Raw genomic sequence first — 72,089 nt, 5'->3', positions numbered from 1 at the left:
TCTGCAGCTGTTTGCCATACGATAGATCAAACACTGCACTAAACTGATAGGATTATCACACACACACACACACACACACACACACACACACACACACACACACACACACACACACACACACACACACACACACACACACACACACACACAGTGATTGAGAGAGAGGAAGGAAATTAGCCACTTGCTTCCAGCTTTTGCACTTATCCTGTTTTCTACTCAGGATCACTTCCGGTTCTCTATCTGTCTACTCTGCACCTTCCCCTACTGTTCAGTCTAATCCCTGGGGATACACTTGAGACTATGTGTGTGTGTGTGTGTGTGTGTGTGAGAGAGAGAGAGAGAGAGAGAGAGAGAGAGAGAGAGAAATATGTGTGGTGTGTGTGTGGGGGGGGGGTTGTGTGTGTGTGTGTGTGTGTGTGTGTGTGTGTGAGAGAGAGAGAGAGAGAGAGAGAAAAAGAGAGAGAGAGAGAGAGAGAGAGAGAGAGAGAGAGAGAGGAAGAGAAAGCGAGAGTGTGTGTCTAATGGCAGTAGAGTACTCCACTTTTTGCTGACAAAGCTGAAATAAAGCCCAGAGTGAAATAACTTCCAGGTCTGTTAAATCAAGACCCCCAGGTACACTAGCCAGAATCAGACACTACAGCAACAATAGAAGACATAGTCAAAGACTGGCCTGCTCTCAGCTCACAGCACAGCACAACTCACAGAGAGGTCAAGTGTAAAGGAAACAGAGAAAAGATGTCTCTCTCACAGGTAAACTCAGTTTCTCTAGGTATCTATCTATGTTGCCATGGGGACACCTCCTCTCATTAGGATTTGAATCTCAGTACTATCATTAGAGTAGTTGGATGGATCATTATGGTCTGTTGTACATCAACCAACTAATTCATGGTTGAAACCTGGTTGGGCGAAATGGAAAGTGGCACAGTATATAGTGGCAACAATTGAAGTGTAGATTTAGGGCCCTACAAAGGCCCTCTACAAGTCTGCAAATTCATGGCATAACCGCCACCTTTTTGCCTGACCATGTGGCCTCGGTAGGCACTGTAACTAGGTACAACTGTAAGCCTGTAGGCCCCAGCTATTATATATGTCAGCCTACATACTATTTACATAAGGTGGTGCATGCTATTGTGTGCCATGTCTACTTCTAATCCAATATCACCTGGAACAAAGTCGTACAGGATTTGAGGATGAACACTGCATCGTTGAATAACGGATAGGCTGGTATGGTATGCTTGGATCGAGTCAGCACACCTGTGTCAGCCAGAAAATAGCTTTCATAACATAGTCACAAACTACATACAGTCGTTGCAGAAATGTAACCATCACATTTCGTCAAGAATATTCCTCACACACACATTTTGCCTGGATCATTAAGTTACTGATTGTGCTTTATCCAAGTTAGAAAGAAAAGTTTGCTAAAGCACATGCAGTGTGGATCCAGGTAAATAAATGCTAGTATTCATGTTTTGACTTGATCCTTCGCAATGGAATGCAGGAGTTCTCCGTGGTGCTGAAATCAAGATCTATCCGCGGGGGTGGAAGCACGTCTATCGGTGGTTTGCTGTACTGGTATCTAAGTAACTACACGGGTAGGTGGCCTCACAGCTTCAGCGCAGGAGCACGAAGTCTATTTACAATTTACTACAAGCTAGTTTCATGAGTTAATCCGTGCGTGGTGAAAAAAAAAGAAACTCGAGGCGGGGGACATTTCTCAGAACTCGTCATGCTCGTGTTAGTGGTAATCAGTGAGCATATTATTCAATTGTATCCACGAAAAACAGTGGAGTGGAAACAATGACGCAGTTATTTTCATTCAAAACGTGTCAATCTTTCCGTTCAAGGATGAATCATTGGCCTCCCGCCGGAGGCCTGCGAGATGCGTTACATAGCGATGACAGGAGGGAAATGGTTAACACGTAAAGATCAAAGACGCGGAAACATCACATACAGCATCCGGATTGGATTGGATTTAAAAAAAATAATAATAATTATAACAATGCGCAATGTTTCTCTGTTTCCAAATACAATTGCGGTTTTTAAAAGCTCAATAAACAATTAATGAGTTTTTGATTATAGCCTAGGTCTCGCCTCATAGTGGGTTATATTCATAAAAGGAGGAAATTGGGACTAGCGTAAGGAATGCAAGATGTGTATTTGGATTGGTTCTTTCATGAATTATTAATCTTTTTATATTTCACTATGTCAGCACTAAGTCAGAGCAAGAGGGAGAGGGAGAGTGAGAGAGAGAGAGAGAGAGAGAGAGAGAGAGAGAGAGAGAGAGAGAGAGAGAAAGAAAGAAGGAAACCATAAATGGCTCCTACAGTTTTGTTTCAGGAGATACTGTAACCAAGGATACTAGTCACAGGCATGTGCCCACAGAGAGCGTGTCTTAAGCAAGCTAGATGAGGCAATGTGCATGTTTGATGCGATGCCACTGTAGCCTACTTCTTTTGGCAAGGCAGCCAGAGCAGAACTGGATAAAGCACACACACGCACACACACACACACACACACACACACACACACACACACACACACACACACACACACACACACACACACATACATGTAATCCAGGACAGAATACCGACAGAAACTGTTGCAGAAACATCAACATTCGAAATGAGCTGCAGTTAAAAGCTAAATCTCCCAGTAAGCTTAAATCGACTACGGATGTTATCCGGTTAAGGGATTTCGTTTTGACTTTTTTTTCTGTCGCAAAGGCGATGATGTGCCCCCCAAGTCTTTGATATTTCCATTTAAGGATTATTTAGCTCATAAAACATCATCAAATAGCATTATCATTTGAACCGTAATTCCATAGAAATTGCCCTGGACATCAGGAAATAGATTTAGATCGTGCTCATCATTTTGTGTTCCAATGTGCTCCTTATATAGCCCCATACTATTATCTGGATCAACAGTGAGTGGCTGAGATAAAATAACTTACTCAAGAAAACACCCTACATCACCATTATACCACAGTGCAAAACATTCACACAACCATCTTGGTATACATGTAGGTCAGGGGAGTAGAGGATATAGGCTACAACATACTGTAGCCTACTGCTGAGATTGACAGATGTGACTTTAACTCATACCGAAGAAGAAGCTGGCGGAGAACAGTTTCCTGTAGCTGTGAGTGTGATGTGATGATCAGTTGATCTTATCTGATGGGTTAAGATCAAGCCTATACAATAAGCAGACCCATTGTAGCAGTCTGGCTTCATGACTGCAGACACAGCTTTCAACACAGTGTGACATTCTGAGTCCCTCCAAGACAAAAGACAGTGCTGTATTATGAATCTAAAGACATCGTAGCATTCTTACTCTATCAAAGAGTATCTAATGTAGCATTATGAACATATCTAGGGGGAATAGAGGTGTTCCATTTGGATGATCTGAGTCAGGGGAAAGAGCGTGTCCCAGTAACATTCTGAATCTAAGACAATAGGGAAAGACAATCATACCACTGTAACCCCAGCCCCCAGCCACTGTAACCCCCCCCCCTCTCTCTCTCTCCGTCCACAATGATCGTGATTAGGCAGCCAGATTAGGGCCAAATTAAGTAAACACCATTAGCAGAGGCAGCCAGCCAATCAGGGCGAAGAACACTGAGTCCCCAGTGACACTCTGACCTGCTGCATGTCTGTGTGCGTTTCCACAGCAACCTTACTGTACATAGGCTCCACCGCTGCTGTAATGCAGAGGAACTAGAGAGGTTCTGAGAGGAACAAGTGAGACAGACAGACAGACAGACAGACAGACAGACAGACAAACGGATAGATAGACGGATGGGTAGATAGAAAAAAAAACAGATACAAATGAAGAAATACAGTAATTCATCCCTGAACATTTTTCCATCCTTTTTTGTTGTTGTCATCGTCTCTAAAAGCAGGTTGTGTTTGCTTTGTGTGCAAATGCCGGTTGTTGTCCAAAAATGCTCGTAGGACTACTTGTTATTCTCCATGTTTTATGGTGGAATCACATGATTAGCATTGTTATTGGGCATACGATGGTGAACCCTAGATGCAACAGTATGTAGCCTATACACTCTGCCATCTGTCAACAGATACTTGAGTGATTCATGTACACACTGAAGTGTTACATAAGAGATTGCATACGTACTATAGCTACTCTCTAGAGCACTGCAATATATAGAAAGTGTCTAGAATCTCAGGTTTTCCATCCTTTGGTTTTTATCCTACCTGTTATGCTCTCCCTGGTATTTTGAGCTCATACATATTCTCGCTCATATGAAATAGAGTCTTTTCTGTCATTCTCACACATACGCTTGTGAAAGTAATGCATCAAATGGCACTACAGAGAAAGCAGAACAGCTCCAGTTCAGTTTGCGATTATTCTGTTTCTGTTCAAATCCATGTCGAGAAGATCTTGTCAGACTGCCAACTGCCAACAGGGCAACCATCATGGCTTCACCTCCTACCCCATTAGTGGAGCAGCTAGACAGATCCTACCAGAACTCTCCTCCCTCCCACCTTCCTTCCTGTCCTCCCCCACATCCCCCTCTTCCGCTCACATGTCATACTTCCATCGTTTGAGTCATAACTATTGAGACAGATCTCTGTTTCCTTTATGGTTCAAATCTTCCCATAACTCCCTTTTCCTCCCTCGATACCTCCCCCTCTTCTATCCTCTCACATCCACCTCTCTTTCTCTCACTTGTCACACCGTACTTCCATCCTTTAATTAATAACACAGCCAAGCAGGCCTGGTACCTCGCCAGTGGTCGTGTTATGGTAACGTATTTGTCCTCATTTCTTTCCTGGCTCAGCCAGAGTTGGGCTGGTGGTGTTGTGTAAGGTTCTGGTTCTAGCTACGCTTATGTAACAGAGTTTTAGGAAACCATGGGAAATTGAACTATGCCACAGACTCTGTCTGTTTATGTTGATGCGGTGGGCTTTTTGGTCGCTTTGTTGTGTTGCATTCATATGTTGTTGAGGTGAGGTGTTTTGATGAATATACAGTATCTGGATCTGTGATCTATGTGTCTATGTTAAGAGGAGGGTAGAAGGCTCCAGTATATCATCACTATCATTTTCAGGCTACCTACAGTATCCATGGCCTTAAAGGCCTCTCCCTACCAGACAGGTGTTCCTCTGTGTCTGGTTCACAGGGGAACTACAGCCTAACTGGTTATTCCTTGCTTCTCTACTCAGGGCTTTTCCAGGGTGACCTGGAATCTCTTTCTCTCTGACTGCGGTGTCCGGATGGCCTTAATTTGGGCCTCCAAATTTATCCCCCTCTGCAGCTGGAGAATGAGCAGGGGAGAGGAGAGGAGAGGAGACTGCTCATCCTAATGACAGATGGCCTGAGAGAGAAGGACTAGTGTGTGTGTTTGTGTGTGATTGTGTTTGTGTGTGATTGTGTTTGTGTGTGCGTGTGTGTCTGAGAGAGAGAGAGAGAGAGAGACAGAGAGAGAGAGAGAAAGAAGGACTAGTGTGTGTGTTTGTGTGTGTGTGTGGCTGAGAGAGAGAGAGAGAGAGAGAGAGAGAGAGAGAGAGAGAAGGACTGGGGTGTGTGTCTGAGAGAGAGAGGAGAAGAGAGAAGATTGAACGAGGGGGACAGACTGTAGGGGTAGTAATGGACTACTAAAGTAGATGGGCTATGTTCCAATATCCACACTAATATACCATAATATCATGCAGTGTACCGGCCATGGGCTCTAAGTGGGACAATATTCCAGTGTAGACATTGACACACAGCCGCGGAGTGGGATGACCTCACGGCACCCCTAGCTCCACACTTCCCTCTATTACTGTCACATCAGTGAAAATAATTGGCCGACTGTACCTGTCGCTATCTCAATATCCAGATATTCCTGCCTATTAGAGAAGGGGCACTCATCCTCATCATATGGCTCTACTACCATCATGGTTATACCCACTCTATCCTCTCAATTACAACACAAGTGTCTAGGGGGGGCTAGGGGGCTTGGGGGGTTGTTACTGGACTTCCTACCTCCATCAGAGTAGGTCTCCGTGCCGTAGCCGTCCTGCAGTCCGTTGTTCCACGTCCCCTCGTACTTCCCGCTGGTGCCCGTGCTCTCCCTGAGGCCGTAGCGTCCCTTAAACCCGTGGGTCCACTCGCCCTTGTACACCCACTTGCCCTTGTTCTCCACCCCAATGCCGTGGCGCTTGCCCTGAGCCCAGGTGCCCTGGAAGGTGTTGCCGCTAGGCCAGGTGTAGACCCCCACCACCTCGAAGCCGTGGCTCCAGGACCCTGAGTACTCTCCCTGGCCCTTGGGCCCCGTGCAGATGCCATGGCCGTGGGCCTTGCCCTCCTCCCACCCGCCGCAGTATGACCCCCCATCATCAAAGTTGAACCTGCCCCCAGTGGACATGCATGAAATAGGTTTTGGCAAATCCCCCTACCCTCAAAAAAAAAAAGAAAAAAAAAGAAAAAACTAACCGAATCAGATTTGGGTGGGGTTTATTGATGATGAGGTGTTGGATGGGGAGGAGGAAGACGCCCACATTAATCTCCTCCTTTTCGAAGAAAAACAAAAATGAAAGGAGGAAAAAGAAAGCTAGCCCCCAAGAGTAGCAGGTCCCTCCTGTGAGGCCAGACAGGAGTAGCGGAAGCCTGATCAGACCATCCTCTTGGAGCGTTGGTTAGCAGCACTCCCAGACGGATCTCTTGCAGCCGCAGCCGAGAGACCAAAGAAGGCCCATGCCAGCCATGCGTCTTCCCTGCCTGCTGACACAAACGCAGCAACAACCTCCTCTCCTCTCCTCTCTTCTCCTGTCCTCCTTTCTGGGTTCTGGCCCCCTCTCTCCTTCTGTCCCTCCTCCACGTAGGGCCCCACCGTCGGCACGCTCCTGCCTGCTCGTGCCCTCCTCCTCTCTGGGGATTTTGCTCTAGAGCTCCCCCTCCGCAGCTGAGGACCACCAGGCTCCACCTAGAAACCTGGGATCCCTGTTCAGCTACAGTCAGCCGCTGGCCAGAGACGACAGCATCGACAGATCTCACAGATCCATACCTGATAGCTGCCTCGGCTTTTCCTCCACTCCCAATACACCCAACATGGTCCCTCTGCCGCACAGACAGACAGACAGGCAGGCAGGCAGGCAGGCAGGCACGCACGCAGGAACAGAGGGAAAGACAGAAAAGAGAGGGATTGTGCTGCTTGGTTCTGTTCTGTTGTGTTCTGTTAGGATGCCTCTGATCGGATGGTGCTAGTGAGCAGCAATGCAGTCTCTTCTTCCCATGCACGCACACACAGACAAACGCACACTCCCACTAGCAGCAAGTGCGTACAGCACACAGACCATGAACATAAACAACTGATCTGATTAATTTACCCTCTCTCTTTTTGCCTTCCCTCTCTCTCTCTCTCTCTTTTTTTTTTTTATCCGCGTCCTTAAGTGGTTTATCTCTGATGGTTTTATTCTTGTTCCCTTCGACAGAGAAAAATCCCGATTTATCTCCTCCTTTTTTTCCTCTTCAACGCGTCATTCTCTTCATTTTCATGTATCACTGTCTGCCTTTTTTGGTTGTCGTTTTATTTCCCCCCTTCCATCCTTATGGTCGGGTCTCTCTCTATCTCTCTCTCTCTCTCTCAAATCTGCTCATTAGAGAGAGGACTGTTCCAACACAGCCAACACCCCCTCCCCCTCACATGCATGCTTCTGTTTTTAAAGAGACAGGAGCTGCATAAATGCCAGCCTCGCTTGCTCTCTCTCTCTCTCTTCTCCTCTCTCTCTCCCTCTCTCTCCCTCTCTTCTCCTCTCTCTCTCTCTCCCTCTCTTCTCCTCTCTCTCTCTCTCCCTCTCTTCTCCTCTCTCTCTTGCTACCCTGGAGGGCACAGATTGCGTTCTTGTTTCCCCTCTCTCATCTCTGCTATGAATTATTATTATTATTATTAATAATAATAATAATAATAATAATAATAATGAACATGTAAATATAAACACAAGTTACCACAAATCTTTGTAATCAGGAAGGCTTTGAAATGAGCAAATACATGTTATACATATGTTAGAAACGTGACATAAAAAGGTGAACACGGTTGACATGAGGTGCCATTTGGAACCTCACTTGAAATGGCATGCCTGACACTGTGTGTGTGTGTGTTTGCGTGCATCAGAATCAGAATCAGAATTATTTTATTTGGCCAAGTATATTTGCACATACAGGAAATTGACTTGGTGAGGTGTGTGTGTGTGTGTGTGTGTGTGTGTGTGTGTGTGTGTGTGGAGAGAAAGAGAGAGAGAGAGATATTGTGATTAGATAAGTGAGAGGGCGGAGGAAAAGACACACACATGTTCATCCAGTCAATTACCTGGGATGAGATCAGATTGAGCTGGATATACTGTAAATAGACTGAGAGGCTCTAACACGCTAATGCTCACCTTTCCTTACAGCAAGGGCTTTCATTTGTCTGTGCATGTCATACATGTGTATGGACACTCACACCATACGACGACATTGAGGTCCCACAGTACCCCTGGAACCACGGACAGTGATACTGGAGGGTTAGGCATAATGGTGATGAAGATATTGATGAAGGTGATGATGACAATAATGGATTGCCCTATGCTTGGTGCTCAAAATTCTTTACATTGTATGGGGGGAGGGGGACTCGTGCACTACATTAAGGGGGAGGGGGACTCACCCCGTCCAGTCTACTGAGTCTACAGTTATTACACAACTGCTTCTCCTCCCTCTGGTTTATCTGATCCAGCTGATCTGGCTACTTTGGATGAGCCTACAGTTAACTGATTAGCATTAGAGAAGGAGGGGGCGGGAGCATCGTGAGCTGAGAGAAGCTCATCCAGGGAGAGTGGGAGTCGCGATTGGAGCCTCCTTGGAATAGGAGTGTTTCTGTACTGTGGGCCTCTCGTCAAAGCAGTGGTGTGCTGTGTACTGTCTCACTCTGGGGTGAAGTTGCCCATTGGTAGGGATTTAGATTCAACTTACCCTCCACAAGTACAACTGCGGTTAAGCCAATAAATCGTTAACTTTTTGAGAAAAGCACCAAATTTGGCACAGAGGTAGAATTATGTACCCTGAACAGATTTAGATATGGGGCCCTGGGGGCTGTAAAAAAGGCTGCAGACTGTACCACTATTTTACAAACCTTTTATTTTCAAAGGACACAGAGGTAGAATTGTGTGCCCTGAAAATATTTAGATCCACCACAGACATGGCCCCTGGGGGGCCACAGCAGCCATCTTGAAAAAATGATCACCAGGGGGCCTTTTTTGCATAAATAATGATTGTACGCGCTTCCACAAAAACTTTTTTTATGTTTTGGCTAAATGTCAGACTTTTCTAAACGATGGTCACTATGGTCAGAAAGTTTAAAACAAATGAAAAACAACAACAAAAATCTATCTTTATGTTACAAATACAAACATTTAGGAAATTAACACAATATAAATGCCACCACCCTCATCTGAGGAATTTATTTTCTATTTCAAACTTACTTTTTTTTTTGTTTTACAATCTGAAAGGGTGTCCAAATCCTATCACAACCCACCCAATCACACCTCCTCATCTAAGGACAACTTTAAAAAAAAATGTTTTAATCTTTTTATTCCAATTTTTAAAAAATGGTCAGGGGTTACACAGACAACAAAACAATGTACACCAAACAAAATGCTGACAGCACATTCTATTTAATGTGTGATTACAGACTCTTTGCTAGTTGAACCGTCGAGCGATGAGAGTTTACATGTATGGAGATTCACTATAATGGGAAAAATAGCTATATGCTGTCAGGAAATAATTCAGTTTTGTTTATCAACACTTACTTAATAGATGTTTGTATCTTATGTAGAGAGTTGTGTTAACTATTTCACAAAAAGTGATTTGCCTGATGGAAGATCTTGTGCCATAAACACAGCCAACACCACAACATGGTCAACTTGTGGTGACCATGCTGTCATATGTGTCATATGTGTCATATGTGTCACATGCAGCAACATTCTATTATCATGACTGCATGGAGAGAAAGCGGCTAAATTCTGCAGTGGTGTTGTCCAACTCTGGATTCGATCTCATGCCAAGAATGTATGTACTGTTGATTGGGTGAGGGTCACACTACTTCACATCTGCTACATAGCCTCTAGCATAATCCAGTCTACGTTGTATTGTCAAATAACGAGCAATGTTTTTTCACTCTAGATGTAAATTATGTGTTTTGGATTGGTGCGGAGATAGCATACTGTGAGAGTTTAGTAGTAATGTCTAACATACATGCTATTTAATGCCATTAGTTTTACGTTAATTTGACATTAGCTAGCTAGCTGGCTAATGTCTAGGTCGTTAATTATCAGAAAATGATATGGTATAAATAAACATTATTAGATATCTTTAACATGATTACATCTGATAGGCACAGTAATCTGCTCATTTATTTGGTGCATTGATTTCATGGATACTCGTAGATTATTTGGTCAGATTTGGGCCAAATCTGTGGTGACTCTATATCTAAATCTTTTCAAGGTACATACATCTATCTCTGGCTTTATTTGGTGATAATTTCACAAATTAGTCCTAAAAATTAAAGGTTTGTAAAATAGTTCTACCGTTGGCGGCCATTGTGCGTGGTAGTTTGGTGACTCCATATGTCAATCCTGTCAGGGTACATAAATCTGCCTGTGTGCAAAATTGTGTGATATTTTCACAAAAAAAGACCCAGAAAAATTCAACGTTTATAAAATAGTGGCCCCAGGGGCGAAATCTGCGGTGCCTCCATATCTAATCTGTTCAGGGTACATAAATCTACCTCTGTGCGAATTTTTTTTTTTTTTTTTTTTTTTTTTTTTTTAATAAAGTAAGCGGTTCCTTCAATAAGTGGGAATAACGCAAACCGACCCAAAATGAGCATCTAGGGGGAAACTTCAATTTACGACGTGTATCTCACGAGGATTTGGGGACAGCAGGGAGGAGCAAACGTCAACGTCATCAGAAACGTGTTTCCCGGTGAGTTTCACCCTCCAACCAGCATGACTACACGTAACTGAATCAATACATCTTTAAATAATTTTCATTTTTTTCTCCAGCGAATTTCTTAGTACCATGACTTTGAAACTAGCAAAGGAGATGTGTAAATAGATAGTTTGTAAATGTACACGAAAACTAGCATAGATTGTTTAGTTAGCCAGCCAGATGAGCTAGTCACATTTCCTAGGAAATTAAACAGGTGCTTGTCCGCAACTGCAAACTTAATAGTGCATAGTACGTGCTTCTAAACGTGAAACCAAAGTAACGGTTTACGCATTTTCATGCTTTTGTAACCCCAACCCCTGCCCAAGTCCCAAAAAATCCCCCCAAATCTTCCCAAAGCCCAGGGATAGGACCTTGGGGCCATAGCCCTGGGCTTTTTGGGGACTGTTTTGGGGCGGTTCGGAGATGCAAACACAAAGGTCTGACGCTTTGAGCTAAGCACCGGTGCCAAAAGTGACATTAAAGGTGTCATAAAGTTACAATTCAGATGTTTCAACCCCTCTCCTGTCCCCTGCAACTTTTCCAGGTCGTTCCTGTCAACAACAGTATCTTCTCAGTGAACATACCTGGTGAAATAAGGGTAGATAGATAAACAAGTAACATTTACTTTACCCTGTGGACACACACATACACTCCACACAGAATGACCAAAGAGTTAACACAGATGACATTAGAGGAACGTACTGTACGTGTGTGTGCCACAGGGTTGTGTGCATGGCACCGGTGCGTCTGTGAGTTGGTAGCGGTGGTGGTGGCCCTCGAGGCGACACAGCTGGTGACTGCCCCTGAGTGACAGTCCTCAACCAGGCTCCTTAGCGAAAAACAGGACATGCCGATTCACACGCATCATCATCACTACCGCTGTTATGTAATAGATGTCCTGAGAGACGTGTGTTTACAAGACATCTTCTCCAGTGACTATGTTTTCTGATTTTCGTGGGAAATAACAAGAAAGAGATGCAGGTCAATATTACAACATTACATTAGGGAAATAAGGACCCAGATGAAGCCTACTCTTGACCTGGACTAAAAACTATGTTCCTTCATGCTATCTGTGGCAGAGAATCATTAACTGCACATCTTGATGTTGAAACACAATAATAGATACAACTAGTTTTGGTTTATGTGAGTCTATGTTGGTATGTGGATCACAGGGTTGGCAGCTAAACTAAATCAGTAGGATGGATCAGAGGAGACCGCACTACAGGGCATGTATGAACTGCTGGTGACACCTGCTGGTCTTTTGAGAGACGTGCAAGTCTTAGTGAGTGTGTGCATGTACTCATGCGAATTATATACATAATAGTTATGATTAATCTGTAGAGAGCACAGAATTAAATTAGATAAAATGATTAAATCAAACAGTGACAATGACATTGCAACATATGATGTGCCATGAAATATTTCGGAAGATATGGTAGTAGGACTATTTCTTCTTCATGACACACACAGGTCACAATAGTAGGCTCTATTGTACCATAGAAATATAATGATTAATTATATTTCTGTGTACTGTACAGCTCATTGGACCCTCCAACTGCACAGAGGTCACACTGGCGTCCCTGATAGCTATACTGACGTAATTAAATTACAATACCAGACCGTACCTAACTTCATAAGCGCAGCTGTATGCCATAGAATCAAAGGAACTAGTCTCCCTCCTTTCTCCCAGTGTTATCCGTGTGAAACGACAAAGGACAAAGAAAGACGAGATACGTAGTAAACTTTTACAACACATAAAACATCTCAAGAGGTGATTAGCTCTTTAAAAAGTACAGTACCTAGCTGACCAAATCGGAGAGATGTATGAGCGCATGTGAAAAAGATGTGTACGAGTAGGCCAACAAAAAATAGTTTTCTGGCCAATCACACCGGCTGCTGCATTAAATGACAAGTGTTTCATCCAGTAGGAATTGATATTTCTATATGTTGGGCTGGGCTTAGCTGTTGAGTTTTGGATAATGTACCACACAGCTGTTTTTCTCGATTTCAAGAGTATGGCAGAATGAAGGGGGCGTACTTCAATTGCACTTCAAAAAAGCTTTCTCTGCCGAGGGGATAAATATTATCGTTATTTTTCTGGATCAAAGCTGGATTGCGCAAAGCCCAAACACGACAGCACTTTACAAAATCAGTTTTTGCATTTAAACTTTAACCCCTACGATACTTGTTTGAGCTAATACACTTTATGGTCTTGTTTATGATCCGTCATTCCCTCATAAGTTCAAGGAATGCCATGAGGATTTCCATCGAGAAGGGTTTTTCTTTTTTTTTTTACAGTGGGAAATCGGAACGTGGGTGCCTCTGGTCATGGAAGATAATATTATTATCTGTGTTAGAATCGCGTTTCACTGACTGATATGGTATTTTTCATTTCAACCTACTTCTTCACGGAGAACTGTGCACGCTCTGTTCCATAATCGTTTGACGTGGGGAACGACTCGGGAGGGCTGGCCGAGAGAAAGCATAGATGGCTGAGGGGGACTGCGCCGAACCTCGCTGTACAGTAAACACACCGAGTCACGCTTTTGTTTGTTGAAATATTCGTGTGTAGGATACGGCATTAGGAATGCATATTGCAACAATGTCGCAGCTGGTCTGTTCTATAGAATGAGTGCAATTGTAATGTATGTGTCTAAAAAAGGTCTGGATACATTGAACCCGATTGTTCTCAAAAGTTGAATAACCGCCGTCATTGACCCAGGTTTAAGTGAACAAAGTAACTTTTAAGCTATCTATATAGCCGAACACTTTTTGTCTTTGTTTCAAGTTTCGTTTAAGTTCGCACGTTTTGTCTACAAATTGTAGGCCTATGCATACAATTATTATAACACCAACATCAACAAAATAATCCATGCGTAAACTTTTGAATAGAAATTAAAAATGGTTGAAAATAGGTGCTCAGTCCAAAGAGAAGGGGTCTACCGCTGGTTCTCGGTATTGAACTCGGCCCAGAGAGCGGAGTTCCTTTGTGGGCTGTTGGACCTCTGCGTTCCCATTGAACTCCGCTTCCTCGGGTCATGCTTGGAAGACCTGGCCCGCAAGGACTACCACTCCCTCAGGGACGCCGAGATCAAAGCCAACAACCCGGCTGACCTCTCCAACCTCACCAACATCACGGACGAGGTGGTGAGGAGCAAACTACTCATCTCCCTCGCTCTCCTCAGCTCGGACAACCGAGAAGCGGCAGGAGTTCTCTTCCGAACGCTCACGCACATTGACACCATCATTAACAACTACGGACTGCAGCTGAACGATGGCCAGACAGAAGAGCAGTTCCTTCTGCTGTTCACCATGGCCTCTAACCACCCGGCCTTCAGCTTTCACCAGAAGCAAGTGCTAAGACAGGAGCTGATGCAGATCCAGGAGATACTGCAGGCCACCTGTGGCGCGGAGCAGCACGGCCACGGAGGCTGCAGAGGCACGGCTGCGCTGACCACCCTGTCCGCCTCCAGCCCCATCCCTACCTACATCACTGTGCCCACCTTGAACCAATGTCAGACCGCCTGCCAATGCTGTCATAAGGTAGGTTTCTGAATGGTCTTAATGGTCAGTTGTAGCATACACAAAGTCGATTGGAAAGATATCTCCACAAGTAGGAGTCATTGGACTGTGGCTGCCAACACTTTCATTATGTTGCACTTATACCTGAGTAGTAATGATGGTACTACTTACAGTAATTAGATCATTAGGCCGATGACACTGGCGTAGAACAACTTAATGTTAAGAGTTTACCCGTAGCTATACATTCAATATCAATCTACACATGTTCACAGCTAGGAGGGACAACTTTTTTGTGTTTGTGCGCCTCTGACAAACTGAGTAGGCGACCGACAAACAGTCGTAGTGCCTTGTGTCTTTGTTTGAATGAAGAGTGAAACTGCGTGCAGTTTATCAAACCGACGTTATTTTGAATTCCGTTTTAATTTGAATGTTATCCCCAGAAGTAAAAACCACACGCCTCCACCTTTCAACTTGTTAATGACACATATTACCATAGACTTATCTGTGAACAGTCTTTGAACAAAGCTTCCCACAAAACAAACATGCTTTTCACTGGGCCAACGTGTCGAATGTCCTATCCCAACCGTCAGTGATCCTCGTGAACATTACCTCACATATATACCCCTCTCATATCTCATATACCTATCATATCTCATTTTTAACCCTAGCCGTGTAGATTCAGCGTGACTGCTACCTTTGGGAGAACCGGATGCTTACTCAGCAATGTGGGAATAAGAAACCGCAGTCCGTCCTCCTCTTGAACTGACTAAATGCTTAGCTTTGCTCCTAACTATGATTCTCTGTTACGTTATACATTGTACTGTGTGATGTTGTAAGTGTGGGGGGATTTTTCTCAAGCATAGGGAACATTGTTGTTTACAAAACAATCTGCTTGAGAAACATCTGGAACTGTCATTTCCCTTCTGTTTAGTTAACCATGTGTGTATGTGTATGTGTGAGTGTGTTAGAAAGAGAGAGAGATTGAGAGAGATAGAGAGATAGTGATTGATATTTGATAAGTACACTAGCACACCGTTTCACTCTTCAGTCAAACTAAGAGACAAGGCACTATGACTGCTATTCTGTCTTTTGCTCTGTTTGTCAGAGGTGCACAAACAAACACACACACACACACACACACACACACACACACACACACACACACACACACACACACACACACACACACACACACACACACAGACACACAGCTACAGACTGTCCAAACATGTGTCTGACTCTGAGGGGAAAGTACCCTGCTCAGAGAGAAGCGCTTGTATTTAGTGTTTTGTTGGTCTTGGCCTCCATTAAGTGCAGGTCAGCACATTTCTCCATGCTGAAATCAACCCTGTGCTGTGTGTGTGAGACTCTCCAGTGAATCACCAGGAAGCTTTAACTGTTCGTTCATAGGAGAGGCCTACACACACACACACCCCCACACACATTAACATCCAGTGAATGGTAAGCATGGAGTAATGAATGATGAGAGAGAGACAACGTTACTGTAAAAACAGACACATTTGTCTTTCAATAACTCTTCTTCATGTTCTGTATTAAGCCTTACGGAAAATGTCAGGAGACACACCTTCCTGTACTATGGTATCTGTCAGGACCTGTGCCATGCTGAACCTAGTTTCCTACCCCAGCTAAGGCAGAGACTGTCTTTCTTAGAGCAGCAGGGTTTTCCCTTTTTTTTTTTGAGAAAAAGAGCGGATTTGGCAGCAGAGGATGCGGATGTGGCAGTAGCACACTGTAAAGCACACTTAATTGGTTTCAGAGCTGCTCTCCCTCTGTGTGTGTGTGTGTGTGTGTGTGTGTGTGTGTGTGTGTGTGTGTGTGTGTGTGTGTGTGTGTGTTGCTGTTAGCATGGTGATATGTGGTGCTCAACCTCTGCTCACATCAGTCACATGGCTGATAGGTCTTCACTCTACAAGGGAAGCCACAATGTCAACTGTACATTTGGTTTGAGTGAATACATTTCCATGACTAATGGATTTGGCCAGAACAACTCTAACAAAGACATTTTACATATAAATATAATTATTGAAATGATACAGTATTATTACTGGGCACATGTAAACACACAAAGGACAAATTGTTTATGTAAGCGGGACAAATCGTAAAAACAATAAACAGTCATGTAGCATTCGTAACAATAGTCCTTTTCAGAGAGCTCTCTTCACAACTTACCAGGTAGTTACAGTATATAGTAGGGATACGTGTTGAGAAGCATTGGCTTTTACTCTCTCCCCCCTACAGTTGAGCTGAATGCCAAATGCCTTGTTTTTGGCAGAGAGCGAAGCTTTTGTGCTGTAATGAAAGATTAGAATCATTGCTATTGATTGGTTGTCAAAGAACGGCTGAGCTAGGCTAAGAAAAAGGGAGCCCTTGTCTCCTATCTAAATGTACAATATTGTACTGTACCTCATCCTGCTTTTCCAAGCACACATACAGACAGCTACAGACCTGTACTCTACCTGTACTGTCACAATATACAGCTCTTAAACAAACAATACAATCAGTAACTTTCATTGATAGAGCATTTATAAACTGCAGTCATGTGAAAAGTATGAATGACTGCATATTCCAGCATTGCTAAAAATCGTAAGCAGTTCTAGTCATTTGAAAGCATTTATAAAGGCCTGTTTATCGGCATAACTTTGAACTGTGTGACCCCCGTCTCTTGCTTCTGTGAGAAGTGAGGGAGCTGAATGTGCAGGGCCTGTATTCCCTCCACCACCAATAGAAACAGCATAGTGGTGTACGTGTTTTTGCAAGCTGAATGTGTTGCCATGAGCAGAGAAGACAAAGACCCCGTTCACACACAGACACTCACAACAGATTAATACTATCTGTTGATGTTGTACAAGGGTTGTAGAAACCTGTGTGTGAACAGGGTATTATACCTTCAAACCTGTTTTTATCACCTTAATCGCTGACTGTGACATCAACCTCTGACCTCCTGACTTGACCTTTGACCCCCCCCCTGTCTCCCAGGCGCAACACAGAGAGGTTGGGGGCGGGACAGGGCGCGGGGATGAGGGGGTTGGGACAGACCACATGCCTCACATACCATCTCTCTCCAGCCAGGAGGTGCCTGTCAAAGTGCAAGCTGGGAAACCCAGCAAAGGTGAGTGTGAATCATACTACTCTCCTCAGTCACAATATTCATTCTATTCTCTTGTTGCTTCTGTTGTGCTTCCCTCCACTCTGCTCTGCTCGGTTACTTTCTGTGTGGTCTGATGTGTTCCACTCTAATGTGTCCATGTGTCTAGGATGTCACACAGTGACCGATAGGTTCAGAGTGCACACTTCACGGTGTCACTCATACCCACAGCAGCACGGGACTCCCAAGGCTAACTCAGGTTCTCAGAACAAGAAACCACATGCTAAAACATCTGAACCAAACCTAGCAACCCATACCATGCTCTCGTAGGAATGTACAGGCATGCTTCCCCTAAGGCCTCCCCATGTCAGAGAGAGAGAGGGAGAGTGTGTAAGTGAGCTGAGAAAGATGTGTGTGTGTGAGAGAGAGAGGTAGCAGGATGGTCATATATCTAGTTCTCAACCTGAGAGATCAGTGAAGGGCGTTAGTGTTATGTTTTACACACGACTGGGGCAGCTGCTGCAAGAATCTCCCAGCATCCTCTACTCCCCCGTCTCACACTTTACACACACACGCACACGCACACGCACACGCACACGCACATGCACACGCTCATGCACACACACACACACACACACACACACACACACACACACACACACACACACACACACACAGTCAGACTGTACATATTTGTATTATACAGTACTGTTTTCAGGTTACAGACACTACAGCTATAAATATGTCCTGTCCTCTCGTTTGTCCATTAATGATTTTGGCTTTCTTGTTTTTGTCTTTTTTTGTTGGCTGGACACAAACTCAGATGTTCATTCTCAGCGTCACATGTTATGTAATTCAAAGGCAACATTTTCTCATCCAGTTGTGGAAAAATGTGGTTTGGGGGAGTGGAAGGGGGCCGATGATGACCTCAGCAACGTGACTGTACTCTAGCCTTCTCTAAAGAAGCCAACAGTAGTTGGCAGTAGAAGAGTTGCAAATCAGTATATCAGAGATTCTTCTGTTTTGATTCACGTTTCCTTAGCAAACATTACTTCATTACACACTGCCTGTTATGGTTAATAGTTATTAAGGGTGTGTTAGAGGATGAAGGAGTTGATCGTTAGAGCTGACCTGAGATTGAGCTGATATTGCTTTGGAAGGAAGGCAGAGCTGGTCTTTCTGGAGGCTTGGCCTCCCACCTTTCTCTGGTAACCCAACGCTGGGTTAGCTACACAACTTCGTAGCCATGGCTGCATACCTGTCAGCAGCACAAAGCCACACACACACATATACATACTCACACATACACATACACATACTCACACACACACACACACACACACACACACACACACACACACACACACACACACACACACACACAGACACACACTCAGATGCAGATAGCATGAGTGGTTGTTGAGTGGTTGTGGTTTAATAATACAATCTAGGTTTTGGTGTCATTATCAAGATTATGCAACACACCACAAGGAAGCTGCTGATAGTGCACAAAAGAGAACAAACACCTCTACTTTCTCCTATCCTCTTTCAAGTAGATGTGTGTTTAAGACATGTATGCTCCTGTGTGTGCCAGAGTAGAACACAGGGTACGATATGTAACCAGATCTGTGTGGTGGCAGAATGGACAGGATTAACGAGTCTGGCACCAGGCATGCAGAGACTCCCAACAGCTGCTGGCTTGGGCATGGGGCATGGGGGCAGAGGTAGGGAGGGGGCAGAGGTAGGGAGGGGGCAGAGGTAGGGAGGGGGCAGAGGTAGGGAGGGGCCAGAGGTAGGGAGGGGGCAGAGGTAGGGAGGGGCCAGAGGTAGGGAGGGGCCAGAGGTAGGGAGGGGGCAGAGGTAGGGAGGGGCCAGAGGTAGGGAGGGGGCAGAGGGAGAGGGAGTAGGTGCAGTGGAGGCTGGTGGAGGTAGAAATCGTGTTTGATACCGTTCTTCATTCCATTCCATGCATTACAATGAGCTCATCCTCCGATCTCCACCTCCACCCTGACATTCTTAAACATTTTGTTGTTGCCACTCCCCCCCCAGGTCCAGGCTGCACTGCCCCCCCCCCCCCCCCAAGAAATGTGACAGTATTCTGTCTAAACCGCGCCCTGTACCTGTCTAACCTCCCCATTCCTAACACTATGTTATATAGTATATGAGCTCTTGGCATAGTCAATGTTCCTCAACTCTGGTCCCTGGGGATTGCATATTTTTGTTCCTGCTGAGCATTAACACACGTCTTCCAACAACCTCAACTAGCTTTAAGGACAGGAGACGGTCTCTTGAGGCTAAAGTGGTTAGTTGTTGGTTGTTGGTTTAGGAGTCACATATTTGTCATGAAAGGGCCTTTTTAGCTATTGGATAATAACAGGTGACAGCTCTTCACTGATCTTTGTGTTTGCCTTTCCTTTTCCTCACAGCGTTTCACTTCAGTTGCACGCACACGCACACACACACACACACACACACACACACACACACACACACACACACACATGGATGAACAGATGCAATGCACGCACACACACACACACACACACACACACACACACACACACACACACACACACACACACTAGTGACTCACCGGGCCTCAGGCAGACCTATGAAGCTAGCTGTGTTCTGTTGTGTTCTGACATGCTCTGTTTGGGAAGAGAGATGCTTGAACACAGAGAGACCATACACAAACCTCTCTCCTGTCAGCTCCTGACAGTCAACTGAACATGTCCAGTACGTGTTAAAAGTTAATAAGTGTATTCAGGTCATTCAAGTAGAGGAATTCCCTGCCCAGGTCATTGGTAGTGCAACACACTGAGCTTGTCTCTGAGAACATGCATGGTACCTGTTAAATATGAACTACGCCTTGGGGTTGTGTGTGAATGTGTGATCTCACTGTCTCACTGAGGTTAAAAATAATGGAACTCGCGTCTTATATTGACTTGAGTCCTTCTGTAAATGATCGCACACAGCAGTAATTGATATAGTGAAATAGTTTGGGATCTTGTTCCTCGGTCAACAACAATCGAATCAATAATACAACATAATATAATAATAATAAAACAGTGACAATAGTAGCGCATAGGGTGTAGTGTAAGTAGCAGCAGTAATGGTTGCAATAATAACAATAGTAATACAATGTCAAGTGTTCATGCGCACACGCACACACACACACACACACACACACACACACACACACTTACTGTAATGAGGGGTTTGGGTGAGTGGTTAGGTTAGGGAGGGTCTAGATAGCCCTCCAGTGAGGAGAGAAGCCTATAGGTCTTCTGTCTCTGAAAAACATTCCAGATGAGTTGACACTTGCCCACCAGGGGAGAGGCCCTGAGCCGGCCCGGGACGCCTCCAGAGAGCCGACAGAGTGACAGGGGAAGGGAGCGGAGAGGGTTTTTTCATAATATTGACTCTTATTTCTGATCCCCTCAGATAGGGAAGCATACAGCACAGAGCTCCATTCAGCTGTAGCAGCCTCTCCCAATGCTAATACACACTGCAGGAAGTGCTGAGTCTGCGGATATATTTAACACATAGGCCCCCGTGTGTTTGTGTGTGTGTGTGTGTTTGTGTGTGTGTGTGTGTGTGTGTGTTGTGTGTGTGTGTGTGTGTATGTGTATGTGTGTCTGTGTGTGTGTGTGTGTGTGTGTGTGTACTGTATGTGGGTGGGTGGGTGTTAGTGAGTGGGTGTGTTTTTATGTGTGCTGTTGTGTATGTTTTCAGAGGTGTATTTGCGTGTGTGTGTGTGTGTGTGTGTGTGTGTGTTTTGTGTGTGTGTGTGTGTGTGTGTGTGTGTGTGTGTGTGTGTGTGTGTGTGTGTGTGTGTGTACTCTGAATCTCTCCTGTGGAGCTCAGCCAAAATGTTCAAAATGTCACTGGCAGGATCCTTGCAATGTGTCACTAATCCCCATTAATCTGGCTCTTCTCCCTGTCTCTGTCTCTCTCTCTCTCTCTCTTCCTCCCTTGTTTCTCTTCCCCTCTTCTTCTCCTGCTTCATGCACCCCTCTTTTTGTCTTTCTCTCTTCACCCATTTCCCAACAGCAATAGAAACAAAAGAACCAGTGCTTATGTGAAATTGCTGGTTTAAAGTATTTAATGTGTTTAAATGAGCATCAGGTGATATCACCCCCTATGATTTTCCTCTCTTGAATTCTGATCTTTTATTTAATGACATACATCTGCTGCCAAAAAAGAGCCGCCCAGACCTTTCTGTGGCTGTGTCAGCTTTCAAGGCAGAACCTACCGTAGCCCACAGCACTGAGATTACAGTACTGCACACATGGATGTTTGTCCTGGTGCTGTATTATTGGTGCATTCAAGTGCTCCTCTTCAACTCGGAACTTCCCACCAAGAGTTTGCCGTGGTATTTAGTGTAGAGCTCCCTATTAGTTAATTCTGAGATGGGAAACTCAGAGATCTCAAACGTAGTTGCTGAGTCTGAAATGTCCAAGTTACCTATTTCAGAGTAGCACTTGAATGCAGCATACGATATTGATTGAAGGACACCAGTGCAATCAATGTATTAAGGACTTATTTTTGGTAGATGATTATGGTATGTCAGAGTAGGAAGCCCCTTTGAAGGGCTGTTATGCTGTAACATGATGACTTACTTTTATTCCAGTGAACATAGAGAGGCTAGAACTGAGGGGAGTGACCCACAAGGCTGACAAACCTAATGAATACATGCTGGAGGTGAGTATGCACACACACTAAACACACTAAACACACACACACACACACACACACACACACACACACACACACACGCACACACACACACACACACACACACATTGTAGCTAAAGACACTCTCTCATCCCCCAGGTCACCTGGTCTGACACGTCTGTGTCCAGTGTGAGCAGGACTCACCAGGAGGTGCTGGAGTTTCTCTCTCAGGTAAGACACTGGCCAAAACAGAGAGGGGGCTGGACAGTATAGTAAATATTCAATTCAGTTTCATTCAAAAAGCTTTATTGTCCATCAGATTTACGAAATGGTGAAACTGCCATTGGCTCACTCTTTTGTCAGGGGAGGATTTACAGTGTCCTTATTGAAGTGAAAAGTTCTGTCTTCATGCCCACTTTACCATACTGCGACCTGGGGTTGTTGGATAGTGATGTCAAGGTGGTGGTCTTCATGTGTTTCTCTCTAACCAGGTGTCTCAGGCGTTTCCTGATGAAGGTCTAGAGAAGTACCTCCCCCAATCACCTGGCCTTGACCCCACCCCCGAGCTGGACCCCAGGTAAGGTCCATTTACCTACTGTACATGTCCTGGCCAACATAGGCAGCCTAGAGGAAGACAACCTTATTATCTGTTGATAACTGTGGTGCTAATGATTGATATGTATTGCTAAGTATTTAAATCATCCACTGATCATCCACTGAATGGTTTGTGATCGATTTTTGCGATACTGTATTATGTACATACTATATGTGTTAAGCTGGAGTAACCATCCAGAAGCTATTATAGTTTAAAAAGAAAAAACAACCATGTCATATTTGCCATGTTAGCTCAGTTACTGGTGGTGGCTCAGTCCAAGGACAACAGATAAGGAGGAGATGAGTCAGGTGACGTGACGTTATGTTATCTCTCCAGTCAGCTCATCATGATCCATAAACCCCTGTACAGGTGTCTGACAACACTACCGCCCCACATTCTCAAACACCACCAAGCCAGAGGCTTCTTCAGCACTCCATGTCGCCCTGTTACCCCCACCACCCCTGCTGCCCCCTCCGCTTCCACTGCCACTTTCCTCCCCAGTACAAGTAAGACTTCTGTTACCATACCTAGTGTCTCTTGTAACCCGTGGTTCATGGAGTTAGTCTCCTCCTGTTCCAATATCCTCCTCTCTGGTTCTTGGAGTCAGAGTCCCTGGAGGGGGGGTTGGGGTGGAGGGGTCTATTTTAGTTTTGAGTGGGAATTTGGGATGGCATGTTTGTGTTGGGAGGCCTGGACAGTGGTGACTTCATCCTAGAGGCTGTGTGTGTGTGTGTGTCTGTCTACGCGCGTGATTTGTGTGTGTGTCTCTCTCTGTGTGTGTGTGTGTGTGTGTGTGTGTGTGTGTGTGTGTGTGTGTGTGTGTGTGTGTGTGTGTGTGTGTGTGTGTGTGTGTGACCTCATCATGGAGTGTATTTATAGCCCCCCAGGGCAGTGGGAGACCTGAGTGTGTGTTTGTGTGTCTGGAGCAGGCAGACTTTCAGCCCCAGGAAGGATATGAAGAGCCCCTTGGGATGCAGGGAAATAAAAATCTGTCTTACTCTGCTGTAATGTGGTACCACACGGTCTCACTTTACTGTAATATCACACTGCTCTCAAGTTTAACTGGACAAACTGGCGACACAGATATTCTGTAGAGTAGAACTTGTTGCAACTTGACAAGAGGTCATGAGGTTCAAGAGACAAGAGACTCAAACAACACTTCAATAAACTTGTGTGCATTATCTTTACGAGCCATTTCTGCTGGTTCAGACGTTGATCATTACAGTATGTGAATAGTGATGTATTTTCTTCCTTTGTGCTACAGATCTTGGGTGCTTAATGCAATACAGAGGAACCACCAGGTGAGATCCCTCTCTACTCTCTCTCTGTATTCTGTACCTGGGATATTCAAATGTGCTAACTGTGGGTTACTATAGGTTACTCTGCCCCTAACCTCGTCCCCAGGCTACTCGGCTGGAAGCGTCTGAGAACGAGACTACTCTGTCCCTCTCTTTGCTCTTCCTCTTCACTCTGAATTGAATCATTTATAACACATAGTCATTAACTGTTCCTGTTTTTTCATTCCCCCCTCCCCCCTCTCTCTCTCGCTCTCAGGGCTGTGTGTGGTGTGGCCAGTATCCAGCCTGTCATGAGTGTTCAAAACTCCATTCAGACTCGCTCCCCCACCCAGCTGCCCCCCATGTCCCCCCAGGGCTCTGTGCCCGTCCCTCCTCCCCCTGGCGGGGTGGCAGGGGGGGAGAACGTCCCCGCCTCCCCTCTGTTACACCTTCAGAACCCCGCCCCCCCACAGCAAACCAGCCAAGAACAGAACGGCATCCTGGATTGGCTCCGCAAGCTCCGCCTCCACAAGTACTATCCAGTGTTCAAGCAGCTGACTATGGAGGAGGTGGGTAGAGTCTGGGGAAGGATGAGGTCTCTCATTGGTGGGTTTAAGATAGAGCGGATGAGTGACACTCATCCTGTAGAGAGGAGAATGAGAACCCTACGCCTACCTAAATAATACTAATACTTTTCACACCCCCCCTGCATCAAACCCCCGAAAAACACAAGCAATTAATACGTTCTTAGTTTACCTGGTGAAAGATGAATAGGTCACATACAATGCCAACATGTCCCTATGTATACAGTATGCAGAACAATAAGACATTAGAATAGATCAAACCACAGTTGTTCTTTCTACGTCCGTGTCACTCTCCCCGTCCGTCCGTGTGCTCTTCAACCTGCTCTCCTTGTCTTTCCCTCAGTTCCTTGCTCTGACGGAGGAGGACCTCAACAAGTATGACCTCACCCAGGGAGCAAAGAAGAAGCTGAAGACCCAGCTCGAGCTGCAGAAGTGAGTGCTCCTCAAATCTGTGTGACACACTGTGTCTAGAACCTCTCCATCTGAATGAATGAATACAGGAGAGATTTAAATCAGTGGATGAATTGACCAGTGCTGCACAACTCACTGTTTTGAGAGTGGACGAGCTGGCGGTCACCAGTTTGACTGCAGACTGGTGTTGTCACGTGCTACCTCACTCTTCTACTTTTACAGTCATTTATGATCAGATTTTCATTCATCCTTTATCTATACAGGGGAGTCCCATTGAGATAAAAAAAAATATATATATTATTTTAAAATATTATACAAGAGAGACCTGTTCCAAGGAGGCAGCAAGCAACCCTATGTTGAACATCAACCAAAAATGGATCCAATGGACATGAAAACATGTTTTCATTTAGCTCAGTAGAATGTAGTGTATAGCATCTGTAGCGTGTTCTCTTGTTGATATGTTTGATTAAACATTAACACATGTGGTTGATCAATGATGTTTCTGTGTGAGAGAATACAGAACAGTAATGGGCCATTGTGTGTCAATGGTTAACCTGGGCAAGATTGGTGTGACCAGATAAGTTGTACTTAGGGAGGGAGATAGCATAAACCCCTCTGGGAAACTCACTCAGATGTGTTAGTGTGGGACAGAACGGGGTGAAAACACACTATCACATCCTTGCTAATCCTGTTTCCAGTTCCATATCAACAAGTTTCCATTAGTCAGGTACTGCCATGTGTGTATGTGTGTGTGTGTGTGTGTGTGTGTGTGTGTGTGTGTGTGTGTGTGTGTGTGTGTGTGTGTGTGTGTGTGTGTGTGTGTGTGTGTGAGTGAGTGAGTGAGAGAAAACGGAAAGTTCCTCAGGTGCTTTTCCATAGGCCTGGCTAACAACACAAATGGCAGCTTATTCAAGACCACTCATTACGCTGTCAGTTCTGTTTTCTGCCACATGGCTTTTCAGCTAAATGAGCATGGATTATCCCACTGTATGGTGATTGTTTTTGTGGAAAAACCATGTCATAACTGTATTTCTTCCTCTGCCTCTCTAACTCTACTAACTCATAGGGCTATGTTTATATGTTTAGCCAGATACAATTGTACAAATCAATGTGAGGGAAAGACTTAAATGTGCAGGTGTTTCTGCTCTGTTGTTGTTTCGAACCCTAAAAACTCTCTAGTGTTTGTGAAGTGTGAGTGTAGACTAGAGCACTCTCTAGGGCTCACAACTGGGAGTGAATGTCCGTGTTGAGCATTTCACCAATGTGTGTGTCTGTGTGTGTGTGTGTGTGTGTGTGTGTGTGTGTGTGTGTGTGTGTGTGTGTGTGTGTGTGTGTGTGTGTGTGTGCAACTCAGTAGGGAGAAGATGGAAAGGAGGTACATGGTGTCTCAGTTCCCGGGGTCCTGCAGTGGCATCGCCAGGGTAATGCCATCCAGCCACATAGGTCCTGTGGCGCACATCCACAGTAACAACACAGGTAATAACACACACATCCACAGTAACAACACAGGTAATAACACACAGTAACAACACAGGTAATAACACACACATCCGCAGTAACAACACAGGTAATAAGACACACATCCACAGTAACAACACAGGTAATAACACACACATCCACAGTAACAACACAGGTAATAAGACACACATCCACAGTAACAACACAGGTAATAACACACATCCACAGAAACAACACAGGTAATAACACATATCCACAGTAACAACACAGGTGATAACACACACATCCACAGTAACAACTCAGGTAAAATTAACACACATCCACAGTAACAACACAGGTAATAACACACATCCACAGTAACAACTCAGGTAAAATTAACACACATCCACAGTAGGCTGGCACTCCCACTTTTTCAAAATGGCTCCAGTATTCCTGCTCGTTCCCTGCTTACACTGCACTCAGCTCCGCTCACGTGCCCTGCATCTAACTAATAGCGTCTGTACCTACTTAGACAGGAACTGACAAAGGTCATCAACAGAGGTACACATTCTCATCATTATCTACACAACCTACTGTAGGCTATACAGTACATATAGGCTATACAGTACATATATAGTACATACTGTATATAGCTTTGCAGGTAACTTACTGTATAAACCTTCATTGCCATTCAACAAAGTCTATTCTGATATTTGTTTTGTATGCGTAGAGCTGCGTGTGGAGGTAGAGACGGGGTCCCACCCCATCCCCCTCCCCAGGGACAGCAGTTCCTCCTCAGGGTACTCTAGTGCCCCCTCCAGCCCCATGACCCCACTGTGTCGGGACGGGACCTTTGACAGGGCTAAGGAGACACACAGACGTGAGTATCCCATAGCGGTCTAACTAAATAAATGTCACATATAGAAATGGTCTATTTGACTGGATGTAGCCATATCACACAGATGTGAGCCTCTTCAGCACCCTATTGGATAAGCTATTGAATGAGATGAAATTGCTTAACTATTGACACTGTATTTCTGATGTGGCCCTTGTCATGAGTAGATGTCTGTGCTGTGCTCTCTCCTCTCCCCTGCCAGGTATGGAGTCAGGACTAGACCTGGGAGGAGAGAAAGACAGGACCTGTGTTCTCCTGAACCCCAGCGTTACAACAGCCCCCAGTCGCCCCACGGCTCAAGTTCTCCCGGTACAGAATGACCCCACTCCCTGCCCCCCCTCCCACATGTCCCTCCCTCCTCCCTCCCTACCCCTCCTGTCACCAGGCAGGGTCCTGGGGTCCCCCCGTAAGCCGCGGCCCCCTCCTCTCTGCCCTGATGAGCGGGCCAAGCCCCTGGGTTCAGGGCCAGGCTCAGGTGTGGGTGTAGGGGTCCGGCTGGAGAATCTGTTCCCCGGGCTGGGTGTGGACATCTCCCCTGCCCTCCATCACCACCACCACCACCACCACCTCCACCACCAGGATTCCTCCCAGGGGCCCAGAGGGCCTGCTGCGGCCACTATGCTGCGCTCTCCGCCAGGCCTGATGGTGGAGACCAGCACCGCTCTCACCTCCACCTCCAACAGCCTCCACCACGTCACACACACCCCTCTCCATCTGCAGCTGTCCCCCTCCCTGCCCCGCGCTGGACACTATCCGTACCTCTCCTCCTCCTTCCCCCCCTCCTCCTACCCCTCTTCCTCTTCCTCCCTCTCCTCCTCCTCCTCTTCATCCTCTTTATCGCCCTCATCCAAGTCAAGCTGCGGTGGCGTTCCCATGGCATCCGCCAGTGGGGGCTGCGCCGTTCCCATGGCAGCGGTGCCGGGCAACACCTACTGTGTGAACAGTGTCCTATCCACGGCCCCCCTGCCACCCAGCTCAAGCCCCGCCTCCACGGCGGTCCCAGGCTCCTCCCCCAGCGCGTCAGTGTGTGTCTGCAGCTCCTGTGGTTGCAGGGGGAACTGCGGCTCCTACGGGGCGCTCCCCGCTAGCTACGCTGGCTACTTCCATCAGCACCCCTTCTCAGGGACCTCTGTCTTCACACTGGGGCCCCTACTCCACCTCAGCCCCCTGCTGGCAGGGAGTAATACCGCAGCACCCTTCTCCTACCCCTTGGTGGCGCCGCCTCACTACAATAGCAGCGTGTCACATGACTCTCAGCAGCAGCAGGGTCTGGTTCTACCGCCCATGCAGGGCTTCCTAGCAGGCGGAGCCAACGCGTACCAACCCCACGGCATGCTGGGAAACGGTGGACACAAGAAGGCAGGGAACATGTCGTGCTACAACTGTGGGCTGAGCGGGCACCGGGCGCAGGAGTGCAAGCAGCCGCCCATGGACTCTGCCCAGCAAGGTAGGACAGCACAGTCGTAGAATACAATACTATAAAATATGACTTTATTGTCCATCTGAAGATTGAAATGTTGAAAATAACCTGATTGTATCAAACCACACATCATCGTATATTGTGTTAACAAAACATTGAGCATTGATACATCTAAGAAAAGATTCTTCCAGTACACCAGTTTGACTTATGCAGAAGCATCTGGAACATGAACTTGACCTATTCATGGTGATATACAGTATTCATTGGTGTTTTGTTTCGCAGGGACTTTCCGGCTGAAGTACGCTCCCCAGTCAGACAGCCAGGACTCAGGGGACTAACCAGTGGACTAGGAAGGAACAAGGACCCTCTTTTTAATCCCTGTAAACATCAGCACCTTATGCATGGCTCTGAGACTACTGGAGGAATGACTCTCTCATTTGAGCAACTGCCATGGTGGGCTGGTGGATGGTGACCTCCAAACTCTAACCTCTGTAACAGATGGGTTATGGTCATACCAAAGACAAGTAAGTGACTGATCTCAAAACACTGAGGGCGACGGTGGCTATTTTCAAAGGGAAAATAGTTTTGTTACAGGAGGCCTGCAGTTGAAGTTGTCATCGATCCAATACTCTTCACACTACTCAGGTTACACCTCAGACACACACACACACACACACACACACACACACACAAACACACTTTCATAAAAACTCATGTTCGATGCCAAGGTGGCCTTGTAAGTGGCTCTGAATATGAGATTGTTGGATGTATCTCTTGAGAGAATGATGATTGATTGAAGAGTGAATGTAAAGACATTATAAGATGACTGCCAAATAATGTACACTGACTGCCAAATACCCCGCTGGCTGCCAAATACTCCTCGGGTTGTTTTGTGAGGAAAGGTGGAAGTAATGATGTTGGTTCCGTTGTAGCCTTGTTGTGTACATATGGTAAATTATGTTGTCAGACAACATCTTAGGGGAGAGTTCTGAGAGTGTGAGAAAGAGAAACAAGTGCTTTATTCTCAACATCATCCACTGTGGGTACTTAGTCAGTGCAGGTGTTAAGGATAATTAAAAAGAAAATGGTACCAGCACTCCTAGGGGCTGTATTTTTAGCCGGCGTAAAATGGACGCAAGTTCAAATGCAGACACATTGGCAATTTGTATTGGCGGTAACTGGTGAAATTAGCGCAGCGCTGAAGCGTTGTCTCCTATGCGTTCAGGTGGGTGGAGGAGCGTGTTCATGACAATGTGCAGGTCAAGTGCCTTCAAGTGCGCTGAAAAATTTGAGGCTTGAAAATAGCACTAATATTTCAGACATAGCCCCTAGCGTTACTGCCAGCGCCAGCATTTGCGCTAAGACTGTTTTTGAAGAAATATAGCCCTAAGTTTCAACAACTGCCTTTTGAGTTTAAAATGTGCCATTGATACTTGTTGTGCCTGAAAATGTAGAACTGCCTGGAAATGATTCCAAACCTGTTTAATCAATAAGGTCATATCAGTCTCATTTTTATAATCACTCTCCTGAACGGTTTGCAAGGTTTGATTGTATAATGTTGTATACGTTTGATTTTCTAATTTTGTAAAAGATGAATTATCTTGTTATTGTTATGTCCTCCTTTTTCTTTGTGTTATCGTATGAATGTGCTGACAATAATGACGATGCTGATGATGACAATGATGAGGTAGTAGGAAGTAAGGGGATTCTTTTAAGATAAATATGTTATATTGCTTTTTAATGAATGTGTAACTAGCCAACATGTTGTGGCAGAAGAAAGCACTTTTCCACTGAATGAACGAGGTCCTTTAGATCTCAGTGACTTGGCTGGTCCAGGTCCCTATAATATGACACGAGGATGCTGGTCCTTAAGGACGGAGGGACTGCCTTAAAGTGTCACTGGAGGGCACAGTGGTGCAGGCAGAAGAGACATGCATCTGATTGGCAAATATCATAGGAAAACCAATCAACGTTGCGCCAATTGAGTCAAATGAGTCGTCAAGACTGATTAAATCCATATTCATGTTTGTAGTTCTTTCCATTCAAGATCCAGGACTGTGTTAAATATTGTAGGTTGTAGGCCTACTGCACATCAGGGAGTTCCAGGCCCAGCCTCAGCTTAAACTATTAGATCAGACAGACAATCATACTGGTTTGTAGTATTTCTCATAATAGAATACAACTGTTTCACCTTTACCTGGCTCCAAAGAGAGTCTAACGCACATCACATCCGAAAGAGGAATCCCATATCTTTTCGTTATTTCAAAGCTGATGAGGCTTTGTTTTTGCAGTCAATGGCTATGCATGTTGCTTGATCTGAAGTAAAACATTAAGCGCATTTTGAAATATTTTGCTTAAACATTTGGTATTATCTTGAAGCAGATTTGAACTTAAAAGGCAAATCATTGTGTTATTTTTTATGTTTGTATTTTATTATGCAGTGTGTTTTAAGAATTGTTTGTTTTATATGAGGCATCCAAAAACGTTTAAAAAAAAAAACCATTGACGTATTAAAATTGTTTCTGATTCAGCGTTCCAAGCCAACATTTGTATGTTTCTCAGTGTGTTTAATGTTGATGTTCAGATTTGAATAAGGAAAAGAGCTGTTGAATTGGTACTTTACATCACTACAGAGACGATACTGAAACTTTGCACACAGAATAAAACCAATACAAAAAAATGTTATTTGTGGGGAATACAGAACAAGAACCATTTTTTATTTATTTTTTATTCATAAAATACCAACATAAATACAAGAAAAGGTGTAATATTGCTGTAAATGTGAAGAGTGAGATTGTGAAACAAAGGGGAAGGCAGAGGGACTCAGGTCTGATAGCACTGCACCATGTCCTCTGTGAAAAACCCTCAATCAAACTGATCATACAATTATCTTATTCTTTACACACACAGAGCATATGGACATTTTTCTTTTTACAAGGAAATAAAATCACATTAAATAATAACAAAAAAAAAGAAGATTAACTGCCAAAAATGCTGAGATAAAAAAGCATCTAAACATTTATGTATGCAGTTCAGAGGACAGCGGAAGGGAAGCGAGCATAACAGTACACATTAAAAAGGCCTTTATAACCCTCTAAAACAATTGAATATTCTAGAAGCGTGCCGCCCAAGAACAGGGACATGGTTGAGTCCTGGGGTGTTTCAGTGAGGTTGAGAACATTGCAGATAGAAATGTGAGTTATAGAGCTGACATGACGATGACTCTACACAACACAGTTCTATCTGACCTCTCTGTAACGTTTCATCCTCCTGAACAGACCCCTAGGGCAGATTTAGGAGGGAGGGGTGGAGGGATGGACAGACGGCCCACAGATAGACAGACCCAAAGATGTCTACCCGTCTACCAGCTGACCCGCCCAGGCTTAAGCGACCACCAACCCAACACCACTCCTCACTTTTTCTGACATCGTCTTCATCATCATCACTATCCCACATCCTATGACCCTTCCACACATGTGCAAGTCGAGTCGTTCATGCTCTCCTATTATAGTGTTCACGGTCAGTTGATAATTATTATTCCTTTCTTATTTTTCCAATATCTGTACACTGAGGCATATTTTTTTTTTTTTACAATCATCATAGCAGGTTTTCTATAGCATTGCATCGTTGTTTTTTACCCAGAATTCCACACCTCCAACAAGAGGAGATGTTTACAACAAGGCAGGAAAAAAACTAAATTGAAAAAGGACCTTAATATTCAATAAGAAGCTACATAAAAGACCCTCTGAACCCTAAACCCTTATCAAGTAGCTCTAGAGAGCAGAATTGAAGGAGGTGAATTGCTAAACTGAACACACATTATTGGCCTTAAAAACGGTTTGTGTAAATACAACTACATGTTGTCAGGGTTATCCATCCCAAATTACCAAGGGAAAAAGTGAAAACAGCAATTTCTTCATGGCAGTTAAGACTCCTATTGGCCTAAGTCACCTATTTGAGGAGACTGTACTGCTTGACCATCACATGTGTTGTGGCAGTAATATGTCCCATTGTGTCAGTCAAACGATTCAACACTTCAATTAAACTGTTACAAGATTCCTCAGCAGCTGTTGGTATGACTGAAGCTTCATCCAAGACTGATTCAAGTTTAGCAACACAACCAGTGGAAAATAACAGATTGGGGGATTGCTCTGTCTATATCAACTCAATTATGACAGATTCAAGCATGGCTATATGCTATTGGTTGAGTCTGGTGGGAGCTCGAGCAGAGCAGCCAATCAGATGTGTGCTATACTGATCCATTCTACAGCAAAACAACCAATCAGAACAACCCTTTCGCTATACATGTATATGAATGAATAGGAGGTTTTGAGTCTAAGGTATAGGGGCCAATGGAAAGGTGCAGGACAGGGCTTACATCTATAAGAGGCCCTTAAGCGCGAGGGGGAAGAGGTCTGTTTGGTTACTATTGTCTTGGCTAGGGTTGTAAAGTAAGCAAGTGTTTGAGGGGTGAAGGAAGGCGAGGAGCAAGGGAAGGAGGACGAGAAAGGCAGGGATGGGTGCGTATTTAGGAACAAGGGATGAGTGAGGAGAGGATAGGTCTGTATTCAGGAACAAGGGAGGGGGTAGATCTGGATGGTTATCATTGTCCGAGCGCTGGCCATGTAGTTGGGTGGAAGGCTGTTCAGTTTACTGGGTGGCCGCAGTTCCGAAGGTCTCCTGCGAGGCGTAGACCATGTAGAGGAAGCCGTCATCGTCCCTCTCACGCTCGTACACCTCAGAGATGGCAGCTGACACAGACACCATGCTGTGGCCATTCACCAGCAGGAAGAAGGCCTGGTTGGAGTTCAGCTGCAGGCGCCTCCTGGTGGACGAACACAGTCAGGACAGGGAGATCAGTGCCAATTCAATTCAGCTCAGCTCAAAATAACTGTCGGCCTATTTGTCAACAAATGCAGTGCACGTCAAAGCCCTGAAACAATCAGGACCATACGCAACATAATGAACCATAGATACGGGCAGGGCAAAACACATTGATGTGCATTAAATCCTCATATTTGCTGCATTTCAAATGTGTATACATGACACTGAAAATGTCCATTAAGTACCTAATGATTTTGATCAGCTCGCTCATGTTGACATGGTCGGGAACCAGGAACTTTGTCTTGTCCAGGATAGGCAGCTGCTTCTCCCCCTTATATCTCTCGATGATGACCTGGAAGAAGAGGAGAGGAAATGTCTCATTCACGGTCCCCAGTCCCCACCCTAAGAGGAGTCACATTACCAACACACAGCTTCTCCTGGAAAGGGGGAGGATGGGTGGAGGTAGGGGAGGCATTACTCAGCACTTTGTGACCCCATGCGGGACAAATGAAACACTCAGGAAGTGGTCATGTCATGTAATTGAGGCCCTGACTGTCACTGTGTTTGTGTGTGTGTGTGTGTGTGTGTGTGTGTGTGTGTGTATGTTCTGTTCATATCCACATGGAGCGACAGCAGATGGAAGGTTGGACTGATATTCTATCCTCCAGGTTTTCATTAGTAATAGTCATCTATATCCTTGGGTCCTGACACATGGTGGCTGCAGAAGAGGTTGCACACCCCTCTGTCTATTGTGCTGTATGAGATGTAAATGCTGCCTTTCTGCTGTTAACCCCCCTCTGGTTAGGTGGTAAAGGTGTAATACTAACCGGGATCTTGTTGGGGTGCTGCTCTCGGATCAGTCTGACATCGTCTACTCTCTGCTCTGTGGGGACAAAGGTAAAGAGGACAGGTGAGCTTACAGAGACAGGTGGGCGTACAGAACACCAAGCAGACAGGTGGGCAAACAAACTAAAAAGCATCAAAGACCTCATCAATGGCACATGTATATCTTCATTGACATACACTCAAGAACAGGGCCCAATTCACACTATACACCGTTGTTGGGACAGTTGCAAAAATTCTGGTCATTTAGAATAGGGTTTCAGGGGGTGGAGAGGTCTGAGGACTTTAGAACTCATTTTGATCCCTGAATACGGCTATATTTATTAATAGATACATGTTATGCATCCTCATACACACACTACTCCGGGCTTGACCCTATCCCTTTTACCCTCTCTCACAGGCATCTCAAATGATTTAAAAATGGGTTGATATAGACACAATGGAGTTCAACAAAGCAGGTGTTGACTCAACTCGGGCTGTAAAGCAAACAGAAAGTGCTTGTGCTTGTTGAGAACATGATTATCAGTTCTGATCCTGCTCTGCTGAACCTTGCAACTCAGGGCCCATATGCAACACAATCAAAACAACTGTTACCATAGCACCTGATAAGGCCTTGGCTTAAGCCAAGTTTGCCCTTACTAAATTCAATCAACTTCAGAGATGGTTCAGACAAATAGTTATCTCAGTGAAGTGAGGGCTTTTTGTCCTATGTTTACTGCTGTAATTAGTTAATTGCCAGAGTGGTTTACAGGAACAAGGAAGGACTGTCCACCTCTGGATGACTCGCCTGTTATTCCAATATGCCTATGCAGAGTGAGGTTATAAAACACTCTGGCTCGATACTATGTGACTCAACATTTGGTATAATAGATTTTAGTAAAAGAACCAATCAATCTTCTAAAAGCTTTTGCGCTCTAAACATTGACAGAAACAATCCAAAGTTACAAATATTTCACATAATTATATTTGTTGCCTATAGTCATGATTTCTTTGCCACAACAGTTGACATATCCACTGGATTCGGTCAACTCAAGAGACAGTGTAGGCCCTAATGGTAACTTAAATGTCACTTCCCACACAGTCATTAAAATGTGACAACAAAGCAACACTGGAATTGCAGCAACAACGACATACACACTCTTTCTTTGCTGTAAATAGTTACAATTGACAAATGCAACACTGTAAAGACTAAATGGTCACATCTGCTTGGTGGCTTGACACACTGCCCAGAGCAGATGTCACCGATGACTCCTCAGTTCTCATATTGCGCAAATTAAGGAACTTTTCCTAACGGAGCAGTGAAGCAATGAACGTCTGTTTACTCGGAACTGTTTACCACAAAAAGGTTGCTGGGAAATAACCAAAGATGTATATAATATCCAGAACAGATCTTGCCTGGCTACTACCGTCTTAGCGTATTTGAACGCATTTCAAATAATTGTAGCTTACTCATGGTAGCCGCCATCTTTTCACGTTACAGTACACTACAAAATAGGCCAACTTCAAATTGTCTCAAGCTCATATCGACCGGGCCTACGTTTATTTCAGGCTTTCTTTTGGGAGTCATCTTTGAGTCGGCGCGTACCCAAACCGTAAACAACAGACACTTCTCACTTATCAGCCCTTATGGCACAAAGTGGAGAGAACCCATTGACATTAAGCGACGATAGCACGACAGTTTAGAAAGCGTCCACGTTCCAAAACTGTACCATTTTAACATGATAGAACATTTGTTTTGTCCCTTTCGCTCTAGGCCCTCCTAACCTCAAACACCCCGTCCCATCCCCCAATCCTGCAGCGCACTTGCCTGCATTTCGACATGAGCCATTTGGACTTGTTTTTGTAACAGCTCTCTTACACAAACATAACGCTACGGAAATTCACCGTGTCACTGCGGGGTACATTTTTCGGAGACATGACGAAGATTACCAATAATGTCCTGTATTCGCATTACATAAATGTTCCACTGTTGCCGACAAACAATGTTATAAAGGCTACAGTCTGATAGCCACCACCCTAAACCGAAAATGATTTGTCACTAATGACGACAGAGCTGATATTTTTCGTACAAATGTAATCGTCTGTCAAATTCCATAATTATTTTGGCTGTCTATTGCCATAATCCTGCTCGAAGTTAAACTGATGAACTTGCATTCGGACACTAGGGAGAATTAGGTAACCATCTGTTCTGTAAATAAAGGCTGGCACACTGTTATGAAATGTAGAGCAAGCTGGACGTGTGTATAGGAATAAATAATGAATACAAATGACGAAAATAATCTATAAAGACAGTATAATTAATGGTAGAACTCGCTTTGCCAATACCTACCAAATGTCCTCCTTTGTTTGAATGTCTTCTCAGAAGGCATATTGCACGGAGGTCAAACACTTTGTTAGTTGAGGCAAATTATGTCAGTTAGATTAAAAAAAGAAATAACAACCGTAGCTGATATACACTGGTGGGGTATCAGAACCCAATTTTGTGTAATAACAAGTTATTTGAGTCCTTTGATGTCGTTCGCTTCCTTCCTAGGCTGGCTGCTGCGGAGTTTATTCTCCACTCCAGCAAAACAAACCAGTCAGCTGATACATGACGTCATCGAGAGAGAGAGAGAGAGAGAGAGAGAGAGAGAGAGAGCGAGAGAGAGAGAGAGAGAGAGACATTGAGCAAGGCAGACATTGAGCAATATTTTTTTGGTCTTCTATTTTTTAGGATATAAACTGGCGTAAGGTGTGAAAAACATCTAAAAAATATTGTACCATTAACAAGGTTAAGACTTACATATAGTCTATCATGTGAAGCATGTTTTAGAAAGCTTTAAGTTGAATATTGATTGATTTGTGTGGATTGGAATGGGGAACCATTTTTATTACCAATTTATTTTATCATTGTGTGCAAAATCTTTTGGGTTGATATTCAGAACTTCATAAGGAAAAAAAAAGTTTATGTTAGTCATCTGAATGGTAGAGATACAGTGCCTTCAGTAAGTATTCACCCCTTGGATTTTTTTCACATTGTGTTGTGTTACAACCTGGCTTAAATATTTTTAATTGAGATGTTTTGACACTGCCCATAATGTCAAAGTAAAAATATTTTCTTTTACATTTTTACAAATTAATTAAAAATGAAAAGCTGAAATGTCTTGAGTCAGTAAGTATTTACCCCCTTTGCTATGACACTCCTAAAATTAGCTCAAATGCAAAACGTTCTTCAAATGTTAGTCAGTAAGTTGAATTGAGTCCATCTGAGTGCAAGGATAATAGTTGATGTGATTTCGGAATGAAAATCTTTTTTTTTGTAGGGTCAGGGTGATTTGAATATGAATCAATTACACACTGTGTGGATCAGGTTGTCACTACAAACTGAGCAAATGGAGAGGAAAATAAATACTCAGGAATCTACAAAGTTAAATGGCTGAGAGGGAAAACATTTAGATGGGACAACATACACCCAGTCACTCTACAAAACTGGTCTATAGAAAGTCTATGGACCAATTTTCTAGAGTGACTGGGGAGATGTCCCATTTACACTTGTATTTCCTCTCTCGCCATTCAACTTTGTAGATCTTTTTGAGTGGTCAGATTCCAATGGTCAGATTCAAAGCCAAACTTGTTTCATTCTGTTAATGTAATTAATCAATATGGCACTATTTTATGTAAACTTAAAAACCAAAAGGCAATGAAACATTTTCATAAATATGACATGTACAGTATAGATCCCCTGGCACTGTACAACGTTTGCAAAGTTGTGTATTTGTGACAGTAATAATGATAGAGAGAGAGAGAGAGAGAAAGAGATACCCGTTGTTGGCTCAGGCCTGGGATGAGTCAGACAACCAGTCTAGCTATTTGAGTTAGGCCTATTTATGTATTGGGAAAATGGTAGTTGGCCTGTTTTATTCTAAAACATGTTTTACAACATTACTCTGTGTGTGTGTGTAGAAAAACACTGATGACGAGTCAAGGTGTTCCAATTTCATTTCAACAATAAGTGGGCGAGTTGCAGTTCAGATGTAAATTATTATCATATAATAATTGCTGTGTGGGATCATGAGCTGCTAGCTTGTCAGAGAGAGAGATAGAGATAGATAGATAGATAGATAGATAGATAGATAGATAGATAGAGAGAGAGAGAGAGAGAGAGAGAGAGAGAGAGAGAGAGAGGTACCTGAGAGAGAGAAAGTGTGTCTGTGCAGAGGACAGCAGAGAAAGGCACACACAATAACCTCAAATAATAGACACTAACACAGAACAAATCCTGAGAAATATGATGGAGCTGATTAAATCAGGATGTCCACACAACAACAAGTCCACACAATATAATTGCTTTACCTCCCCTCTGTAGAAGCTGTTCTGTCACCATAGACCATCTGCATCACTGTCAAAGTATTGCATCACATTCCTGCAAATGAGCAATGCAGCTCCTGTGTTTGACCAGCAGATGGCACTGCTGGCACAGTACTATGACAACCTTCAAATTGAGATGTTTTGTGTGACAGCCGACAGTTCCATCTTATGTGTCTCAGGGCTCTCAGTATACGGAATACAGCAATGCATACGTGTTTCCAGGTGTTAATTGCTTGTTTAGAATTCATTCTATTTACCTTTATTTGAGGTTAGGTTACAGTAGGTTAATTGAGAGCACATCATCAATGTCACATCAACCCAGGGACTGCAGGAATGGATAGATGTGGAATAGGGATTATTCAACTTGTGTAATAACCAATTAAACCCTGACGATTGTGCAATTACAAAGTATAACTTAATTTTTTAACAACAAATACATTCTATGTTGTTATTCAGGTAAACACAGCATTATTTTATTACACAGAAAGAGTAATTCCATGTTTAGTGTTACTTGGCCTTTGAATTAATAGATGCCTATTGTTTAAACAACATGACACCACAGTCTATTATTTACTTTAACACTTAACACTGTTCACGCTCAACAACACTAACGGTATATCTGACAATGCATTTGACAAGATGTGTAAATGTATACATTTTCTACCTACTCTTGTTAGCTGCCTGAAAAACCTTTGGCATTGGTGGTGTTAATGCCACCACAGAATGATATGTCAAAGTGTAACACCACCAAACCCATGGTTTATACCAGAACTTACCTTTTATTCAATGGTTGATAAAATGTCTTCTCAATAGGGCTTAGATTGCCCTTATCTTTTTCCATAAATGCAGTGGCCTGTCCTTGGACCTACTGGGTGTAATTACCTTGCTTGTCATGATCAGAACCTCATTCTAGGGTTCATTCTAAAGCAACAACCTAAATAATGTTATTCCCACAAGGCCATTCAATATCTAATAATAACCTCCAACCCTACTTGAAGTAATGAGTTTTTAAACAATCTTTAGGGATCCAGTGTGTTGATAATAAAGAAGATGATGTTGAGTGTTGTCAACAATGGCCCTCAAGGCCTGTGAGACCACAGAGCCTATTCAATCTGTGCTGGGTTTGCTTCAGGCCAGACGACCGTGATTCAGTACGGGGTTGCTATGGCAGTATCCATGGAAACATCCTACAGTGTTCACTGGGAGTTGAAGGTAACACCCACTCTTATTGTTCAATCTCTGTAATGCATATTCATACCCACATACAAGCCATTATAAACTGCTTTTAATAGTCTACCAATCCATGTATTCATCCATCCATTCATCTATCCTTCCATCCATCTATCCTTTTTAATGCATGAAGCAATTACTATGGCAATAGTTCACAAATGCACTCTCTCCATCCTTTCAGCTAAATTGTAATAGATTCATAACTGTGCTTGATTGAATTGATTTCCACAGTTAAGGCAGAGTGAGATATACAATGGTGTGGAATTTGTGCAAAAGAGAAATCAGTTCAACACAGCTCGGAAGTATTTGATTTCCACCTGAATGAGTTCCAAGAAGACAGACTGTTGGGTTCTGCAGTGAGGATCATTTAAAATTGGCAGAATATGAGGTGAAGTCAACACACTAAAGTAAAATAACACAAAACACACATGTACGGAGTAGTAGTTTTATTGCAACCATGTAAAATGTGTTACAAATATACAATACCTTGTACACTCAAATGAACATTACACACTCATCCCTCCTTTTCCTGTGTTGTAGGCTTTCCTCAGTTTTTTTTATGAAATGTGGAAAATCTTTAATAAAGTACATTTACATACTTCTTATGTGAGACATGACAAGCTTGAAACCGATCACACTGGTGAGACTTACCGTTACTCACAGACCGCACTGGTGAAAGCTGTAACATCTTCAGAGTCCACAAAAATACAGTACCATACAAACATTTGACATAATACTGTCGCTTGCAATCTTTATTGTGGGGGCAGACATTATTTGTTTTCTGTATTACATACAAAAGCAATTTAATGTACACACCATAAACATGGAGTAAAAGGTCTGTTGCTGCATACAAATTAATTATCATTGTACTCAATAATACAGTAACTTGTCCGTTTATCAAACAAACTCCTTTTTTAAATAACAGAGTTAGGGACCAGGTCACTGAGGAAGACTGGGACTTGTTGTCAGAAAGATAAATTTACAACAACAAAATCACTAGTCTTCCACAGCCTCCAGGACCAAAGGGCAGACGTCTCTAGTCATTACCTGGCAGCATACTGTGGGAGAAGGAGTTAGACATATCTAATCTCTCATCATTTACCTGAACATTAATTATTTTATTGAAAATCACACAGATGATGTACTGCATGGGCTTGTGTTTTATATCACAAAGTGATATCTGACAGCAATGAACAAACTAAGAATAATAACACTTCAGTATAAAATAGGTATTTGGTACAGAGTGACAGCAGACATTATTTGTTTGAAGCCATTAAAACCAAACAAGCAGAGATAGAAATGCACGGGTAATGCCTAGTATAAAATATGCAGTATGATTAATGATGAAATGTATCACATAATCATGAATATTTTATTTACATTTGATAGTATAAACACAGGATCAACAATCTGAGATTGCTGTACTGTACATGCATGCAAAGGATTTCGGAGTATGTGTGCATAAACATATTAACAGAGTGAATCAAAAAGCAAATAACCAAACTAGAACTGTCAATTCAATCTCCCATGTATCTCCCTCTGAACCAGGTAATAATGATACCTGGAGCCTTCCTGCCCTTTCCGCAGAGAGCACATATCACACAGAGCAAAATATACATATCACACATGGCCTCTGTAAAGGCTATCACAAGTGTCCCTGTATACCCAGCCAGACTGAGTTCACTAAAATTGAGAGACTCAAGTTGATTTAACGGACAAGCGCCCAGTTTTAATAAAAGAGAGAAAATGGAAACAGGTAAAATCTCCCTCTATTGGTTTCCTAAAGCTCTGCCAATAAAGCCTAGGTATCCTTGGGCTCAGAGGAGGAGGAGGAGGAGAGAAGAGGACAGAATTGTGAATAAAGGAATCTGTTTTTTATGTGGCATTTCCAAGATATGATTCAGACTTATGATGATGTGTTGTGAATGACAAATATCCTGTTAAAATTGGGAGATAAATCACAGATCCCGCCTTAATTTCCGTGACTGTCTTTGGTACCCACACATCCTTTTATTATTAGCAGGCATAGCTTTAGCATGTCATGACCTTATCAATATGTCTGTCCATTTCCATGTGTTTCTACGAGCCGACACCCCACCACATGAGAATGTATCCAAAGACCTCGCTTGACAACCTCTGTGTCTGTTATGATGAAAATAAATGCATCATTTCCTTGAATCACCTCCAGAATACTTAACACTGTTGATTTATTCTTGTGTTCAATCTTTAATGCCAGTTATTCTGTCACGTCTGAGTGGCATGATGTTCTAACAGGGAGACAGACGGATTCATGAAGAAGGTGAAGTACAGCTAAGCAAGCACAGGACTGGGTCTGAAGCCATTAGGGAGCTAATGATGCGATATATGAGAGAGGGGGGGGGGGGGGGGGGGGGGGGGGGAGAGAGAGAGAGAACGAGGGAGCATGGAAATGAGATGGAGAGAGACCTCAGCAAGCTGTTGATCACTGTCTGTGTGTCCCTGGCTGAGCTCCTAGCGACACTCATCAGCATACATACATTCTGGATCAGAGTAGCAGCAGAATATGTATGATTAGTTAAATGCTGTTTTAGAGGAGAGGAAGGAGAGAAGGAAGTGGAACATGGTAAATGGAGTAATAGTTTATTTCATAGCACGAAGAAATGGTGTGGTGATGGATACGTTTTGGAACTCGCGTCAAAGAATTCAACCCAATTTAGTCACTACTCAATACTTAAATGTTATGTACACAGTGGTGCTTATTTCGGCAATGTAATCATATTGTTATAACTATTTAATTACTAGTTAACCATGTCATTCGTACCAGTACCAGGTAAAAGCATACTGAAAAATAAAGCGTGATAGAAAATGGTACTGTGATATGCGGCCTCCCCATCCCTCCTCTCTATCCTCCCGCTAACACACACACACACACACACACACACACACACACACACACAGACACAGACCTTTTAGTGGGCTCAACAAAGGCTTGTGACATTTTGAGGGGGGATGGAGTAGCCCACAGGGTCGGTGAGTGCTTTGGGTTTCTGCTCAGGGGAACCTCAATACATCTCCTCTCACACATTCTGTCCCCGACACTCTCTGTTCCATCAAGGGGTCGAGGGGGGCTAAAACCCTATCAAATCTCATTTAAAAAAAAAAAAAACGGCATCAAATTCTATCAAACTATACAACTCTCTCCAAAACCAACGCTACGATACTCAGCCTCACACCAAGGTCTGAGAGAGCACCCGCGTTTGAATTGTGCATTTGGTTCCCACTTCCCCCTCTATCCACAGTGGTCAATTACATATGGGCAAAAAAATACAGCAGTACGCCAGAACTCAAAAAGGTATGGCTGATGGTCTCATAGAGTGTCGAGTATACAGTAGTGTTTCATTCCAATTCATTCTTCACGGATGACAAGTCACTGTTCTCTGTGAAAACTTGTTAAATTTAAAAAAAAAAAGGCTATATGTTCTTTTCAAAAACGTATACAGAGATTATTTCAAATGTTCTTGTGTATTTCTCCTCTCACCAGCAATCACCCCATCAAACCCACCTGTCGTCTCCAACAATGACGTGACTGACAGGTGCTTTGAGGTGCTGCGGCTGCCGCAAGTTAAAGTTACATTGGCCATTCATTTTATATAAGGCCCTGCTTGGCTTAACACACACAATGAGCGGGCAACAATCAGGCAGCATTGTGAAAGGGCCCCTGGCATTGAGTAGAGAGTGACAGCGCTATGGTACTGGCTCTAAAGGAGGGCTTCATTAGCAACTAGCTCCGCTCTGCCACAGAGTTCCACTGAGGTGATAGATTACCTCCAGACTCACCGCTGAACAAGGGGAAATTAGCTCCCATCAGCTATGGTTTTCCCATTAAAAAACATACTAGACATAATGGCCTTCCTCGTTCGCGTGAAGACCGCAACCTCGCTCGCTCTGAGAGGCAGGGCCTGTCTCTGCATGCACTTATACATTTACTCAAGATTTCCCAGGGAAAAAGGGGGAGGTGAAAATGTAGTCGTTTTATATCTCCGGTTAGGAGTCCAGGTTGGAAATAATAGGTGGTGTATTGAATAGTAATGCATTATTAAAGCCAGTTTAATTACGCTCTCCAGTTTAGGATGGACGCCTTTCATTCAGTACAGTTAAGGGGACAAACACAGCGTGCAGGAAAGGAGCTTGACGGTCCAGCCAAGGTTAGCAGCATTTAGCTCTGCTCTTAAGCCATTTGAACCAGGACAAATGTTCAATTATGGTGCCTGTTTTCCCGATTTCCAGAAAAAAAAATGCATTTAACATTACTATTAATCACAACTTGTTTTGCAAATGCCCATGTGCATAATATTATACGGCACGTATTATCAGATAATTAAATCATTAGGGTGCTGTTCATTATTTGTTTTATTTGATAAACATGTAATTAGGATTCTGCAGTTTGCAGAATGTGGACTTTGCATCTTATGTAGAACAAATAGAACATGCTATCTGTAGCTGTGAGGAGAGATGGCACAGACAGACAGACAGTAGCAGACCTGCTGTGCAGCTAAACACAGATCGTTTGTTAAATTCCCCTCTCGCTCAGCTAATCTGCAACAGTCTCCCCCTCGCCTGAGCAGAGGGAGAAGCAGTGGAATCTGTACATATCCTGTATGTCGTGTTTTTCTATTGATATGATGTGTTTTAATGTCCTGAATTAAGCTGCAACAAGAAAAGCGTATACATCTTATCTGAATAGCTTTTCTCTGGACGTCTACACATGGAACATACCGACAATATGTTCTCCAGACAGAGGGGACTATACTTTACCTTTGGCATTAAAGCACCAGCTGACCTCCCACCAGGACCATCAAACCTGCAGCAGGGGAAACACAACTGTGGATTAAAATGACAAACATGCTTAACTCATCGTGGGTCAAGGATAGAAACATGAATACAACGTTAGAAGGCAATACACGTTGAAAAACTGCAGCTAAATGTTACACATTCATCCTGCCTGTGAATTCAATATACACCATGGTCCAAAAACAAAGCCTAGAAGTCTACGATAGGATAAAACAGTGCAACGAAAAGAGCTTCCTTTTTTATATCATGTGATCAAATGATACAAATGGTGATCTAGCTCAATCACCCCCCATTAACCTGATGGTGGCTTCTGCCTTCCATACCTTTCCTCTGTAATTCAATTCTTCCCTCGTCAAATGACCCTGTCCTTTCACAGAGCAAGGCGAGTCGCACCTTTAACACCTGTTCATTCACCCATTAAACTCATTAGTTCAACACTTCTCCCAAGGCGCTGAGGAGCACAGAGCAGAGAGTTCTGCTAACAGCCTCAATCCAATCATTAGCAGATAGCGGATTTCCAAGATGACACAAAGACGTCTGCAAAACAATGGCGTGTGAAACATAAACTGCTTTGTACAGTATTTTCAATTGAAAGTGCTTTCTTGCTGCACAGGAAGATGCAAATTGATTGAGTTGAGGCCATTGAGGTGACTTCCTCCCCCTACCCCTCCCCCTTACCCCCACCTGCACCCTCATTGATCCCACATTAGTGTAGTATAGCGGAGGCAACAGGGGAAGGCCATGGGGGGGGGGGGGGGGGGGGGGGCAGTGAACGGCACACAAGACCGGATGAGGCCAGTGCCTGCTCATCTCCTTGGTCATCCGTCATGAGTTAAGACTATTACATCAACGGCCAGGCCATGCACCAGACAGAGGCATACTGTCCAAAGAACATTAGCCACTGCCCTGCGGTTGACTTCAATTAGCTCAGTGCTCAACACTTGAATTGTGTGCATCAGCATCCGAGTGGAATAAACTGAGGCAGAGATCAGATTAGAATAAAATATTATATAGTTGTCTTAGTGAAACGGGTTTTCAACAGAGCAAATTCATGAGCGTATTTCAACAGGCACAGATTCATTTGAAATGGAATTTGATTTTCCCTTACTCCTGTAAAACAAATACAGTAGCTTGGGGGGGTTGAGCCCGACAAGCGCCATCTATTATGTCTACATAAGTTACACATGTAATGGTACATGGCATAATTGCTATTGTTGTAAACATGCTACAGGGGGAGGGGAGGCTGCCCGTTCGGCCGCAGAGGCAGAGCCACAGTAATTAGAGACAGAAAGAGCATATGATTTGCTGTAATTGTCTTGACAAGGGGCTGAGCCGAGCTCCACTTAATTACCTGAGCCTGCCTGCGCGTGCGTTCTCTCTCTCTCTCTCTCTCTCTCCCTCTCTTTCTCCCCCCCCAACCCCCCTCTCTCTCTCTCTCTCCTACAGTAGCAGCCCTGTGGGAATAAGCCTTTCATTTTTTCATTGCTGAAATTGGAAGGATGTGGGGGCGGGAAAATGTGTTCTGCCTCCCCTCTGCGTCTGTCAAAGTGACAGAAAAAATCTCTGAAGTACATACAGTAAGTGTTTGTCTTTAGCCGAGGCTTCTGCGCCATGTTTCATTTATACTGACAAGAAATGTCTGGGACATGACTGGGTACAGTGAAAGCGTATGACCTGCTTTGATTATGGTTCCCTCATCTTAACTCTTCATTTAGAGTTAAATGTGGGTGGGAATCCATCAGCTACAGTTTAACAAATGACAATTTTACTCGCATTACAAATTACTACTGTGTTAACTCCCTAAGAGCTAGACTGTTTCAACACTCCCCAATTGTACACTTTTGCTGAGCCGAGACGGCAACAAATGGGAGAAGTAGAAATAGACAGTAGCCCAATCCTTTCTCCACACTGTAGAATGCTATGGAGGAATCATAAGCCCTTGCGGCTACTACTCTTAAATCAAATAAAGCTCTCCCACAATGGGCGCAATGCAATACAATAGAAAAAGCAGTTAATGTTCAAACTGGACATGTTTAACGTCTGTCGCGGTTTTAAAATCACATCAAGGACATTTGGCCAATGGAGGGATAAGGAGCACATTAAAAAGTTATGTGGTTTTCCTCCAGACCTGTTGCACAGTTATCTTCAAAACGCTTTTATCCTTTTGTTTACAAATAAAGCCCAGCACAAAAAAATAGGAAGAAAGAAGAGTGGAGGCTACAGTGGAGAGGATAGGAGAACACAAAACACAGAACACCATGTTCCACCACAGTCGATAGGTCAGCAGCGTCTGTTCATAGCTCTGATCACCACTCAGGGGTAAAAGGATTGCTCAGGGAGGGTTCACATACCCCCCCGGCCCCGGCCCCGACCCCCGCCCCCCCCCCCCCCAACCATGAGGGCTTCCTGCCGGGAGAAGGGATGAGCGGTGGGGGGCCATCGGGGGGGGGGCTGGGGGGAGAGAGGTGTGTGTCTAGCAGGCTTTTGTGAGTCAAGGCCTCGCACTGGCTGCCAATCCTCAATCTCTCCCATACATCTCCCCACCCTTCATGCCTCCCCTACCTCACCCAGCAACATCGCAACCTCCCCCTGACTGCACTATGGATGCTTTTTGGGTTAGCTGTGCAGTTCAAGCCTGTACACCAGGACACTACAAGGCTTTTTGTATTCCTGCCGGCTTCACAGTCACTGACAGTGTCGAGCACCTGTGTGTTGCTCTGAACAAAGGTTCCTAGCAACCAGAGAGGAGAAGCGTCAGTAGGAGAACACCTGTTTGATCTGCGGGGAGGGACGGACGCTTCTTGATAAGTGGCGGTAACCAAAGCAACCAAAATGGATGGATAGTGGTTCTGAATCCAGTTCCAGTGGATAGCCTTGGTTTACACGCTTCACGCAGAAGCACGCTAATCATAGATATATATATTTATATATATACACACACACACACACACACACACACACACACACGGAGGTGATAGAGAAACTCTGTCACATACACATGTTGTTGATGTTACTTACAATGCTCCGTCGGAGGAGAAAGCACGTCTTCATTTCACTGCACAACTGATCACAGACCTTGAAACATAAAAGGCAATGGTTAGCGTAAACGCTGAACAAAACACGTCGACTCACATTGAGCGATTTGAACGAATGTCACATCTTCTAATATCATGACAGTGAATTACATTACATTCAAATCCTTGCTTGTCTTATATCACCTGGTGACATACCATAATGAATACATATGTATACATTAAGCGTGCACGCGCACACACACACACATACACACACACACACACACACACACACACAACTGTGCCTCTCTGCTTCCATGTCTGTGCATTGACAAATATTTTTTCTAACTCACTTCCTGATTCATAACACAATTGAATTTTACAAGCTCAACAAACACACGCTCTCTTGGAGAAAAAACAGAGCCTGTCAGGCAACAACCCCCCTGAGATTCGCCTCTGAAAAGCATCTCAAAGAGATGCCAAGGCAATGTTAACCTCTGGTACAATACACATGGGGAAGACGCAGCACTGACACTTTAAATGTCACATTGTTTAAGGTTAAATCATTTACTGGATGCTGGCTTTGAAATGTAACAATTCATTTATCAAAAGGAGCTTGACTTACATTTTTGCTCATTGCACTTCTATCTAAACACAACATCAATATCATGTTGATGTAGGAAACCAACGGATCAATATAGATTTAATCTGTTCGGCAGAATGCTGTAGCAGGACCCACGTTAATGCAACCACTCTGATAATAACCCTGTTGCAGCCAGGGCCGTTTCTCTGCTCCTCAGGGGCACCTGGTGTCCCTGCTTATAGCCTGTGTGTGGTTCATCCTCCCTCCACACCCCCCCCCCCAATGAAAAGGCCAGATCAAACAACAGTGGTCTCAGTCTTCCCTGGCGCTCCGCAGGGGTGGGTGGGGTTTGGTGGGGGTGAGGAGGGTGATGGCAGTCGGAGGGGGGAGGTGAAGGGGGAGGGGGGTAACAACACTGTCACAACCACGCGTGCTGATTGTGATTGCACTTCAAACACCGCCACAAATGGCTCCCGCTTTAACACAGATTCTGTCATGTTTTGATGTCACTCTGAAATATCCCTCTATGGTGCTATGCCATCTTTTTTTCTGCTTCTTCATAAAGCCTCAATAAAAGGGAAGGTGCGGTGGAGGGGTGGATGTATGTGGTGGTACTGCCTCCATACAGCAAACTGCCCTCTCTCTCTCTCTCTCTCTCTCTCTAAGGTTCTACACACATTCATTTGGGATATTCCTTCTGATTCCTTTACAGTTAAACAAATCATTATCTGCCAAACTGGGTCGGATTGAAAATAATTTCAAGGAAACAAGCCGAAGGCATGGCCGACAAAACACATACATTCAAGTAACAGTTCGAATCTCGACCACGGACCCTAGCTCTTGGTCGAGCTAACACAAGCAGACTAAGTCAATACCTCTCCTGCTGAGTGTATCTCTGACAAACAGAGTCATGGTTGCTGTTCTACAATCCAACTGCCTTTATTTGATATTAAATACATTTGTTTGCCATTAAGACAAAAGCCTATACAGTTTCAGAAAGCCTGCTGGAACAGATAATGACTGCATTTGTTTATAGGTGAGGGAGGGTAACTTCTATTCACAGCAGCACAGTGTGGCGTTTCACACATCAGTAAATTCAGACAGGTGTTTCTCCTCTAAAGATAGCGACTGATGAAGAGTCAACACTCTGCAGCCCTACATCCTCCATCCATGCGCTAGCTGGACATTATTAAGTCGTAACCAAGCTGCATCTAATCGCATTAATTGGACGAACGCACAAACGGGCTTGTTTGAACACCTGCTCTAAATGATTCTCTTTCATGGCCACAGCAGACTGCATATGCAGGGTGGCACCATTTGTGACAGCATGTTTGGGAGTGTTTCTCCATGTAAATGTGTAATCATGACGCCTCACAGGCAACCTGTCACCCCCGCCTGCTCGCCTGCTTACTGCACTGAGCATGAGAGGCTGGCCTGTGAAAACCTCAAGGCAAACCACTATGCACAAACAGCTCCATCAGAGCTTTAAGACATTTAGGGAGCTTTGCTAAATGTAAAGTGGTATGTCTTTATATTTGTTGTTGTCTTGTGTGGTTGTTAACACAATGCTGTGCCTTAAAGCCTATTCATATTCACCGAGTTAACATTTCAATAAGGATGTTCAACCTACAGCAACTTGTGACTGCAAAAGGAAAGTTTTTAATGTGCTGGAGGACAAACATGTATTAATTCATGATGGAATATTCAAATTCAGGTACAAGGTTTATAAAATAACCAGCCATATATATAAGATATTTGCTTTGGGGTTGTCAAATCAATCTGGAAAATTAGTTGGCAGGAGGCGCAAGGAACCGTCACTTCCAGGGTGGGTGTAGGTTATAAGGGAATTGAGCGTGAACATTAGTGTAGGGCTATCGAGTTCCAAATAAATCATTCATTAACTTAAAATGCCCCAGGGTATCTGAATTACCCCGTGGTGCTGAGAATGATTAGCGGCGCTCGGAAGGTCTCCGGCTCTCTAGCCCAAGCGACCACATGGAGCTGTCCACCGCGGTGGTGCTGAAACTTGATTGGCGGAGAGGTTTTTAACAAACCTCTGGAACTCCAGCTAATTAAACAAGTCCTATTCAAACCACTTGTAGGCTGATATATTCAAGAAATTTGAGAATAATCATTTTTTTTCTATCAAAGCATAGTTTGTTGATTTCAAGGACCCTTTACCCTTCAAAAGTAGCTTACCGTATTGTGACCTATTCACCACAACTTAGGCTATTTCTAATATTCACTCGGATAAAAATTGTTTCACAAGTAATACCTGCCTATCCTATCATTATGGTAGATTATTGGTATTGACGCCCACTCTTTCGAATTAAACTAACCCGAGGCACTGAGAATAGGCCTCGTAAGATACCGATAAGGATAAAGAGAGCGTGAAACTTCTACAAAAATAGAAACGAATAGGCCTACTTTATTTTTCAATCTCGCGGGAAGATGAGCAGCTTAAGGTTAGTCATCATTAAAAAGACAAACGAATGGTATCGAAACAGTTGCATTAGTGATTTAATAATGGTTGTACGACATGTGACTAAGTATTAATATATTCGAATGACCCGTGACTATAATAGCCTAACGCTTTGTTTATTCTATCAAATTGGGGTGACTCCAGGTTGTATAGATTTGACAGAGAGAAGCTTTGCCAGTTTCGTCAGTTACCCTCTACAGTAGGCTCTGGCAGCCTGCAACATGTAATTATCCATCATAGGAAACATGAGGATGTGGCCAACTAGGCTAATATTGAATTACGGATAACTATAATAAAGAGCTCTTCAAATCTAATTATAGTCAAACACAACGACTGGGAAATTATCTTTCTTTGCGGGGGGCCTGTCCTATAATCGATAGAAAGCCCACTGTAACGTCGAGAACACAGAACAATTTCACATTGAACGCCAAATGAATTATATTGTACATCAACAACGTCGATATATGTTATGTCTTATTTACAATGAGAAACTATTATAGGCTACTATTCACAGTATTCATGCATGGCTTCAAGAAAAATATACTGTTTGTAATTCACTCATGAAAATATCTCAGTAATATCATGAAACTACAAGAACAGTCTACAATATGCTATTAAAAAACTTCAAATAGCCTACCTTTAGAATTCATCTCCTCCATTTCAATAAGTTGTACTCGCCGCGGTCTACCTGTTGATATGATCTGCAGCAGTAGACTATCCGGCTGGAGGTCCTGCATCACCACTCATGAACCGTAGCCTAACATCTGAAAGTGTGGTAGAAGAGTATGAGAAATGTATTAATATGAAGGTAAAACATGAAACACCTCAAATTCTCAATTGAACAGATACATAAGCCCACAAAAGCATACATTTCGGCATGTAGGCTATTCAATCCTATTTCTAGTATTTCAAGTTTACCGTTTGACTTCCTTTGATTGAATGGAAGCCTCCTCAAGAATCAAGTTTATAAGGTAGTCTACATCTAACCTAATGTTCAGTTTTTTCTTTGTCCAACAAAAGCGGCGCCGGCTTGTTTCGGGCGGTTTGCAAAACATGATGTATGCTACATATAGGCAAGGTAGGAGAGTATCCTACTGTACATACTCCCCTCATTCACGCATAACGTTTTCCCTCCCGGCTAAAGTCATTCTTTTGTCATTAACCCAACATAACACAACCATCAGATTCGATCAGAGATACCTTGCAGTCTTACCACGGCGACGACTCCGACGTGTACCTCACAGCGCATCTTTGAGCCATGTGCCGTATGAAAACCTCCAGTTCATCAGAAGACTGGCCCTTTAAATCCCGATTCGTCCCACAGGTGGTCTGTCAATTTAATGAGCATGACGTCATGGGATGGTGGAAATGGCAGCAAAATCCCTCTTTCATAACAAAAGTCCTGGCGACTTGATTTCAGAAAATAAAAGACAGCCTGCATATGTATCACATTTGAAATCATATAATCTATTGTGATCAATACACTTTTTATATTACAATACTCTGCAGTAGATTATATGGTCACAGTGGCCCACAAACCTACATGTCTACAGAAAATATATATATAGCAGTAGATTTGATCAGCAGTTATCAGTTATTCTCTATTTTGGATCACTGGCTCAAGGTGCTCAAAAGTCTCTCATATTGCACAATCTTGTTATCGAGCCATGACTACTTGAGAATGATGTCTGATTTCAGTAGAGGTTTTTTTAATTAGGGGGTATAGGGCCCCCACAACTGAGTAAGAAAAGAGGAAATAACTTAATAGCTACAGTATTTACACAGTTAGGCCACATAACAAAACAATATAGGCCGACTTCAAAATATGACCTAAAAAATGCTATACACATCTTGGGAATACAGCATGTAAACTGTGTATGCATGGGCCATTGTCACTTTCTATTATGAAATGGAAAACACATGACATTCCACAGAAAATTTGTTATAATAGTCTAGGAAACCTAGGATATCATGTATAATTATCAGTTGTATTTGAGGCTTCAATCAACAAATCTAAATTCATGAGTGCTCTAATTTTCATGTCACAAATAATCTGTTTGGGTATCAAAAAACAAAACACTCAATACAAACCATGCCCCAGCAAATACACAGAAACAAATTACAACAAAACCTTTTGATTATTTTTTTTATTGTAATTTAGTTGCTCAGCATGTCCTTTTGTGGAAGTGCCCTGACCTCCACCAGCATCATCACCACCACCACCACCACCAATTCCCATCCCCCAATCAATTTAACATATCTCTATTTGCAGGCCAGAATTTGAGCTAGAAACCTTCATAGAAGAGCCCTTCCAAAGTGTCAGCACCATCTACTTCACAGTAATAATAAGCGGGATTAAATTGCTGCCTATGCTCAACAAAGAAATTGGAAAATTATGTTAGATTTTACTTTAACATGAATTGTTCCCACTTAGCAGATGACAGCTGCAAAAAGCACAATCAGTCGTTGTACATTTCCATGAGAGGTGTATTTTCTGACACAAATGTGCTATTTGCTGTCCCATTGTGTGCTGTGTGCACTATTGTACTCTTCCCCTAGACTCAGAAAATGATTATTCCAAATGCTTGATTCATTGTGTTTGTCAGTCTCCATGTGTTGATGTGTGTTCTGCATATATTCTTTTCACAATGTATGTGTATGCCTACAGTGTGTGTATATGTGTATGTGCCTCCTGTAGAGACACAGATATGTGTGTGTGTGTGTGTCTGTGTGTGTGTGTGTGTGTTTGTGTGTGTGTGTGTGTGTGACTACAGTGCCTGTGCATGTTGATACTTTCAAATGTAGTTATACACTTTTTTTTACACTGCAATGCATTCAAGGCACTACTGCAGCTGCACAATGGCTCTGGAGACAGTTACTTTGTCTGATTCACAAGCCTAGGCCTTTTTATAGCACTCAAGAGAATGACATCTTCAACGCTTATATGGAGGTCACAGTTTGAGATGCTGTGGAAATACCTCACTTTTGTCTGTAGGGTAGAGTAGGCAGTGTTACGGGGAACTCTGCCGCTACCTCAGCAAACTGAGGTGAAGAGAAAATTCTGCATCTCTTGGAGGACAATGTTAATGGATACAAAATCTTCGTTATTGTTAAAGGTCTAGTATGCAGTTTTGAGCCTTAAAATGGTTTTAAGTGGCCATTATAAATTGGTAGCGATCAAGGAAAGAGATCACATGATAAATAACGTTCAGTGAAGAATGCTGTTTTTCCAAACAATCCTTCACAATCCTTTACCTATTTTACGTTCTGTTTGTTTACAAGGATATGTATATGTTTGCAGCAATTAGAAAACATAGCATTATGTGTTTTTCACATTTTCTTTGTGTTCAGAGTGGGCAGCAACGTGTAAAACCACCTTTAAAACCAACCAATTCAGCCACATAGCTATAATCAGGGTTTTACAGACAGAGCAATGAAGGAGGGTATATATATTTGAACATGGCCTCTCACATATAAAAGGCCATCTTTTATATATTTGAAGTGTTTACATGTTAGGTAGATAGACCAATAGAATGTTCTCAATGGTCTATGTATCCACATTCTATTGGTCTATCTAACATGTAACAGCATTGGTCAGTCTATGTTTAAACACCATTAGTCAGATGTTTACAACTCAGTTATCCAATCATATTACGTTTTGTTTTGTATTCCCATTGTTATTGGTCCTTGAATCCATAATATATAAATGCCTATTTTATTTTATAACCCTGTTAATGGCTCCAGGCCAAACGTGTTAGTTTTAACAATAAAAAAAAAAAAATTATGCTGTAGATTACAGTGTTATCAGTCTATTCAATGCACCATTAGATATCAGTGTTTGCCATTTTATCTGAACAAATAAAGGTAATAGTGATTTTCAGTGTACAGTATAGTCCAGTACAGTATGTCTCTCTCTGTAGGCCCTGTGTAACCGAATACAACTAGTCTCTGAAAAAGCCACACTGTATACATCCACACCTCGGCCCATAGAACAATCCCAACACTCCAGTAAATGATTTGTGTGTTGTTGAAGGATTCCACATATTATAATTAACAACAAATGAGGATACATATGTTTAAAATAGCGGCATCCCTGGATTCTTCACAAAGAGAAAGTCGCTATTTCTTAGGTTGATTCATTAATTCATAACGAAGATATTTGTTCCAGTACGTGTAACTATTGTTGTTGTGTCAACAACAGTATTATTTTGATGTGAAAGCGTCATCACACAACTTGTATAACCATCTCCCTCTCCTCTTCAGGAGGTTTAGGAAGCTGCCTGGGGTCAATCAGGGATGATGAGGGTGGAATAGAATACAGTAGATGGTGGTTGAGTTGTTACTTAAGTTCTAATGTTAGAGAGGTAGGGCGGGATGCAATCATCTTCGTGTCATTAAGCCAAAAATGACTTTTCAAGGCACTCCGGGGGTCCAATCAAAAAGCCTTTACATACATTATTAGAATGTCATATCTTACTAGAGAACTGTTATGAACAGCCACCACCCAGCTGCCTTTATTCAGAGAAGGGGGGGGGGGGGGCTGTATTTAATAATCTGTACAGGGGCCACAGCCAAAGAGATAAGAGTTTAGTTACCTATCAGCAAAGAGCAGCCAAGTTCAAAAGTCGCGTTGGCAGATGTTCCTATCAGTGTTACGCAAACCTGCGCAGAGCGCTGCCTTGTTTGCCTAAGCGGCCTATAAGTAATTCATTGTGTTCAGTGAGATGGAACAGCTGTTCATCCATACCCCTGACCCACCAAGAAGCTCAGGACACACCTGGCACAAGGTGTCTTTTTTCCAGGTTACTGCGCTCATCAGATAATGACCTATCTATCTATCCCCAGGTTAATACTCACAAACAAGGGATTGTTTTTCTGGCAATGCCACGTTTTTCAACAAGGGCCATAATGCCACAGTTTTGGATAGAGGGAAGTTTAAACCATGAACATTAGCAAAATTGTGTGTGTGTGTGTGTGTGTGGGGGGGGGTGGGGGGGGGGGGGGTGGGGTGTAGAGAAGAGTGCAAACAAACGGGAGTGCTACCTCAAACCCTCAGAAAACCTAGCTAGGGTCAGAGGCGGAGTGCACAGCGTGAGAGATCGACAAGTCCTTGTGGCACTAATGTTTCCTACACTCTGCTGCAGAGAAGTAATAATAGAAAAGTGTCCATCACTCTCTCCTTTCAGCCGTATTCAGAAATGGCAGAAATTGCCACCCTCTACATTTTACTGCCGAGTTTCTTCACAAACATGGGCAGCAGTTGTGTCCCCCGCTGAGGGGCCCTTAGCTTAGGAGGAATGGGAGGAGGGGGGGGGGAGCTAAGCTTTGGTGCTTGACCTCACTCTGGCTCCTTTTAAGGGATTTTTTGGAAAAATGGCTAAATAATTTTGTTCCAAACTTGTCATCCATCTTCACTGACCTGGACTCTAGAATCATAGTCATTGTCCTGCTCTCTCCACTGTGCTGCCCTTGGGCGCTTTCTAAAAAAGCCAGAAAAAAAGCATGTAAAAGTGCAAATCGATACAAAAAAAGCATTTGGATGAAGAGCAGAGTCAATGGGAGCCGTTGAAAAGTTTTCCTGGTTGATGTTTGGCTTGCAATGTGAATAAATATGCAGACATCCACACACACACTTTGATTTTGTCTCTTTACACACACACACACACACACACACACACACACACACACACACACACACACACACACACACACACAAACACACACACACACACACACACACACACACACACACACACACACACACACACACACACACACACACACACAAATGTGGAAATTGAAAATGTGGGACACTGAGCAGTAGGGTTCCCCATTATAAGAGAACTGGGCTGCTTGAGGCACGGCATGGTGTCCAGCCTGAAAATGGGATCATGGAAAACATTCAAAAATATTAATGTGTCCTATAATTCAGTTTGAGTCACTTATGAAACTGAAAATCTAAGACCCAGATTTGATTAACATGTTTCTGCTTAATATTTGAGTAGGTTATTGTAATATGAAAGGATTATTCAGGGAAAAATACTGCGGATCTTATAATGGCTATTAATGTCCCTCAAACCAAATGACTGTTGATTGTATTGAGTGTATTCATTTCTGATATTTTCATGTTAAACTTGCGTTGCTCTGAATAATGTCTGAAGGCTGATGCAGTGGACATTCTCTTTATGAAACAAAAAACTGTATATGTAGGCCTATATGATTAACATAATTAAAAAAGAGGAAATCTACAACATTCACAAAGACAAAGATTAAAAGTTTGCCTTTGGTAGAGTTACCTAGAGAACATTCTATTATCAGATTTAGAAAAGCAGGTTGAAAAGATAAAAGCATTTTCTTTAAATGTCAAATACAACCTTTTAGTGACACAAATGCTTAAAAATGTTATAACAAGGCATCTATCTGATGTTTCTTCTTCAGAGCAACCTTTTCAAATTGTTATTCCAATTGCAACTTGAATTTCACAAATAGATTATCAAGAGTGAATCACTGACACAACAATTAATTGCACATCTGTCCATGCAATCGTCTTCTCTTAAATGCCACCTTAATTTAAAAAAAAAGAAATCCCCAAAAAATCTTCGCAACACTTTAAATAAAGATGCTCTATACCTGTAGTAACACTGTAATTACTATCAACAACAAAACATACATATTACCCCTATACATTTTTGTAATTGAATGGTAATGTAGGGTTTTTGTTTTCATTCAAGTGGAATAAGGAACAGGAATAGGAACAGTCCCTAAACCCCTTAAGACTCTATTACTCAGGCATTACTATGCCGTTACTGAAGAACTAAGTCACAACATGTTGCTATGATGAAGTCATTGGAGTATACTAGGAATAGGAACAGAACACACTATTTAAAATATTCCTTTGAATTTTCGCCCCTTATACCAATCTGCTAACAGGAGAAAGCAAATACCCCCCCCCCCCCCCCACCCCCACCCACCCCTTTCTCAATCTCCACCATACTTTGCTAGCAGCTGCTAAAAGCCAAAGTGAGCTAGATATATTTGAAACCAATGATGTGGGCCCCAAAACTACCAGAGGAGGAGAGAGAGAGTGGGTACTCTTGAGAATACATTTTTCGCCAAGAAGTTGTTGATGTACTATAGCCTTCTACACACATCTCCTCTGAGGAGAGATGACTTATTGGCCATTCTGAAAAAATACAAAAATACCATTACAGATGGAAGCGGACAATTGAACGTTCTTCCATCCATTATCCGCACTAGCCCTTTCATGTTCACTGTGTGCTATTACTGAAAATTACGATCTCTTCTAATCTACACACTTAGGTCAGGGATAATTGCACATAGACCCATTATCAAGCTCTCAGGGCCAAGGATGAAGGCTTTGCTTCTGTTGTAATTTCTCTTCTTCAGTGTGTAATTTTTGGGTCTGAAGATTGGGGGTCGATTTTCATGTAGTATAGAAAATTAAATAATTAAGCATCATTGCTCTCGCTAAACTGCCCATTATAAAGAACAGTAATTGGCTGTTTTCAGGGGTTATATCCTGACTTCTGTCCTAAACAAATCAATAAAAAACAAACACACACACACAGACACACGCATACACACGCACGCACGCACGGACGCACACACACACGCACAAACGCACACACACACACACACACACACACACACACACACACACACACACACACACACACACACACACACACACACACACATTCATAAACACAGACAGGTACAGTGTGGGCTAATTGTGGACATTGTTACACACATATCCAAGTAGAGATAAACTAATTTTTTCATTATGCACAGTAAAAGTCAGTTCAAAGCTGTCAGTAAACAATAAAAGCTGTAGGTAAGCAGCTTACAGGAGTCTAAAACACACATATCATATATGCTATTTGCCAACTATAACAGTGAATAGAGTGGGCTCCATGTTCTACTTCCAACAAGGAAGGATAAGATAGCCTAACCGAGTTTGTCAGTCTCTCACTGCAATTGTACACCAGTATTGTCCACAACATACATTTCAGAAAACATTCACTCTGGGGAAACTTGATGATGGAATTCTTTTTTTAACCTGAGCTCATGTGGTGGCGCTATGTGTAAAGGGAACGCTTAGCCACAGAGCTTGTTTCAGTCTTGGCAATTTGTTGCCTACCTGCCTGCTAGCTTCTTAGCCAGCCAACTAACAATAACATTGAACAGTGAAAAAAAAAAAATCACAGATACGATCAAAGTATGTTTTACATTAGGGGCTCGCAAGTAAAATGTCAAGCTCGCCACACAACCGTTAAACATTGTGTGTCACCAAAAAGCTAGCTTGTTTATATTTTGTGAACCACTAACTTACTGCCTGGCTGCACTGTCTGGCTAGCAAATTGCTAACATCAAACAGGCTTATTTGCTTTGGCCATTGACACTACATAAGCAGCAACAGGTAACATTCTCTAGCAAGTCATTCCTATCGGGACAACGATCTCTTGTTCTGTTAAACCTACATTACAATAACATCTGTTAAGCTGTTTATTTTTCGGGAACTTAGCTGCAACACACTCAAGTTTACTGATAATAATTGATGCAGAGATGTTGTTAATCTGGCTAGCACCTTTTAGTCATAGAATGCCTGTGAAGTCAGTGTGATATATCTTTTCAACCATCCAAACTAATGATGTTAGCTATACAAAGTACTTGTATTAGATCTCACTCAGCTAGTTGAAATGTTACACAAACTCATGTGAGTTATCTGTTTTTGTTGTGTCTCCCACCAGATTCCTTTCACTGTAGTCTATTTGATGAAGCTTCCTGCCAGTGGAGTGTGGTAGCTAGATGGCCAACAATCAAACCATGGAGGATGACTCTCCGACACTAAAACCCAGGCGTATCCAGAACCAGAACGTGGTCCATCGCCTGGAGCGGAGACGCATCTGCTCTGGCCGGACTGGGGCCCACTGGTACCGGGTCCGCTGCTTCCACCAGAACCTCTTTCCCAACTTCACCGTGGTCAATGTAGAGAAGCCTCCCTGCTTCCTCCGCAAGTTCTCCCCGGACGGACGCTGCTTCATTGCCTTCTCGTCCGACCAGACCTCCCTGGAGATCTATGAGTACCAGGGGTGCCAGGCGGCTGAGGACCTCCTCCTAGGCCAAGAAGGCGAGACCCTATCTAACGGGAACGACCAACGCTCCCTCAACATCCGCGGACGCCTCTTTGAACGCTTCTTCTCCCTCCTACATGTGACGAACGTGGCCTCCAACGGGGAACACCTCAACCGGGAGTGTAGCCTCTTCACGGACGATTGTCGCTATGTGATCGTGGGCTCAGCGGTATACGTACCGGAGGAGCCGTCCCCACACTTCTTTGAGGTGTATCGCAACAACGAGTCGGTGACCCCCAACCCACGCTCGCCTCTGGAGGACTACTCTCTGCACATCATTGACCTGCACACGGGTCGGCTGTGCGACACACGCTCCTTCAAGTGTGACAAGATCATCCTCTCGCACAACCAGGGACTCTACCTCTACCGCAACATACTGGCTGTTCTCTCTGTCCAGCAGCAGACAATCCACGTCTTTCAGGTAGGCAGCCCGTGTTTCGGCCAACATCATCATAACAACTACAGAACTACTAATCAGCACAGTGCACTTGCATGACATGTGCTACAGTACAGTGACTGTATGTAAACTTCCCTGAACCTAATGATTTTTTTTTTGTTCAGGAGTTGCTACTGATTTCCTCTTTTGAGGCTTCTTTGATATTCTCTTTCCTTATATACAGTGATGAATATGCTTTTCCATTCCCTCATTAAAAATGAAGAATCATCTTTTCCATTCCTCTCTCCTAGGTGACCTCAGAGGGGACATTCCTGGACGTGCGGACCATCGGGCGGTTCTGCTACGAGGATGATCTCCTGACCCTGTCTGCGGTGTATACGGAGGCCCAGGCTGAGGGCCAGCCGGGCTTCTCACGCCTCTACAAGGAGAAGACTATCAACTCCCTGAAACACCGGCTGCTGGTGTACCTGTGGAGGCGTGCGGAGCAGGATGGCAGCGCCACTGCCAAGAGGCGCTTCTTCCAATTCTTTGACCAGCTCCGGCAGCTCCGCATGTGGAAGATGCAGCTGTTGGACGAGCACCACCTCTTCATCAAGTACACCAGCGAGGATGTGGTCACACTGAGAGTCACTGACCCCTCCCAGGTGAGCCTGGGGCAATGGCCCATTTGTCATATAGTAGGGCGTAGAGGTTTTCTTTTCTCGAAAATTGTGACTGAGTGAGTCATTCCATGTAGTTTTCTCATCATCTTTCCTGATGCTACTAGAATGAACAAAAAATAAACATTCAAGCACATCCTTTGTGTGTGAGATATGACTAATAGCACCGTTGCTCACTTACTGAAGACATAGCATAGCATACTTACTGATACATACATAGCATAGCGTACTTACTGAAGACATAGCATATCCTCTTGATCTCTAACTTGTTGTCTCCACCAGCCCTCCTTCTTTGTAGTGTACAACATGGTGAGCACCGAGGTGATGGCTGTGTTTGAGAACACGTCTGATAAGCTGCTGGAGCTATTTGAGAACTTCTGTGACCTCTTCCGGAACGCCACCCTCCACAGCGAGGCTGTTCAGTTCCCCTGCTCTGCCTCCAGCAACAACTTTGCACGGCAGGTCCAGAGAAGGTATGGTTGTCGGGGGGGGGCGAGATATGGTTGGCATGGGGGAGGGATATGATTGACAGGGAGGAGGGATATGGTGGACCAGAGGGAGGTGTGTGATTGTCAGGGGGGGAATGATGTTTGTCAGGGGGGAGCGTGATGATTGTCAGGGAAGGGACTGGGCGATATGGTGAAATATATCACAGTATTTTCCATATGACAGTATTTGACGGTATTTTTTTGTTTTTTCATAATAAAAGTTCTAAATATGTTTTATTATGAATTACATGACTCAATGCATAGCTGTCTTCAAAACATTCCCACCAAATACATTCCCACCAATATACAGGGGATATACCTACGCCTGTATAAAAGAACATTGTGAATATTCAGATATTGACACATTTGATAGGCCTACCTGTCTCTGTCACACCATAGCTATAGTCTGTTAAGCATTCAGAGTAGAGGATGGCATTGAAAGGAAAATGATGTTCCCCTGTCCTGGATAGTTGTCTATTTGTCTATCCATGGATGAAATGCTCCTCATTTTACAGATGAGAGCTAACGTTTGAATATTGTGATAGTGTGTCTTATTTATGTTAAATGTATTAATTAAACTGTTGGCTGCACGTAATCTGCATGTGTTACAAGGAGAGGAGCAACACTGGTATTGAAGGTATATAAGATACATTTCACAGCATCGATCCATACTGGTATACCTGAAGAACTGGTATACCGCTCAGCCCTAGTCCCTAGGGGGAGGGATATGGTTGAAGGGGGAGGGAACTTGTTGATGGAGAGAGGGATATGCTTGTCAGGGGGAATTATATGGTTGCCAGGGGCAAGAGATATGGTTGCCAAGGGAGGAATATGGTGGACAGGGGGAGGTTTATTCCTGACAGGGGGGAGAGACACAGTTTCCAGGGGGAGAGACATTATTGTCATGGGGTAGGGACATGGGGGTGACCTGAAAATAATTTACGATACCATGACAGTCCATGAGCCAGTCAATTTCAACCCATTTCAAAGAAACAAGCCTTGGAAAACTCCAGATGTTCGTACAGAGTATCCTACATTTTTCCCCCATCTGACTACTAGGAAAGACAACCTTTTGTCCTTCACTAACACTGTGTATCTGATCTATTTGTACACCCTCTCTTGGTCAGGTTCAAGGACACCATAGTGAATGCCAAGTATGGTGGGCACACAGAGGCGGTAAGGAGGCTACTGGGCCAGCTGCCCATCAGTGCCCAGTCCTACAGCAGCAGCCCCTACCTGGACCTGTCCCTCTTCAGCTACGACGACAAGTGGGTGTCTGTAATGGAGAGGCCCAAAACCTGCGGAGACCACCCTATTAGGTAATGTTGGGCCAGATAATGAGAGGCCTACATTTATAGCATTTTTTTTTTGTATTTTTGTCAATGTTTCAAAACATCTGAATGTTTGTGTTGTGCCCTGTTAAAAAAAAGACTATTCAAGAAGGAAGTATTCAAAATGTGAAGAGGTGCTTAGAGAGAGAAAAAAAAACTTCAAAATCTGTCAATAGACCTTACTCAGACTATACAGTGCAATCATTTGTAATATACTGTAGAAAATTGTCTGAAAATGAAAACTAGCATGTTCTAGTCCACATTGTCTTTTACAATGCTAAAGAACATTTCCCTGTACCCGTGTGTGCCTACTGCCTAGATACCCACCTGGTATTCAAACCAGCATCTGAGAAAGGCTCACACTGTGTTTGTCTTGTTAACTCTGCAGGTTCTATGCACGAGACTCTGGCCTATTGAAGTTCAAGATCCAGGCAGGACTGCTGGGCAGGCCCATTAACCATGCGGTGCGACGGCTCGTAGCATTCACCTTCCACCCCTTTGAGCCATTTGCCATCTCCGTGCAGAGGACCAACGCTGAGTATGTGGTGAATTTCCATATGCGCCACATCTGTGTGTGACAGGAGACCAGCCTCAGCAGACTAGGCTTGGGAGACTGTGTATTGTGATGCTGTATAAAGCCAAACAGCAGTCGTTCTGACTGTTCTCCTTCCCCCTAGTGTGAGGAACAAAATCAAACTGAACTGTGGGAGAGGACACAGGAAGTGGAGAGCGGGGAGCTTGGGGTTGGGGGAGGGGGAGGGGGATTGGTGTCTTGCAGGGACCAAAGATGTTTTTTTGCCTGGTCTCAAAATCTGCCTCTTCACTTACAAAACCTTTATATCACCATGTCCTTTTATGTTTTTGTGTCAATGTTTTTTTATTCATACACATGTATTTTTATGTTTTTGTTTTAGATGTATATTTTTATTTCATTAAACAAATTCAAACTTTTGTTGTTTTTTTTCTATACGCTTTTGTGACTATGCTACTGTGGAGTGAAGGTCCAGGTTATTGAGAGAATGCAGTAGATTGTCAGTATTGTCTAGATTTGGCACCCACATTTTAACTCAAACAATGAGCATCCAAAAGGCACTGAGTTTATCTGTGCACTTCTACAAACGTTACTTATTTCACTTTGTATAGAGTTTGCTGTTTGTAAAGCATTTGAAAATCTTGGCATAGAGAAAATGAGAAACTTTTAGAGAGAGACATTGTTTTCCCAACAATACCAATCATCTTCCTTGATTATCGGATGTGTCTTTTGAAATGAAGATTCGCAACACATTGTGTGTGTAAGTAATATAAGTCTGCATAATTCTAGCTTGAACCACCTCTTGGGGATTTTTTTTTTGCAGTGGATTATATACTGAAATCAGCTTGCCCCTTTTTAGCGCAGAGCGCACCATTCCTTTCCATGTGTTTCACAGGATGCATTTAAGAGATCAGCATGAACCACATATGGGGTAGAATTATTGCCATTTGGCTATGTTAGTATGTTGACAGCATGGCTAATTGTTGAAATGACATACCCATGTTTATTCCAGTTTGTCCTTTAGGTAGCACCTTGTTGCTCCTGCATCTAAGGAAACATGTTTCTTGTTAGTCCTATCACCACAGGTTAACCTTACCTAAATGAAGACCTCTATGACAACAGTGGACATGTTACAGTACTACAGATGTATTGAGCTGCAACCATATGTTGTGTGCTTGATCACTGGACATTTTGTACATTTAATGTTTAATTCAGCAGATGCTGTTATCAAAAATGAGTTCAGACACACTTCCCCTATGTCTTGGTTGGTTATACTTCACATCAGGGTGCTGTCAGCACCATTTTGAGTGTACTTTAAAGGAAACAACCATAGAAATAAAATCCTATGCATACAACCACGTTCACCATGTTACCAAGGTTCAGATACAGTACAATGGTCGTTACGGAGAAAAAAAGGACATATTTCTGATGCGGTAGCAGCAGAATTCTTGGGATTCTTTGATGTCGAGCATGGCCTCCGTCTGGAGAAGATGTAGAGGGGAAGAAGCTCAACGAGGAGAGGAATGAGAGGTGTGATCCCCACTTCCTGTGTGTGTGTGTGGGTGTGAGTGTGGGATGGTGTCTCTGTATATGCCGGGTCTCCACTTTTCATTCAGCCACTACGGTACGGCATCGAACAGCATGAAAAGGAAAAGATGAAATCGTATGGTTATGGTCATCATTTCACAGTGCAATCAACAATCAAGTTTTTCCCAACAGCAAAAAGAAAAGTGACATTTTCTGGGTGTTTGATTGAGGAGGACATGAGATGAAAGATTATTAGGTGTGATTGCATTATTCACCCTTTTTCGCATTCCAGCCGTTTCCTCATTACATGAAGGGCTTTTCCTCAAGCTTCTCTTTCAGGAATGTCAGTCAGACTCGAGAGATGAGATTGTGGGATGCGAGATTCCTCTCAGGATAGAAGACCAAACCACCCTGCCTCTCACTAACACATACAGTACAGTGCCCTGCGTAAGTAATGGGACAGTGAAACATTTGTTATTCTTTTGTGTCTATACTCCATTATTACAAGGCTAAAGTATAGATTCTCAGCTTTTATTTGATGATAGTTGTGTACATATTGGTTTAACCATTTAGAAATGACAGCACTGTTTATACTTAGTCCCCCTATTTCAGGGCACCAAAAGTAATGGGACAATTGGCTTGAGAGGTGTTTCTGGTAAGACGGGTGTCTTCCGTAACATCATTTGTGTAGGCATAAGAGAGCTGTCAATGTCTAGTATTGATTGTAAGCTAAATATAGGTGACAAAATTTAAAGCTCTAGCAATCGCAACCAGCTTGGTAGGCCAAGGAAGACTTCTACAGTGGATGACCGAAGAATGCTCACCATAATTAACAACAACCCTAAAACAACTGTCCCAGGAACACTCTCCAGGAGGTAGGCGTGAATGTGCAAACTACAGAGGCTTTACTGCAAGGTGCAAACCACTAGTTTTCCTCAAAAAGAATGGTCAGGTTACAGTTTGCTAAAAAGTGCCTTAAAAGCCTGCAGAGGACAGGAAAAAGGTCTTGTGGACGAATATTATCATGCACCAGAGTGATTGCAGGGGAAAGGTTTGGAGAAAAAGGGATCTGCCCAAGATTTACAGCATACCACCTCATCTGTGAAACATGGTGCAGGGGGTGTTATAGTTTGGGAATGTATAGCTGCCACTAGAACTGGCTAACAAATCTTAATTGATAATGTAACTGCTGATGGCAGTAGTGTACAGAAACATATTGTCTGCTTGAGTTCAAGCTAATGCCTCCAAATTCATTGGATGGTGTTCATCATAGAGTAAGACAATGACCCAAAACATACTGCCATAGCAACTAGGGTTTTTTTCATGGCCAAAAAGTGTAAAATCCTTGACTGGCCAAATCAGTCTTCAGTTTCAGTCAGTCTTCAGTTAAATCCAATTAATCATGCATTTCATTTCCTGATGATAAGATTTTAGGCAAAAAGGCCAAAAAACAAACAATAACTGAAGATGGCTGCAGTACAGGTCTGGCAAAGCATTACCAGAGAAGATACCTAGCCTCTGGCTGGGTCAGTGGGTCACAGACTCCAGGCAGTTATTGCATGCAAAGTGTTGTCAACCAAATATTAAACATGAGTGCTTAATTTGCACATTATATTAATCTGTCCCATTATTTCTGGTGCTCTGAAATAGGGGGACTAAAAGTGTTGTCATTTCTAAATGGTGAAACCAATATGTACACAAATACCATGAAATAAAAGCTGAAAGAAATCTATACTTTAACCTCATAATAATTGTTTGATTTAAAATCCCAAAATTAGAGCATAGAGTCATAAGAGCTCTGTAGTAACTCTTGGGAAACCTGGATGGTACTTTAGATTTATTTCTGGGTTCATACTACGGTCAGGAAATTAATACTGAAACGTATCATCATCAGCGAATCTCTAAAAAGAAAGTATGACTGGGAAATACAGCTGAATGTCCAGCTGGTTAGCTATCACCCTGTCATGAAGTAATCTCCGATCAAGAAAAGTAAATCCTTGGCAGCTGGACCGAAGAGGGTGTGTGTGTGTGTGTGTGTGTGTGTGTGTGTCTGTGTGTCGGTGTGTCGGTGTGTGTGTGTGTGGGGGTCATCTGTGGTATCCTGCCCCAATCAGAGGACCAGGCCCCAGCTCTCTGGGGTTAACCTGTGAACAGACAGCAGGTGCTGCCAGGCTGGGGGATTAGCTGTTCAATGCTCCCCCTGCCTCTGGTTACACATCCAGGCTAATTGAACACACTCAAACACCCACTAGACAGCTGGGTGGAGGATTCTACTGATGGGATGGATAGGAGTGTGTAGGGATGGGGGGGGGGGATTGCTTTAGGAGAAGGATTCTATTAAGGGCATGCGTATGGGGTACGTGAGTGAGGGGATGGGAGACAGGAGGTGAGGGGGATGGGTGAGGGGGGAGGTGAGAGGGGATGGGCAGAGCTATGGTTATTTGGGACCCTAAATGTTGGTCATATCTATCTGTATGTGTTGTATACCCTGGTGTCAGGGGTTAGCTGGAGTGGTTCTCTGATGTCTGGTGCTATTATATGTCATATTATGTAACTCAATGTGTGTGTTATGTGTCTTGTCCTATTGTATCTCATGATAGAAAATGGACATACAGTCGGTCCACATAATCAGACATGACTGAACATGTAGAGTATTTGGCACAACATCATCTCTGTGTATTAGGGTTACTTTTCCCTCATCATACTGTCGCCTCTGCAAGTGAAGGGAATTTGAGTGAGATATGAGTGTGGATGAGTAATACATGCACATAGCAAGGCAATATTGAAATTGGTCTCATTGAAAAGTGTGAACGGTATCAAGGTCAACTTTTCTTATCCTGTCATATGAATTGCAGCCTATGTTTAGTCACTGTAAGGTCGTCTCAACCAGGCCCTCATGGAAAACACGAGAAGACATAGCGCCTTAACAGCAGAGCTAAGGAGAACGGCAGATGAACGCAGCGTTGCTGGCCTGACCTTGGTTGTCATGGCGACGAGGAGGTTGCATACAGAGTTATAGCCACTGTCTGCCTGGTAACCCAGTCCCTGCTAATTGCTGTTGTCTTGGCAACACTGCGACCAATGTAATTCTGGGAAAGGGCAACAATCATAAATGTATCCTCGTATTCACACACACAGTGATCCGGTGCTGCGCTTGCTGGCTTGCTTGTCATGTCTCAGAGATCTGAGTGAGAGAGATAGATAGGCATGATGGTGATGTTGCCATTCTGGTGGTTGAAAGGTCGGAGGATAGCTGCTCTGGGGCACCAGACCGTTGATTCAGTCAGTGGGTGTGTTCCAATGTCCGCATGATCATACGACCGCTAAGAATGAAGCAATGTATGGACCATGCATTTTAAAATGGTATGCGAGTATGGCCACTGGATAATGCAGCCACTCATCTCAAGTCGTGAGGATCTACATATATTTGTTGTTGTTTCCCTGCACTACACATCCAATTCAACCTACTCAATGAGTAGCAGAGGTGGCTTGTTATCACCCTTTTGTGATGCATAGTCCTCTTTGTGTGTCGGAGACCCGAGTTCAATCCCCGCCTGTTACACTCATCATGCCCTTGATTAGCTCAATCAGTTGTGTTAAAGCTGGGCAGCAACACAAATGTGCTGTGCTGTGGGTCCCTAGGACAGGAGGAGAAACAGTAGACCCTCCAACACTAGAACCACCAGTTGCTCTAGTACTGTACTGGCCTCATAGGGACTGCCTGCCTGCCACCTGTTAGAGTACATAGAGTCTTCTAGAAGGAAATAGAAAAGAGCTGTTACCTTCGAGATGGGTCATTTTCATGTAATGTAACACAGTGGAAGCACGCTGCACTGATTTTGACCGATAAAACATCATTCAGAGATGAACTGTTTAGTGAGAGATAGTGACATTTACCTCAGAATTGAGTTTCTCCCGATTGACATTAATAACAGATATATTTTTAGGAACAAATCAAGTGCAATTACTGCTATGCTAATGTTCTATTATCCACTGAAACGAAGAGGTAGGAAGCAAAGTGTTCACATCATTACTAAAACTGAAGACTGTGCTTTTGATTAATATGACCTACTTCCAATGAAAGACAATCCAAAGCAATGGAGAATTTCTGCCGAGAATTTGATCCATCTCCCTAAACCCCAGAGACGAAAGCCTCCATCATTTAACCTAATACACTCTTATCATCTCCATCACTGGCTCTGCCAGATGACCTTTTAAAACAACCCTTTTTAAACAATAAAACATACAGTTCAATCTCTGCTTAATTCATGGATCTGATCTATACGAATACAGTATGTTAGAATTGACTATCGATCCCAGGGGAGAAATTGCAATGCACCACAAACATACTGTATATTACTGCTGCCTGCTGTGAATGAATCAATAATGCATTGAAGTGCTGCTATGCATATGTAGAACTAAATATCACACTTAAACACCATAATGTCAGAACAACAAGTTCCATGTTGTGTTTTGGTCGGAGTCAATTTGAGTTCTAATGACCTCAATGCAGGAAGTGAATAGAAAATGGCCTTATTGTTTTCAATCACATTTTTTTTCTCGAAAAATAACAATCCACTTCTAGAAGTGAGTTAACTGAGATTGTAATTGACCTTTTTCCTGCAGAGGTGAGTGGCTGAGTGGGCGAGTGGGCGAGTGAAGGTGTTGGGAGGGAACCTGCTGGTCAGTCGGTGAAGGATATCTCATGACAGATGCCAGGGCTCACAGAACATAGGTGGTGTTGACACCCAGTCGGATGGAAGGAGTGAGAAAGGAAGAGGAGAGAAAGAGAGTAATCTCATTGTAATGAAGTCAAGGTGCTGCACTGTCATATTAAGGTTTGTAATAAGTTTAGAGGGCTCTGTAACAGTTCTGAATACCAACCCTGGATGCATGGGGAACATATCCCTTAATTGCTTGACTTCCTTATAGGTCACAGCTAAACTTTCATCCTTATTCAGGTCACTGTTAGCCACAGGAAAACATAGCAAAATGAGGTTTCTCTAAATCACAGACATCTGACTTAAGTTGACCAGTGACCTGTTCCTCTTCTTCCAGCCTCAGAAAACATGCCAAAGAGTTAAATGTTCCAATAACACACTTGCGTGTGTCAGTGGGAATACATGGAACTTTAAATCACAGAAGAAGTAACCTCTATCTGCAGACATTAGGGACATGCATTGGACATGCTGTGATAATGAAGACAGACTGAGACCATGCATGGACCAGACATCTCACACGTCTTAGGTTGTGTTGTTAATTCTTCTGTGTGTGCTTTTGAGGGGTTGGGAAAGGCAGAAGACACACACACACACACACACACACACACACACACACACACACACACACACACACATTTCCGTTTCTAAAAAAGAGTTGATTGCTAAAGTTATATTCTATTCTATATTCTTTTCTATTCTATTCTTCAAACTGGTGGAGGAAATGGAACACAGCAGTTTGACATGTTTTTCTTTTTACCATTGAAGTGACTGTTACCTGCAGTACCCACTGTACTATACATGTGAGGTCAATGCCTGGTCAAAGTAATTAGAAAAAATGGACTTAATATCCTTGAGAGTGAGTTGAAAGGATTTGCTGTACTCTCACAGGCATGCTAAAACACTTCCCCCTATCCTCCTCATCAAGTGAAGAGAAAAAAAAACCCAGCGGTTTCTAAGAATATCTCCAACTGGAGTGGGAGTTTTTTTCAAAATGGTTGGCTCCACATCCTCAAGAAAATCACTCTGATGCACTCTCACTGCGAAACAAAGCTTTTTTTTCGATGGAGAAACAAACACCATTTCACATTTTCATTTTATATTCCTAGTGACGGGGAAAAATTGCAGTTTGTGAAGTGCATGGTACCAAAACATATTTTGGACTTTACAGTACATGGTCTCGCCAATTGGAATAATTGCCTCTCCTTGGTTGGGTCTTTGATGTATAAAGATACAAGTACAGTGCATTCGCAAAGTATTCAGACCCCTTCACTTTTTCCACATTTTGTTATGTTGCAACCTTATTCTAAAATGGATTAAATTATTATCAATCTACACACAATACCCCATAATGACAAAGCCAAAACAGGATTTTAGAAATGTTTGCTAATTTATTAAAAATAAAAAACTGAAATATCACATTTACATAAGTATTCAGACCCTTTACTCAGTACTTTATTGAAGCACCTTTGGCAGTGATTACAGCCTCGAGTCTTCTTGGGTATGACACTACAAGCTTGGCACACCTGTGTTTGGAGAGTTTCTCCCATTCTTCTCTGCAGATCCTCTCAAGCTCTGTCAGGTTGGATGGGGAGCGTTGGTGCACAGCTATTTTCAGGTCTCTCCAGAGACGTTCAGAGACATTCAGAGACTTGTCCCAAAGCCACTCCTGCATTGTCTTGGCTGTGTGCTTAGGACCGTTGTCCTGTTGGAAGGTGAACCTTCGCCCCAGTCTGAGGTCCTGAGTGCTTTGGAGCAGGTTTTCATCAAAGATCTCTCTGTACTTTGCTCCGTTCATCTTTCCCTCAATCCTGACTAGTCCCTGCCTCTGAAAAACATCCCCACAGCATGATGCTGCCACCACCATGCTTCACTGTAGGGATGGTATTGGCCAGGTGATGAGCAGTGCCTGGTTTCCTCCAGATGTGACGCTTGGCATTCAGGCCAAAGAGTTCAATCTTGGTTTCATCAGACCAGAGAATCTTGTTTCTCATGGTCTGAGAGTCCTTTAGGTGCCTTTTGGCAAACTCTAAGCGGGCTGTCATGTGCTTTTTACTGAGAAGTGGCTTCTGTCTGGCCACTTTACGATAAAGGCCTGATAAGTGGAGTGCTACAGAGATGATTGTCCTTCTGGAAGGTTCTCCCATCTCCACAGAGAAACTCTGGAGCTCTGTCAGAGTGACCATTGGGTTCTTGGTCACCTCCCTGACAATGGTCCTTCTCCCCCTATTGCTCAGTTTGCC

At 43.4% G+C, this 72,089-nt stretch overlaps 4 protein-coding genes across 4 annotated transcripts in view; 2 read left to right on the top strand and 2 right to left on the bottom strand.

Moving 5' to 3' along the window:
- The window catches only part of jph3b (junctophilin 3b), a gene marked incomplete at both ends in the record, with an annotated part of 20,640 nt that extends 14,273 nt beyond the window's left edge, over nucleotides 1-6,367 (bottom strand). The window contains one exon of the mRNA XM_083666100.1: nucleotides 5,986-6,367. Coding sequence (XP_083522226.1) covers nucleotides 5,986-6,367 — 382 coding nt within the window. The remainder of the gene's footprint in view (nucleotides 1-5,985) is intronic.
- A 6,765-nt stretch (nucleotides 6,368-13,132) lies between these two features.
- Nucleotides 13,133-32,481, top strand: zcchc14 (zinc finger, CCHC domain containing 14). Its single transcript, XM_083666602.1, has 13 exons — nucleotides 13,133-14,505; nucleotides 17,482-17,614; nucleotides 22,224-22,294; nucleotides 22,427-22,498; nucleotides 22,759-22,844; nucleotides 23,232-23,368; nucleotides 24,127-24,163; nucleotides 24,417-24,708; nucleotides 25,067-25,155; nucleotides 26,489-26,610; nucleotides 27,302-27,451; nucleotides 27,669-28,913; nucleotides 29,169-32,481. The coding sequence occupies exons 1-13, from the start codon at nucleotides 13,864-13,866 to the stop codon at nucleotides 29,222-29,224; spliced, it is 3,132 nt and encodes a 1,043-aa protein (XP_083522728.1). The 5' UTR covers nucleotides 13,133-13,863; the 3' UTR covers nucleotides 29,225-32,481.
- Nucleotides 31,896-37,108, bottom strand: map1lc3b (microtubule-associated protein 1 light chain 3 beta). The gene is made up of 4 exons (XM_083666603.1): nucleotides 36,883-37,108; nucleotides 34,538-34,593; nucleotides 33,956-34,062; nucleotides 31,896-33,711 (listed from the first exon to the last, which is right to left on the bottom strand). The coding sequence occupies exons 1-4, from the start codon at nucleotides 36,920-36,922 to the stop codon at nucleotides 33,537-33,539; spliced, it is 378 nt and encodes a 125-aa protein (XP_083522729.1). The 5' UTR covers nucleotides 36,923-37,108; the 3' UTR covers nucleotides 31,896-33,536.
- Nucleotides 37,109-59,255: 22,147 nt separating this feature from the next.
- Nucleotides 59,256-63,845, top strand: det1 (DET1 partner of COP1 E3 ubiquitin ligase). The gene is made up of 6 exons (XM_083667426.1): nucleotides 59,256-59,479; nucleotides 59,811-60,615; nucleotides 60,882-61,235; nucleotides 61,533-61,723; nucleotides 62,866-63,057; nucleotides 63,458-63,845. The coding sequence occupies exons 2-6, from the start codon at nucleotides 59,869-59,871 to the stop codon at nucleotides 63,645-63,647; spliced, it is 1,674 nt and encodes a 557-aa protein (XP_083523552.1). The 5' UTR covers nucleotides 59,256-59,479; nucleotides 59,811-59,868; the 3' UTR covers nucleotides 63,648-63,845.
- Nucleotides 63,846-72,089: the final 8,244 nt, after the last annotated feature.

This window comes from Argentina silus (genome assembly GCF_951799395.1).
Source record: "Argentina silus genome assembly, chromosome: 3".
Taxonomy (NCBI): domain Eukaryota; kingdom Metazoa; phylum Chordata; class Actinopteri; order Argentiniformes; family Argentinidae; genus Argentina; species Argentina silus.
This window is presented reverse-complemented; position numbering and strand designations above follow the sequence as displayed.

Coding starts and splice junctions, on each gene's coding strand:
- zcchc14 (XM_083666602.1), top strand. CDS start 13,864: ATGGTTGAAAATAGGTGCTCAGTCCAAAGAGAAGGGGTCTACCGCTGG. Junction 22,499..22,758: donor TGCTGGAGTTTCTCTCTCAG/GTAAGACACTGG, acceptor CTCTCTAACCAG/GTGTCTCAGGCGTTTCCTGA. Junction 25,156..26,488: donor ACCCAGCTCGAGCTGCAGAA/GTGAGTGCTCCT, acceptor TGTGCAACTCAG/TAGGGAGAAGATGGAAAGGA.
- map1lc3b (XM_083666603.1), bottom strand. CDS start 36,922: ATGCCTTCTGAGAAGACATTCAAACAAAGGAGGACATTTG. Junction 34,594..36,882: donor CAAACAAAGGAGGACATTTG/GTAGGTATTGGC, acceptor TTGTCCCCACAG/AGCAGAGAGTAGACGATGTC. Junction 33,712..33,955: donor GAGCTGATCAAAATCATTAG/GTACTTAATGGA, acceptor TTCGTCCACCAG/GAGGCGCCTGCAGCTGAACT.
- det1 (XM_083667426.1), top strand. CDS start 59,869: ATGGCCAACAATCAAACCATGGAGGATGACTCTCCGACACTAAAACCC. Junction 61,236..61,532: donor GAGTCACTGACCCCTCCCAG/GTGAGCCTGGGG, acceptor TGTCTCCACCAG/CCCTCCTTCTTTGTAGTGTA. Junction 61,724..62,865: donor GCACGGCAGGTCCAGAGAAG/GTATGGTTGTCG, acceptor TCTCTTGGTCAG/GTTCAAGGACACCATAGTGA.